General features: G+C 36.1%; 5 protein-coding genes across 5 annotated transcripts in view; 3 read left to right on the top strand and 2 right to left on the bottom strand.

Moving 5' to 3' along the window:
• LOC124937931 (myosin-6) overlaps window positions 1-5451 on the bottom strand; it is a 13571-nt gene extending 8120 nt beyond the window's left edge. The window contains exons 1-15 of the mRNA XM_047478267.1: window positions 5048-5451; window positions 4356-4481; window positions 4081-4224; window positions 3599-3744; window positions 3357-3513; window positions 3201-3259; window positions 2942-3101; window positions 1835-1984; window positions 1608-1744; window positions 1356-1502; window positions 1109-1210; window positions 751-808; window positions 565-666; window positions 330-367; window positions 101-227 (exon numbers count right to left, since the gene is read on the bottom strand). Of these exons, the coding sequence (XP_047334223.1) occupies window positions 101-227; window positions 330-367; window positions 565-666; window positions 751-808; window positions 1109-1210; window positions 1356-1502; window positions 1608-1744; window positions 1835-1984; window positions 2942-3101; window positions 3201-3259; window positions 3357-3513; window positions 3599-3744; window positions 4081-4224; window positions 4356-4481; window positions 5048-5050 (1656 nt within the window). The 5' untranslated portion in view covers window positions 5051-5451. The remainder of the gene's footprint in view (window positions 1-100; window positions 228-329; window positions 368-564; window positions 667-750; window positions 809-1108; window positions 1211-1355; window positions 1503-1607; window positions 1745-1834; window positions 1985-2941; window positions 3102-3200; window positions 3260-3356; window positions 3514-3598; window positions 3745-4080; window positions 4225-4355; window positions 4482-5047) is intronic.
• Window positions 5452-29799: 24348 nt separating this feature from the next.
• LOC124939906 (FT-interacting protein 3) lies at window positions 29800-32803 on the top strand. Its single transcript, XM_047480368.1, has one exon. The coding sequence runs from the start codon at window positions 29806-29808 to the stop codon at window positions 32764-32766; it is 2961 nt and encodes a 986-aa protein (XP_047336324.1). The 5' UTR covers window positions 29800-29805; the 3' UTR covers window positions 32767-32803.
• Window positions 32804-34176: 1373 nt separating this feature from the next.
• LOC124940673 (WD repeat-containing protein WDS homolog) lies at window positions 34177-39626 on the top strand. Its single transcript, XM_047481206.1, has 4 exons — window positions 34177-35155; window positions 35749-35850; window positions 38005-38637; window positions 39166-39626. Exons 1-4 carry the CDS (start codon window positions 34508-34510, stop codon window positions 39340-39342), a joined length of 1560 nt encoding a protein of 519 aa, XP_047337162.1. The 5' UTR covers window positions 34177-34507; the 3' UTR covers window positions 39343-39626.
• A 669-nt stretch (window positions 39627-40295) lies between these two features.
• On the top strand, window positions 40296-43369 carry LOC124940674 (alcohol dehydrogenase class-3). Its single transcript, XM_047481207.1, has 9 exons — window positions 40296-40407; window positions 40516-40652; window positions 40819-40865; window positions 40950-41275; window positions 41557-41639; window positions 41716-41791; window positions 42447-42604; window positions 42708-42869; window positions 42963-43369. The coding sequence occupies exons 1-9, from the start codon at window positions 40374-40376 to the stop codon at window positions 43077-43079; spliced, it is 1140 nt and encodes a 379-aa protein (XP_047337163.1). The 5' UTR covers window positions 40296-40373; the 3' UTR covers window positions 43080-43369.
• Window positions 43370-45215: 1846 nt separating this feature from the next.
• On the bottom strand, window positions 45216-48554 carry LOC124937387 (homeobox protein 5-like). Its single transcript, XM_047477647.1, has 3 exons — window positions 48026-48554; window positions 47849-47935; window positions 45216-47753 (listed from the first exon to the last, which is right to left on the bottom strand). Exons 1-3 carry the CDS (start codon window positions 48317-48319, stop codon window positions 45498-45500), a joined length of 2637 nt encoding a protein of 878 aa, XP_047333603.1. The 5' UTR covers window positions 48320-48554; the 3' UTR covers window positions 45216-45497.
• Window positions 48555-72089: the final 23535 nt, after the last annotated feature.

Below are 72089 nucleotides of genomic sequence, written 5' to 3'. Positions count from 1 at the left end.
CAACACAAATGGAAACAAAATTTACTAATATTTATGGTCCAAATGCAGATTCAGATAAACTACTGATCCAAATAAAACAACACAAGAAGAGGAGACTTACATCACCAGCATAATGGCCAATGGTGAAATCAGTACGGGATAGCTTGGGCTTACTGAACCGCTTGTTGTTTTTAAATGTTTGGTAAAGCTTTTGAGCAAATGTTTCATGTGTTGATCTGGGGAACATACTACAAGATGACAAGAATATCAATCACAGCTTTATTATTTATAGTCATTAGCAACTTAGCACTTGTTAACTATATGGGATGTAAGGATACAGTAGAACTTACCAAGCTTCATCTAAGAGCGCTATTATGCCACCGGGTTTCTGGTATTCAAGAGAAAAACATTATTGAGATAAAATATACAGCCAAGACTCTTGTGTGATGTAAATGGTAATCTTGGTGAAATATCCTAATTTTACATTTTGGTAAGAGGTGTAATTTTCTTCAAAATGCAAACAGTTAATAAGCTAAGGCACACGTGCTATGATCACTATTGCAATTAAATTGGTTGGACACCAACCTTTTCAATGAGATCCAGAACATCTTGATTATCAATGAACTCAATGTAGCTCCAGTTAATTTCTTCCTTTGTATACTCTTCTTGTTCCATCTTGAACACATGCTGTATGAACAATAATTTACATAAGCAAAAAATATTAGAAGACCCGCAATGAATATGTGCAAAGACGCGGTACTCCAAGCCAACCTGATTGAAGTGTTGCTGAAGTTTCTCATTTGTTAAATTAATACAGAATTGCTCAAAACTGCAAACATTTACAACAATTTATCAGAAAATCGTGAAGAAGGGTGAGAAACTAAAAAAAAATGGCATTTATCATCCTAGGCAAGTTCTCAGGCAACCATTATACTCATAAAAGCACCTATTTAAATGATTTCCATACTCTTAATCTAACATTAAACCTGATTGGAGAACAGAAGAGGAAACAAGAGTGAATTTTGCTCACAATATCGAGTCTTAACTAACTTGAATAATATCTTATAGAGCTCATTTTCTGTCATCATTTTTCATCATTAATAATAATCATAGCGTACCAGTTAAGCACCTGTTTGTCTTAAAACTCTCGAACCCATAAATGTCGAGCACCCCAATGAGGTACTTGGAGTTTGGATCTTGACCGATTGAATTATTAATCTTGTTGACAAGCCTGTTAAAAAGAAAAGGAACAAAGCAGAGACAAATCAAGAAATGAAAGAACCATTACATCTACTGTCGTCTGTCTAATACGGCTGGATGATAGCTATATGAATGAACAATTATTGGCAAATGAGGAGGGTGGTTCACACACTTACCAATCAAACAATCTTGAGTATATGACTTTTGCCAATGCATCTCTACTAACTGTTGCTGCTTGAGGATCTAGCCATTTTGTGATAGTTTCATCACGAGTTACAATAACACGCTTGCAAAGTGAATCCTCTAATGCCTTTGGATCACACCTGGAAAAAAGAAAAATGATACATCTCAGAACTGTGGTTCTCTTATAATACTGAAAATGATATTCCTTTGTTTTTCAGTTTACAGATGCCAATTTGTGTATTTACATTAAAAGTTCAGCGGCAGTCTGGAGATGGAACAAAGATTTGTCATCCTTAGGACAAGACGAATCTGATTCTTTTCCCTTGGCAAACTCAATGTTCCCAAGATGGAGGATTGAAGCCACAACCCGAAAAATTCCATCCTGCAAAAAGACACAGAATTAACACTTATATATGTGTAGAGCATCATCAAGAACTAGTGTTTAGCAGCATACGAAAAACCCATAAAATACCTGCTCCTCAGAACTTATTCCAACGACATCCATAGCTCTCCTTGTATCAAGATATTCTTTAGCATCATCCACTCCATCTAGCTCATAACAATTCGTTTGATTTAAATAATGGAACGTCCTTGGGTTCCCTAATTTGAACCTTTTAATATCCTGAAATGGTGAAACGAGATAAAATTTCACCAAGGCATACATAACCAAACATAACAACCCATAGTTATTGTACAAATTCAATCTTAAGAACCAGTTTCACCAACAAGATTTCCTGGACTATGCTTGCTTATATAATTAGTAACAAAGAAGAAAAGAAAATTAAGAATACCCTTGGTAATTAATCTTCTAAATGGGTATTTAAATGAAGATGTCACAACAATAAAAATTTGTGCACCTATGGCTTGTTATATCTAAATGTTTATTTATACCAAATGATGAAGTTAAGAATTATAAAACATCAGTATTGGTTATGAAGCATTCAGCCAGTGCTAGCTATTCTGCAGATAATGAATAAAAAATGAGTTATCACTATGAAATAATATTATGACCGGTTACTCAACGTCGGCACACTTATTATGATCATGAACAATGCATCACATTTCTATTTTATAATTATAAAAATCAATATTCTTAACAAACTATTATCTTTCCAACCAAATATTTTAAAATCAGTCATTAAATAATGTTAATAATTAAATATTATAAACATATGCTAAAGGTTGATAAATTCTTATTGTAAATATTTTTGTATTAGAAAAGGGTACAAGAGAGAATTACAAAATTAAAAGTTGTAGAAAGAAGCCAGCGTGTGCACATATTACAAAAATGGTCAATATTGGAAATCGAGAAGAAAAAGATACTACTAATAGTTTAAAATGGGGCACGATGGTAGACCATGGGAGGAACTAGTAACATATCATCAACATTTACCAATCAACTCCAAAAAATCCTCGAAAATTGGGCGAGGGACATTGAGTTCCAAGTGGGCAGTGAAAATGTCACCTACTTCTATTGTGATAAACATTTCTAATGCATCTTGATGAAAACAACACTAATATAATTAAGGTCTCTTGTACAATTGTCTAAATATTCCAAAAAAAAAGAAAGGTTACTTACCTCAGGTGGTGCGGAGCAAAGCATGTAAAAACAGTGATAGTTTCTCTCTGGATCAGACACTTGGCAAACACGTGATCTTTCAAGCAAGTAAGTTCGAACGGCAGCTCCAGAAATTTTCCCATTCTCGTCAAACTGGATCTCCACAAACTTTCCGAAACGGCTATGGATATCATAACACGTCAACAAACAGCACAAATAAAAAGTCAATAATTCAGAAAATTAAGATACCCAAAAAGATTATCATGAGGCCAATGTTCACCTTGAGTTATTATTTCTAAGGGTCTTTGCATTACCAAAAGCTTCTAAAACTGGATTGGACTGTACAAAGAAAAACACAAGCAAAAGAGTTTTACAATGGAATTAACAAAACACAAAACGATACTCACTTCTCAATCTCAAACCATAGTATTCTTACCTCCAGGACTTGCTGCTCAACCGTCCTCCCTTCAGCTTTTACCCTCCCACCCATATACGCAAGATATCGCATAAGCAATTTTGTGCTTTCTGTTTTGCCAGCACCACTCTCGCCACTAACCAAAATAGCTTGACTTACACCTTCATTGATCATTTGTCTGCATTCACATGCCAAGTGTCTAGTTATTAATATATACACTCAACATATTTACTTATAGTGGGAATAATTAATCATAAATTTACCTATAAGCCTCATCAGCAACAGCAAATGGATGAGGGCTCAATTCACCAAAAGCAGTCCCTTTGTATTGAGCCATCATATGGCTGTCGTATAGATGGGGTAGCCTCCTAAAGGGATTTACGGCAATCAATATGTTACCTGTGTAAGTCTGAAGGCAACATAAAGTTGATTTATGATACATACTAAATTTGTGGTGAAAATGGTAGATGTGATAGAACAAAGTTAATAGCAAAATATACACAGAAACCAAAATGCCTTAGTCCAAATCTCTTTTTTTTCCTTTTCTTCGAATTTTAGGAAGCTAGAACGACCCCATAGTCATGTCCCCGCTTCAACTTAAGGCGTTCTTAGTGTGAATCGAACCTGAGACCTTTGGTCTCTTAGGCAAGAGTACTCTTGCACTTGAGCTAACCTTGTGGGTTCTTAATCCAAATCTCTCTATGAGAGAGAGAGAGAGAGAGAGTTGAAAAAAATGAAGGCTTACATATATTTCATTGATGTCATATCTAGATTTTAAATTTTGTAGAAGCCCTGGTTCATGCAAATATGCCAACTTTGTCATATCATCCACTCCAGACGGTGGGGCTTCAGCATCTTTGGGGTAGGCATTGGAAGCCTTAACCACAACCTGCATTTTCAAAAGGGACTCATTTAAGCATCTGAAAGAATAAATGTGCAAGGAAATGGAATGAATGACAAAAAAAAATCGTTTGAATACATATAGCATGGAGAGATGGTATGCAAAATATAGATTCTTACTGTCTTCCCCGAAGTGCAAAGAACTTTAAGATCATCTCCATGGACCTCCACAACTTCTCCATCTATCCAAGCCACTTCAGGATCTTCTATCCAAACTAGAGATCCAACACCTAAACTTGCAGAAGCCTACAAAATGGTGTAACCATGATTAATCCATCTTTATTTAGGCAAGTAATACCGAGAGAGTATAGGGTGAAAGTGGAAATATAAAACCCAAAAACAAGGAAAAAGAATGAAGCAAAAGAAAAAGACAGGCCCCAATGCCCCTTTCTGATATTTTATTGCATGAATCAAATTTAAGGTCAAGACCATTGAAACAGATGTAGCAGATACACAAGAATAGAAATGAGTTGACTGGGGATAGAGTGAAGCAAATACCCAAATCAACCAACCCTTTTCATGTCTTCATCAATGCATGTAAGAAATTGCACACCAATATGAATTTAAACCCCAAATAAGCAAGGTGATTACAAAATACAAAAAGAAAGCAGGAATCCATTAAAGAAAAACTTCAAATCTTGAGTCAAACAGAGGCTAGATGAAGTCAAACTGAAAAAACCCATATAACAAACAACTGGATCTGCAAACCTATATACATATAAGCAAGTTATTCAATCAAAAAGAAGGATTAATATTCATAAACCAGACGACCAAAGCAACCACCAAAGGAACAACATTTGAAAGAGAGTTACCATTTGAAATAAACCAACCGGATCGGAAGCCCAGGCTTCCGATTCTCTCAAGAATCTACACGCCAAACACAATCAAATCCTTCAGATCAATTCTTAATACAAAACACCGCCAATTTCAAATCTAACAAATGGGTTCAATTCTCCTTGACCCTTTCTTCGTTTTCAACTCTTCTTATGTCCCGTTTGAATACCAATCACAAAAAACAACAAATGAACTTCCTTTCTCCACCAATTTCTCTCTTACTTTCTCAGGAATAAACAGTAGTGTACAACAAATCGGCAGAATGAGCTTAAACCCAGTATCCTTTTCTAGATCAACAAGAGAAAGAGAGAGAACTCTTGAGTATATAAACCGGCGCTATTTTTGTTATTGTTTGTCTGCGTGTGTTATTTTCTTAAGCTTTTCTTCTTCTTCCTCCTCCTTACACCTTTTCTTTTGATATGTGAGTCGTCATTGACTTAAATTAATTAACACAAATTACATTATTATCAAGACTCATTAATCGTTTTATTATTACGAAATTCCCATTACACCCCCTCCCTGGTCTCGAAATTACGAAATAGGAATATTAACTCACGGGTCTTTTGTCAGACCGACAATGACCAAAGTTGTCTTAATTAGACCATTTCAAACCTTTTTTTTATTTAATAAAGAAAAATATAATTTTCTAAAATACATGTCTGAAAATTAAATTATGAATAAAATTATATATTTAAGTTAACTAATCTTATCCAAATAAAAAAAATATTTTTTTTTATTTAGAAAGTTAATATAACAATCTCATATTTTAAAAGTAGGAATATAACTAATCTTTAATTTATTTGAGATAATTTTATTATTTAAAGATTCACATATTAAATTAAAAATTAAATTGTTTATAAAAATATATATTTAATTAAATATCAATCAATTAATAAGATGATAACGACCCTCTTTATTATCCTATATATCAAAATAAGTAACTGAATAAAATAAAATAATTTATTTTATAGGGTATTATCAATAAGTAATTAATTTCAAATAAAAATTATCAAATAAATAATAAATTGTGTTACCATATCAATTTAATTTAAAGTTAATTGGTAAACTAATATTTTTGTTTATTTGAGAAAAAATAAATCATATATAAAATTAATATGTCCATTATTATAAGAACTTACACTTGGCTAATTAATTTGTTTACAGAATTTGTAAAATAAATACTTCTTTGTCTTATTTTCTTACAAGTGTTTAAAACCCAGAGCATTTTAATATTTGATATTTTCTAACATATTATAAAGAATATAATAATATTGTACAAATAAATATCTAATGTATATTTAATTAGAATGATCTATGACCAATCAAACAATAATACCTTTGAGAAGGAGTCAATAATTAATGGAAAATAAATAAATTAAAACTCATAAAGTCTTAAGGAAAACGGCAAGTAGGTGTTTTAATTGTGATAATATATAATTTATATATGAATCAGCCACCAGTTAAGAACATGTTTTAAATAGTTAGTTGTATTATAATAATAAATAATAATAAACTTAATTTTTTTAATTAAATCACTTTATTATTGTATTTCTTCATATTTTGTAAAACTTATAATTTATTGATCAAAAATTTTAAATATTAAAAAATACTTAAAATAACAAATATCTAGTGGGGTTTCTTTATATAGGAATGAGTGACAGATTCTATTGCACGTTTCCATTAGAACAAGATAAGTTGAACGGACAGGATTGTTCTATGGGTTGGTTACAGATAGATCTGAGCCATTGATTGGCATGCTAACTAACAAATTATGACCTGCATCACCGCCTAAATAGGTGGGATTATTAAACATATTTATGATTATGGGTTGACTTAAGATTGGATATATATAATTAAACTTTCTTTTCACTACTTATGTATAAAAAATTATAATGAAACAAAAATAACATATGCAATGGGATGCTATTTTTGGAAAAATAAAAAATAAAATGGTACAATAAATATTTATGACTAAAATAGATTTTTATAACAATGTTTGGTGAAAATTGCTCAAGGACAAATTTATAATCCTATCTCATATTTTCTTTTATTTGAATTGCTTATTTTTGTTGGTTTTTTTTTTTTATCTGGTGTTAGATTAAAAAGATTAAGACAGTGACCGATTTAAGAATTAAAGTTGTGATGGACTTAAATAAAAAAAATAAAAAATTAAGATAGATAAGAATTATATATAATTTATGTGATGTTATACTGTAATAAATGCCTAGTTATTGAATTCTAATCGAATTTTAGTCAAATTAGAAAAGTTTAATATGATTTAAATATTTTGATATAATTAAAAGACCATTATATAAAATATATAAAAAGGGAATAATGAAATAAGGATGGTGAATACATTTTATTTTTCAATTCATTTATTAACACTTTCAGTAAACCTAATCGTTGTTCTTTCAAACGGGTATGAATATTGCTTAATGTCTTCCTCTTTTAATCACAGAAGTAAATAATAAATTAAATTAAAAAAAAATAATTTGAAGTCACCTTCCTATAAAATATATATATATGTGCTCAACTCAAAACGCAATATAGGACAAAACACAATTTCCAAACCAAAATCAAACAATGTCACAGCTTTGAATGTGAAAAACCAATTTTTTAACGAACTAAATTGAGATTTTCTTAAAGAACAGCTTAAATAGTTTTTTTATTTATAAATTTATAATTATATATTATTTTATTTTATTTAAAAACATATATGGCTAATAATTACAAGGAAACAATAGTATTATAAATTAATAATTATATATGGTTTTATTTAAAAATATATATTGATAATAATTTACATATTTGTTTAAAGTGAGACTAAAACTCATAATTAGAAGAACTGATCATTATTATCACTATATTATATTTTAGATAAAAAAAAACAAATTAACTCCTAAAATAGGAAAAACATAACATAACATGTCACTATTTTTCATACAAATAACAACAAAAATTTTTTTTAAATAGAATCACTATAAATATAGAGGAGTATATGATATTTCTTACCACTGTCTTTAAGTTGTACCATTCTTCAAATTGAGAAAAAAAAATCACATAAGATATGAATGGAATGTGAATCCACATAAAATTTTAAAATAAACTCAATTTAAAGAATGATACAGTTTAGGACTCATAATAGAATACATGACATTCTATTACCCAAGTTCCATGACAACTGACAAATTGAATTTTTGGTTTATCAACATTAAATATAATGATCAATTATCTAAATAATAATAAATATCATATTTATAACATTCAATGATAAATATTTTTAATATTTAACTGTATAAATATGACTAAAAACCAAAATATTATTCAAAAGAGCTAATGTTTAATATTGCACTTATTCTAAACAAAATCCCAAATTATAACTTAAGAATTAAGGCCACTAATAGATTTGAGTAAAGAAAACAAAGTTTTATCTGAAAGCTAAATGTAAAGTGTTAGCCCTTGGATCAATAAGGCCCAATGGGATTCATAATTATGCATGGTGTTTTCTTAGATTTTAATTGTATCTTCAACTCTAAATTAGATTTACCCTGTAAACAAACTTTGAATTTGGTTTAATGGAGCTTTCATTAGTCATACTTCTAATAGAGCATTACATAAAATTAACATAAATTTTGTATTATAAGTTATACAACTTTTTATTGATACAATAAGTCATGGCACTTCATCTTAGTTTCTTAAGCAAACTATTATCCGTTAAGTTGCCAAAAATATTATATATATTTATGAAAAATTCTCAAAACTTATTTAAAAATTGTTTTTTTTATAGTTATTAAAGTACTTGGATTAGAGATGACAACGTGTACTTTATTTGTTGAATAGTGAAGTATTCATCCAAAATCCAATTTTCATTTACTACCCGACTTCGAACTCGACAGGTATCTCTATTTGTATTTCATCCCCGATTTATTGGGTACTCGATCCCCGACAAGTACCACATTACCCGATTAAAATATGAATTTATATTTATTATTTTTTAAATATACTAAATATTAAAAAAATGGATAATTATGGTTTAGAAGTTAGAGAAGAGGAAAAAAGTTGAAAGATAATTAGTAAAAATAAATAAAGAGGAAAAATATTTTATTATTAAAAAAAATGAAGATTAAAAGATCTGAGAAAATATATTTAAAAAGACATTAGAGTAAAATGTGAGTATGACTAACGGATATACGAAAATTCATATTCAATTTCATACCAATTTGTTCTTATAAATTAGTATGTATAATTGAGTGTTCATTTATATTTAATTATATATCTTTTTTATATTATAATATGTTAGGTATAAACTATTTTTTATTTTAACTCATTTATTATTGAAGATTTTTTTATTTTAAAATATTTATTCAAATATAGATAAAGAATCATTTAAAAAGTTATATTTTATTACAATCACTTTTAAAAATGTTCAAAATCGAAAGTAATAAAGTGAAAATAAAATATATGAAAATTTTAGGTAAAAAATAAATTTATAAAATAAAAAAGTATTTGAATATATATATATATATATTTAATTTATAGTCTTAATTAGGGATGACAATTTAAAACCGCCCCGTGAAAACCTAACCGAATTGTCTCGTTTGGGACGGTTTTTCTCTGAAACCGAACGGGGATGGGACGGGGATGATATTTGTGTCCCCCGCCCCGAACTCGCCTCGATCTCACCCCATTTCTGCCCCGAACACTATAAATATAATTAAATATAGTAAATCACCAATATATTTATTTATTCACTATATTTTATAAGAGTTGTAAGTTTATTTCTTTATAAAAATATAAAATTTCAATACATTTCAATATATATTATATTAAAAAATCCGTTTATATAATTTTATTTTACAATTTTATTATTTTAAAAAAATATATTTTATTAATGGTGCCTCGCGGAGATTCCCTGAAACCGAATAAAACCGAACGAGGCAGAAATGGTATTAAAAAAATCCTCGAAACAAAAACGCGATGCAAGAATGGTAAATGCATTCCCCGCCCCATTGCCATCCCTAGTCTTAATTGGTATATTACCAATGTGCAAAGTAAAATAATCTTATATATTATATAATTTATGCGTTTTAATATTAATAAAATAAATTGATAAAATTAAAATGTCTATATCATAGTTATAATACTTAATAAATCTAGATAACTATAAATTATAATAAATCATATATAAATCTATAAAAATTGTAGACACTCATTTTTTTCTTATCAATTTTATAGTTTATATTTTTAATAAATTTTAAACCTATACAAAATTCATAAACGATCTTATTCCACAAGTTAATAAATGAACAATTACCTTTGAAGCCATTAATATGTTTATCGGGTTTCAAAAATAATTGATTTTAGATTTTTAATAATAATAATAATAAGGTTCCTCGATGTAGTAGTTTCGCTAGACGAATTAAATATAAAAGGAGATTAAACATTATGATTTTTCGTCTCATAATAGAATTTTACTTTTAGTAGGACGTAAATAAGTGTTACCGTCTGAACAAGATGTTATGTGTTCGCAAGACATAGATAATTTTCATGTGGGCATTGTTACAAGTTGTTCGCTAAAACAAGTTCATATAATTTTTGTTGTGAAAAAATTCATCCAATATCTCATTCTTTGAATAAAGTGTTATTCACAGTGAAATTCTTACGGATGATATGTGCATGAAAAAATGTTATATTATGGTTAATCGTTGTCATATGTGTCACGAGGAGGCTGAATCAACAACTAACTTACTTTTGCATTATCGAATGATGACTAGTATTTGAATCTTTTGTGGAGTATCACTGATGCCCGAGTTTTTGGGTAGTTGTTGGTAAATTTGGATTGATGCGACTAATATGACAGACCTAAATAATTGAATTATCATCCCAATTATTTTCTGGTGGACTATCTGGTTGGAGAAAAATCATCAAACTTTCACTGATCGTAGTCGTTCAATGTGTATCATTCATAATATTATTATTATGCTTTCTGATATTCATTTTGGAAAGTCGATAGAGTCCGTCGGGAAGTTAATCGTTCTTCTCAATAAATTACAAGCTCGATAACCTATTGACTAACGTTTTTTAGTTTTTTATTTTTATTTATTTTCTCTTCACGACATTCTTTTGTCGTTGTGCTTCAACGATTTTCATCATTTTTAATATATATGCACCTTTTTCAAAAAAAGAAATAATAATAATAATAAGGTGATAATAGTTCATATATATATAACAATGCTTAATTTAATTTGTTTGGTTTGTCGGGTCAAGAGTTGTGGTTAATTTGATTATATATGTGAGAGTAAATAAATACATGGGTTGGATCGTAGGTTGACCCGCCCATAAATTTGAAATGGTTAAAAATAAATTTTAAAAAGTTATATGTATGTTCCGAACTTGCAACCTAACAAAAACAAGTCAAATTTTTAATCAACTAAGCTAATGAGACTATGTATTCTAATTTATACACAAAATTTGATGAACGCGCGACATTCATAACAATATAATATATATATATATATAATAATTTAGTTTGTCGGTCGAGAGTCTGGTTAATTTGGATATATATGTGAGAATAAATGGATACTTGAGTCGGATCGTGGGTTAACCCGCTCATAAATTTGAAACATTTAAAAAAATTAAAAATGTTATATGTATGCTTCATATTTGCAACATAACAAAAACAAATAAAATTCTTTAACTAACTAAGCTAATTAGAACCATTAATTTGGGTTAGGCCCGTTGGGTTGGCCCGACCCGCCAAATAATTTAGACGGGTTGGGTTAAAATATTAGCAACCCATTTAGAAGTGGGTCTACACGGTCCAGCCAGCTCAGGTCGCGGGCCTAGGCGGGTCGGGCTTAGGTTGGCCCGCGGGTAGAAAAAAAAAATCTAATCAATTGGATCTCTCTTTGAAGGAGACAAAACATGAATTTGTATATTATCAATATTTGGATGTTTTGGAGTACTAGAAGAATCAAAAGAATCAGTATCCAATCCTTTCACTTAGGAATGTAATGTTTTGATTATTCCTATAACTATTATTGCATCAGAATTAGTTTTTTCCATTGGTGTCAGTGCTTACCGTATATAGAAGTTACACTCTTCCTGAAAATGTGCAAGCTCTTATTCGTACTTGCAATTGGTAACATGAATATGATATCGGTAATTTTTTTTACAAATTTTTAATTATGTTCTTGACTTATTTGTGAATTGTGAATTTTTTATTTTGATTTACATTTGTAACTACCTTCATTTTTGTGTATTTTATATGTAGATAAAAATCAAGAAGACAGCGTAATAGTTACATCAATATTGTCCAAGCAAGAATCAAATATTTTAGAGAATGTTGATGCAGACATTGAAAAGAAAGACAATGAAGGAGAAAGATTTGACATGGATTATATCTCGATTGTGATATTTAAAAAATATTGACTTTAACGAAATTTATATTTTATAAAAATTTCAAATTTTAGTTATTTTTTTGAACTATTTGGTCAATTAATGTGTAACGATAGACAAGACTCTTATTTGGTGTGTATTATGACTGTTTGATCATATTATTGTGATAGAAAAATTAAGTAAGTTAATTTTCTTAAAACCGGCCACACATTACAATTTTTGAATATTTATTCTAAATAATCAAAAAGGGAGAAATTGATAGAAAAATGAAGTAGATTAATTTTGGAACCGACTAAACAGAAATTAAACTTCATGTGCAGGTACTGAACAAACCGGAACCGGAAATCGTGCATCAATAACCAGCTGCTATCACATCAAAGAAACCGGCTTCAAGTGATCAAGACAAATGATCACAGGAACCGGCTTCACTTTCTCAAGCAACCGGTTAGCAAAGAACAGAAGAATACATTTCAACCGGATCATAATGCACAAAGACACAGAAACCGGAAAGTACAGATCAAAAGTCAGAAGATTCAAATCTCAAGAGTGACGTACTGTGACGGAGGAAACGTGTCTCGAAAAGATAAAAGAAGATCGGATTCGATCAGAAGCATGGGAGGAAAGCAATGATGCCTTGGTGATCCGATGCTGACGACCGGAAGCGGATGCTCAACACGTGTATCAATCTGAAAACCGGTTATGTCATCATCTGCTCAGAGTCACCTGCATGAATGCCAGGTGTTAAGGAAGTTGAAGCGTGCAAGAAATCCTCCTGCAGATAGGCGTGCTTATGATCAACCAATCCGCAAGAGAGAGAAGAAAGTAGCCGTTAGCTACTTTCAGCTATAAAAGGAAGATCAAACGTCCTCATTAAAAGCAGCAGTGAATACGAGAAATTGAGTAGTTGAAATTGTGAAAGTCATAAAGCATTCAATTCTAGAGAGATAAAGCTCTACATTCTAAAGTCGGTTTGCCTAAAACCGGAAATCGTTGTGTGTGATTATTGTGTTGTATTGTATTACATCAAAGTGTGAGTTTGGTGTAACTGGCGAGTAGCGAAGTTGGGCTCGACCGGAAGTGTAAATTGTAACTCTAAAGAGTTAGTGGAGATCCTTCTCATAACCTGAGAAGAAGGGGTGACGTAGGAGGGTTTGCTCCGAACATCCATAAACAAATTTCCGTGTCTTGTATTCTTTCATTTTTCTTTCTTTTCCCGCTATCTTACCATAAAACCGCAAACCAATCATACTTCCAAAACCGGTCACTCACTCTCGTTATATATCCTCCTTCTTAAAACATCATCTAAAGTCGCAAACGTTGCTTCAACCTGAAATAGACACTTCCGCCCTTGAACACCGGTTCAAGAGTCTGTGACAGGTTGTGCAGTGCTGAGAACGGTTTTAGTCTCTAACCGGACTATCACCAAGTTGTGTGTGTTGTTGTAAGCGGCCTCCCTTACTTAAAACCGGAAAATTAACCCCGGTCCTCCAAGGGCGTCCCCGATCCTAACAAGTGGTATCAGAGCGAGGTTCTTAGCACTCAAGTAACCAAAATGGTGGGAAGCATGACTCACAGCGACAAGCCGCCAATGCTAAACAGCGAAGCATTTAGCAGTTGGAAGAAGCAGATGTATCTACATCTGATAACACTAGATGATGAGATGAGCCGAGTCCTGAAAGAAGGACCGATCAAGATTAACAAGGAGGAAAGCCAGTGGACAAGTGAAGATCGGAGAAGAAGCAACCTGGACAACCATTGCATGAGGCACATCTATAAAGCCATAGACAACAACACTTTGAACAAAATATCAGAGTGCGAAAATGCAAAGGAAGCCTGGGAAACGATCATCCAGATCCACGAGGGAAACGAAAGAACCAAGGAAAATAAAATCTTGGTGGCTACGCAGAAGTATGAGAACATAAGGATGAAACCGGGAGAAAATATGAAAGAATTTAGCAACCGGTTCACCAGCGTAGTAAGCGAGCTTCAGACACTCGGAAAGAAGTATGACAACCGAGAAGTGATAATTAAAGCTCTAAGATCCTTGCCGAGCACGTGGGACATCAAAACCATGGTGATGAGGGAATCCAGCACCCTTGGGCAGATGAAGTTGCATGATGTATTTGAGGACTTGAAAGCCTACGAATTCGAGATCAACTCTCGGATTGAAGATGAAACATCTACATCAACCGCAACAAGAGCTTTGGTCACATCGGTGGAACCGGCGGCTCCAGTATCAACCGCACCGGCTCCAGTCAAAAATACCGATCAAATAACCGACGATGTGATGGCGATGCTAGCCCAGAAATTCGGAAAATTCATGAAGAAGAGCCAGCCACCATCTAATAATGATTTCAACTATAACTATGTAGATAAATCAAACAAAAGATGCTATAACTGTGATGGTTTTGGACATTTCAGGTCAGAATGTAGAAAACCAAGAAGAGATGATAGAAAACCGGAAGGAAACTATCAAGGAAATAATTATCAAGGCAACCGGTATCAAGGAAACAATTATCAAGGAAACAACTATCGGGGAAACAACAATAATCAACGAAACGACTACCGAAGAAATGATGATCAACGTGCTGATGAAGGAAAAGAGATCCAAAAAGCTCTCATTGCATCAGATGGTGGAAGCGAATGGGCATATTCCGACGATGAAAATAGTGAAGAGAAAGTAACATGCTTCATGGCAAACGACGAAGAGGTATTTGATTTCTCTTCTGATGAATTTACTAAAGAAGATCTAGTTTCTGCACTCAACCAAATGGTTGCTGAGTTCAGAAATATATCTGCGTATATGCCAGCATCTGTAGAAACTAAAACCGAACAAATAAATGATAATAACGATAAAATATATGAAAACAAAACACATGAACCGGATGAACTATTCTCGGATGATGAAGAGACAGTTCAACCGGAAATGGAAACTGATGAGCGAGCAATGTACGTTACTGCTGCGTGGGAGAGATCACGTCAAGCAGTAAAACAAATGTGCAATTATAAACGACATCCGAAATGTAGATATGGTATCGGTTATGATTCAAGTAAACAAAACGAAACGAAACAAGCTAACGGGATGAAACTAACGAAAAATAACCTTCCGTTTATAAAATTTGTCAAGAGCTCACAAACAGAAAATGAATTAAAACCGGAAGAAACGCTTAAGTATGTAGGTCCCAACGAATCTGAAAAATGGCTTCATCCTGAGAGAAAGAAAGCCAAACGGAAACCGAATAAAAATAATAAAAATCGATATCGAAGAAGTCCATCACCACATAAGGCATTCTTGAGCAACGGCCAAGAAGTTAAGCCAAACACTATCAAAACTGCAACTGGGAAAGTAATACGACTAATTCAAGTCTGGATCCCAAAGGGACTAATCAACCATGGACCCAACTAAATGTGGGTACCAAAAAGTTGTAAATAATTGTTTGATACAGGTTAGGAGGAGCAACCGGTTGAAGAATTCTGAATGGTACTTGGACAGTGGATGCTCAAGGCACATGACCGGAAACAAGGAGCTACTAACCGACATCAAATACGAAACAGGAGCATTCATCACTTTTGGGGATAACTCAAAAGGTAAGACCGTGGGCAAGGGTAAGATTGTCCATGGTGAACTTTCCATAAATAATGTGCTATTGGTAGAAAAGCTAAGTTTTAATTTATTAAGCATAAGCCAGATGTGTGATGTGGGCTATAAAGTTGAATTTTATAAAAACTCATGCTTAGTCAAGAATCAAAATGATGAAATCTTGTTAACCGGTAATCGAATAGGAAACATTTACAAAGTAAACTGGAAAACGGATTTCGAAAAACCTGTGTGTATGATAGCCGGAAATGATCCAAACTGGCTTTGGCATAAACGGTTAAACCACTTGAACTTCAAAACGATTAACTTTATCTGTTCCAAGGAACTAGTTCATGGTTTTCCAAATGTTAAATTTTCAAAAGATAAAGTATGTGCTGCATGTCAAATGGGAAAACAAGTGAAATCATCTTTTAAAAGTAAAGGAAACTATCAATCTGAAAGATGTTTGGAACTGCTGCATATGGACTTGTTCGGTTCGGTTAGAGTAACAAGCTTAGGAGGCATGCATTACACTATGGTAGTTATTGACGATTACTCTAAATTTACTTGGGTTACGTTCTTAGCTTCTAAAAATCAAGCTGCTTCAAACTTGATTAAACTGATTTTGAGAATACAAAATGAAAAGTCTATTCGAGTAAACAAAATTAGAAGTGATAGAGGAACTGAATTCATTAATAGCAACTTAACTACTTTTCTTGATGATTCCGGTATTAGGCACGAGTTGTCTAGTGCCAGAACTCCTCAACAAAACGGCCTGGCTGAGAGAAGAAACCGAACTCTCAAGGAAGCCGCAAGGTCAATGATAGCCGATTCGGGTATAGCTCAAAAGTTTTGGGCTGAAGCTATCAACACTGCTTGTTATACACAAAATCGATCTCTTGTGACTAAACGGTTTTCGAAAACCCCTTTTGAAATTTATTTTGATAAAATTCCAAATGTACGGTATTTTCGAATTTTTGGTAGTAAATGCTTTGTTCACAATAATGGCAAGAAATACTTGACCGCTTTTGATGCTAAATCCGATGAGGGAATAATGTTGGGATATTCAGCTGTAAGTAAAGCATACCGAGTATATAATACTAGGACTTTAACAGTTGAAGAAACCGCACACGTTGTTTTCGATGAATCGGTTGAACGAAACACTGCATTACCCTTCGACCTTCACAACAGAATGGAAAATTTCAATATCTATTCTGATGATGAAGACGAGGTTCCGGTTTTTAGACGTTTTGTCAAGGACCAAGCGGTTGATGTTGAAATTCAACCTGATCAAGCTGCTTCACCGCAGAAAGTTGACGCTTCGGTTTCTACTGAAGAAATCGGTCGGTCTGACTCTGTTCAACCTACCGATCTGTCTAATCTTGATCAGCCAGCCGAAAGCTTGGTAGACACGTCTCGGATTAACCTCAGAAGGAACAAAAATCATCCTCTTGAACTAGTAATAGGTAACATATCCTCACCCGTCCGAACTAGGCAACAAAATTTGGATCACTATGGAAACTCTGCTTTCATATCACAAATTGAGCCGAAAAAGGTGGATGAAGCACTGTCAGATCCAGATTGGATCTTGGCAATGCAAGAGGAATTAAACGAGTTTGAGAGAAATAAAGTCTGGTATCTAGTTCCTAGACCGAAAAATAAACCGGTTATAGGCACACGATGGGTATTCAGAAATAAACTCGATGAAAACGGTTTAGTTACGAGGAACAAAGCCCGGTTAGTGGCTCAAGGATATAAACAGGAAGAAGGAATTGATTTTGAAGAATCATTCGCACCTGTAGCTAGACTTGAGGCCATTAGAATATTTTTAGCATATGCAGCTTTCAAAAAGTTTAAAGTTTATCAAATGGATGTAAAAAGCGCCTTTCTAAACGGTAAAGTCAATGAAGAGGTGTATGTTAATCAACCTCCAGGTTTTAAAAATCCAGAACATGAAAATCACGTTTACCGGCTGAATAAAGCCCTTTACGGTTTGAAACAAGCACCAAGAGCTTGGTACGATACTTTGACTCAATTCCTTTTTGACCACAAATTTACAATCGGTTCAGTAGATAAAACCTTATTTAAATTTGAAAGAAAGGAGCAAATATTACTTGTTCAAATTTATGTTGATGACATCATATTCGGGTCAACCGATCCAAAGTTATGCGACAAATTTTCGAAAATGATGACTGATAGATTTCAAATGAGTATGATGGGGGAAATGAGTTTCTTTCTAGGACTTCAGGTTAAGCAGATGGAAGCCGGAATCTTTATCAGCCAACCGAAGTATACATCCGAATTGCTGAAGAGATTTGGGATGGATACTTGTGCCGAAGCGGCTACGCCAATGAGTCCTTCCGTGAAGTTGGACAAAGATGATGATGGTCAAGCGGTTGACATCACAGCATATCGAGGAATGATCGGCTCGCTGTTATATCTCACAGCTAGCCGACCTGACATTCTGTTTGCGGTTGGAGTATGCGGGAGGTTCCAGGCAAATCCAAAGCAATCTCATCATACGGCGGCTAAGAGAATCTTAAAATATCTAAAGGGAACTCAAGAAGTGGGACTCTGGTATCCAAAAGACTCGAGCTTCAATCTAATAAGCTATTCCGATGCCGATTACGCGGGATGCAAAATCGACAGAAAGAGTACAAGTGGAACCTGTCAGTTTCTGGGTGACCGGTTAGTTACCTGGAGCAGCAAGAAGCAAACGTCCGTTGCAACGTCAACCGCAGAGGCGGAGTACTTAGCGGCTGGAAGCTGCTGTGCACAACTCCTCTGGATTCAACAGCAACTCAGGGACTTCGGAATAGAAGCAAAGGAGTCTCCTATCTTCTGTGACAACACCAGCGCCATAGCGATTACATACAATCCGGTGTTGCACTCAAGAACGAAGCATATCGACATTCGACATCATTTCATCCGGGAGCATGTTCAGGAGAAACACATCCGGCTGGAATATGTGTCAACCGAGCAACAAGTAGCGGACATCTTCACGAAACCGCTACAGGAAGCTAAGTTTTCACATTTTCGAAATATTCTGGGTCTTACTAATTTAAGTCAATTGATATAATCATGATGCATGTAAAACCGGGATATGTGTTCAGGGAGAAGCTAAAGCTTCTCAGTTTAATAGGCCATTAATAAAATCAAACATGCTAACCGGGAGGAAAACTCCGGTTATGCCCGACTACTTCATTATTTCAAATCAAATGTATGTTTACTTAACGGTTGAAATAACCAGGTTGAAGTGGATAAGATAAATCCAAAATTGAACAATTGTTGATATCAATCAACTATTTTTCATAAAACGGAATTATCCTACTAAAACCGGTCATGGAAAACCGATTAGTACGCATGCACTCTGATCTGATGAAATGAATTTTTCCGGTTAACCTGAGATGACTAACCGAGTTTTCGTGCATGCTTTGATAAATGAAGCCTGTGATAAATTAAAAACAAGTTTCCCACAATCGAGATGACGACATGTGTCCATCATCAAGAGAGGGAAACTTACATCTTGTCAATAGATATTTTTCATCATTGTTATCTTAGTAATTATTAGATTTACCTTGGAAATAACCATTAGTTACTTCAACAAGTTAAGTCTACTTAATAGCTGATGACATCATCAGGCATGCTTAACTTCATTTAATACTAAGCCGAATCCACGGGCTATATAAATCATGCTTAATCTTTGTCAAAACATCACAAGTTTACTATTCACAAGAATCATTCTTGAGATAAAACCACCCTTTCTCTCTCACAAACAAACATGAACTCCAACCCTTTAGCCAAGAAGATCCTACTGGCAGATTTTGAATCAATCTATCAGTATGAGGACCATGAAGTCAAGGAGATGTTCTTAGCCATTGAAAGGAGCGGGCTAAGAAGTTTCCTTGAGAACAGGTTTATCATCGACTACCTTGTAGTCGAAGAACTGTTCGAAACCGTGAAAGAAGTGCATCGAGAGATACTCGTTGCACAGGTTTACGGCCAAAAATTCCTTTTCAGCGAGACGGATTTCGCTGTCTACTGCGGTTTACCCAATGAAGGGGTAACCGACCTAACCTATTCATCGGTGACAATGGAAGAAATGTGTCTCCGGTTTTCTGGATCTAACATCCCGGTTAAGCCCTGGGGTGCTAAAAGTAAACTTTCTCACAAGTACCAGATTCTTTGCGAGATTCTGGGAAAATCTGTGTTATGTAGAGAGAAAAGTTACTACTACACTCAGAGGGTCTTCGAGATGATGATAGCTGTAACGGTTGGGACACCGGTCAACTGGTCCTGGATCATCTTCAGCAATCTGAAGAAGATGATTCTCTCCAACAAAACCGGATACGCTCCTCAGCTGAGCGGTTTCTGCGCAAGTCTGGAGATTCACACCGGAGCCTTCGTCACTCTGCATCCAAGGCACGTGCTCACCAAAGAACGAGTACAGGAGATGATCGACCGATGGGAAGCGGTTAAGGCGAGAAGAATTGAAGCGGCTGAGGCTTCAACCGCTCAAACAGCTGAATCATCGAACGTTTAAACTTGTCCTCTCTTTTGTCTATCTCTTTTCCTCACAAAACCGGTATTCTGTTGTACCACCGGTTTCTGTACTTTAATTAATGAAATAGATTTCTCTTTCTTCCAAATCAAAATCTACAACATTCAATGCGCCGTATCAAAACGAATCATTCCTTTCTTGGAAACATAAATTCTCAGTATCAAAAGCATGCCTGAATTGATTTGACAATACATGCTTTTATTCTCTTGGAAAACCACAAAATTATTAATACCTAAGCATAAACGGCTACATTTTTAAATCCCTGCATTAAATGCTATCATTCATTCTCGGCTATAAAAAGGGGTTCAATCTTCATCTTTCAAACCACGCATTCAAGCATTTCTCTCTCTAAGAATTCAAAAGCTCAAGAACTCTCCTAAGCTTTCTTCATTGTTCATCACCATGTCTGCTGAATTAAGAAACACTCTCATTATCGATTTTGAGGATATCAAGGAAAGTATTTACTATGAAGGCATTTTTCAGCATGTCATAGTTTCTGGTCTGAAAGGTTTTCTTAAGGGTTCGGACATCATTCTCGAAGAGGAGGTGTACGAATTCTTTAACAACGGTCACGTTCTGGATGATGGTAGCATTCGCACCATCATTGATGGTCAATTCCTCCAGTTCACTGAGGAGGAATTCGCCACCTTCTTTCACCTTCCTACCGAAGGTTTTTCTGACTTTCCTACGCCATTCCTGCCGGCTAAGGAAGACTTCTTCCAGATCTTCTCCTCCTCCAACACTCCGATTAAGGACTGTGGGAAGAAAGAGGATATTGCTCCTCACTACCAAGTCCTGCACGACTTGGTTCAACGGTCTATCATAGGCCGAATGCCAAACCAAAACTACAGCCGGGAGGCATTCGACATCATGATAGCCATCATCCGTAAAACCGACATCTACTGGTCATCATATCTTTTCAATAAGCTGAAGCTGCTTATGACCGGTAAGAGGGGAAAGATCAGCTACGCTCCTCAGATCACCCGGTTTCTTATGTCCAAACGTCGCAATCTCGGAACCGGTGTTCCGGTTGGACCATCCAACACTCTCACCACGATCATGATGCACAGGTGGATATCAAGGATTGAGGAACGATCACCTGAAAACACCTTTGAAAATTGGTATGTGAGGATGGTGGAAGGAGACTGGTTCACCTAGGATTAAATCCCTCTGTCTCCCTACTTCTACTTTCCGGTTTCTGGTCATTTTGTTGTACGACCAGAACCGCTCCTATGTATTTTTCTATCCTTGCATTGATGAAATATTAAAGCTTTCGGTTTTTCATCCTCATTATTTCATTCCGGTTTCTCAAACTCATACTCAAACTTAAAGTTAACTTCACAATTTCCGGTTAACAAGATGTAACAAAAACCGGAATCTCAAGCAAAAATAAAAATCTGAAAATCAAAACCGCCCATGGTTTTACCTTTCAAAACTTACCGCCCATCAAAATCAGCCTTTACCGCCTAAAGTTACGGCAGTAACTTTTGGAGGGAAAATTGGCGCCAAAAACTCCAAAGTGACGGTTCATCTTCAAAACTGCCTGGAACCGCCATCTATATAAACTTAAATCAGTTCATTTAACACATGCGCTTTCTCTCTCTAAAGATTTCCAGAACTTCAAAGATTCTCTCTCTCCGATCATCATCAATCTTCATCTCCTTCTCAAAAATCATCAATGGATCTAGGCAAAGCCCCGTTTCAATGGATGCTGCAAGTTGATTTTGAAGACATCGACCAGCACGCTGAAGACAAGAACAAAGCTGTTCTTCAACTCCTTCGAGATTCTGGGTTGGAGAAGTTTCTCTCTGGTCCGTTCATCCTCTACCCGGCGGCGGTGACGGAGTTCTTGGCGACGGCGACACTGTTAAAAAGAAAAGTATCGGCTACCGTCAACGGGAAGGCGGTTCTTATAACTGAAGAAATTTTCGCGGAGGCTCTCGGTCTGCCCAACACAGGTTCGGACCTAAAGTTCGACTTAACCGACGCAGAATCAAATGCTGCCCGGTTGGTTGTATCCCTTTCAGGTCAGGACCTGGTGCTCCACAACAGCCGGAAAATTAAGTTGAAACCGGAATACAAATGGCTAGTGACCATCATCTCCAAATCGCTCCAAGGAAAAGGAGGTAACTTCGACAATCTTACAAAGTTTAAGCTAAGAATGTTGTTAGCCATCGTCCGCAGCGATAAGGTGGACTGGGGATACGTGCTATTCGAAGAGTTCTGTCAAATGGTAATCAAGAAAGAAGGCCGGGTGCAGGCCTATGCTATGCAAATCGTGAAGATTCTTGAGTTCCTGAATGTGGAACTAGGTGAAGGCGTACCGCTTCCGATATCCAACATCCTTGACTCTGAGTCAGTGGCAGAGAAACCGGAGAAGACGATCAAGCCAAAAATCTCAAAATCAAAGTCATCCAAGGGAGCCAGCTCATCGGTTCCGGATGAAGAAGAAAAACGACAAAAGAAACCGTCCAGAAAAGCGGTTGAGGCAGAAGCTCAACCAGAACCGAAAAGGAGGAAGAAGGTATCAGCAAAGAAGAGCTCGAAGAAACCGGCGGACTCCGAGAGAACGCTCTCCTCAGACAATCCTCCTGAAAGAACCGCAGAGGTATTCCAACCAATTCCCATTAACACCGTTGTTCCAACTCCTATTCCATCTGATTCTCCAAAGCAAACCGAATCTTCGGGGAGCGAGGAGAACAAGTCAAATTCTAAGGAGGAAGCAGAAAGAAATTGTTCAATCTGAAACCTCCAAGTCCCCAAGCAAGCAAGCCGATGAAGTATTAGCCGAAGTGGGCTTGAATACTTCTGAAGCTATTCAGAATGTGGTCCAAGAGATCACTAAAGAAACCGAAGAAGACGACGTTTCTAGTCGTCGGAAGCCAGAAAATCAGGCTGAAGTACCTGATCAAACAGAAATCCAACCGGTCGATGAGACGACCAAGTCAACAGAAACAGCACCTCCGGCTCAGGAGGAAAACATTGAAGAAAGGGAACCGTCCGGTTCCGCAGGAGGCAGAATAATTCCAGAAGGCCCTTCTCAGGCAGATAAAGGCAAGGGCATTTTGATTGAAGAACCAACTGAAACCGGAACGGGCACATTGCAGATCGACCCTCAGACTGAAGCCACAACCGGAGAAGAATACCCATATACTTTAGAGCAAGAAAATGAGTTGTTCGATGAATTCATCCAAGATATGAACAAAGGTGCAAGTGAGGCACTAGCTCCATATATGCGGTGGGTGAAGCTCCGGACAGAGACCAAATTATCTGACATGCTTCCAGGTTTCAGTGGAAACAAGCAATGGGACGCTCTCGTCCAGCTAGAAGAACAGGCACTCGAGTTGTCTAACACCCAATTGATTCAACCGGCGTTTTCTAAAGCTCCGGTACTTCTCGAAAACGTGCGGCTACAGGCAGTTGAGAATGCCTTTCAAGAAATTAAAGGAAAGGAGCTGGAACAGATTGAAATGAAGATGGCGGAGCGATTTATTGGAGTACGAGAACGGCTTGTGCAAAGCTTCGAACGCCTTGATAAGAAATGGTGGGATACCTGCAAACGCCAATTCAACAATCCCGAGCAATATCAAAGTAGGCCTTTCTTTCTAAATGGGGAAACATCTGGCACTCCTGAAAACCGAGAACAAGAAGCCTCTCAACCGGCTAAGGCTCTGGACATCGAACAGATCAAACAAGCAGTGGTTGACACAGCAGATTCATGCCTAGGGAACTTCAAAGCGGTAACCGAAGAAAGAATCTCAGCGGCTGAAGATAAAATGGTAAACTCTCTACAAGCTATGATGGATACAACAATGCAAACAACGGTCCAAGCCATGATCTCCGAGTCTGTCAAAACCGCAACCGTTCCTCTTTTGGACATGTTGCAAGCAATGGCAATCCAGATCGGTGAATTGTCAAAAGTTCAAGTCGGCTCAACCCAAACCCAAATCGAGAAAGATGCTGAAACCGCACGGAAGCTGCAAGAAGAAGAAATTGAAAGAGAACGGGTTCAGAAGGAACTGGAAGACAAGGATCATGAGCTAGCCCAAAAATGCAATGAAGAGGAGCAGGCAAACGCTCAGGAATCGGTACAGGGTCATTCATCTCATTCCATGAGTACCCGGAACAAAAAGAAACGAAGCGCGGTTAAAGAAGTGATAAGAAGGGCAGAATTGAAGACAGCCGAACCGGTTGGACTGAATGCGGAACCGCTGGATGAAGAAGAGGAAGAAGACTCGGAGGAACTCAACAGACGGAAAAGAAGGTCAACCGGAGAATCCACTGCAACTCCAAGCTGCAGACCCTTGACTGTTCCACCTCGCCCACCGCCAAAACCAATTTGCGCCAACTTCAATCTCAGGAAAAAGGTCCCCGGCCATTCAAGTGTATGGGCCGGTTTGGTAATCGATGCTGACAGACGTGCTAGAGAGCACATAGCCAGAATAGAAGAAGCAAGGAAACGTCTGGACAAAGAACTGGAAAAGGGGCAAGACAAGGGGGGATCATCCAAGCCTTAAACTCTATTTCCATAATTACTTTAAACAATTATGTCTTTGATGTGTTTCAGAACTTGGTCACTCTTGCTATCTTTTGTGTTTTTCAAAACATATTGTCTACGTTTTTCAAAACATACAAGTTCATCTATCTAATATTTCTCAAAACATATACTTATCAAAAATCAAACACATGTTTTTCAAACACGTTTCTCTCAAAATTCTTAAAACCGGCCACACATTACAATTTTTGAATATTTATTCTAAATAATCAAAAAGGGAGAAATTGATAGAAAAATTAAGTAAGTTAATTTTCTTAAAACCGGCCACACATTACAATTTTTGAATATTTATTCTAAATAATCAAAAAGGGAGAAATTGATAGAAAAATTAAGTAGATTAATTTTGGAACCGACTAAACAGAAATTAAACTTCATGTGCAGGTACTGAACAAACCGGAACCGGAAATCGTGCATCAATAACCAGCTGCTATCACATCAAAGAAACCGGCTTCAAGTGATCAAGACAAATGATCACAGGAACCGGCTTCACTTTCTCAAGCAACCGGTTAGCAAAGAACAGAAGAATACATTTCAACCGGATCATAATGCACAAAGACACAGAAACCGGAAAGTACAGATCAAAAGTCAGAAGATTCAAATCTCAAGAGTGACGTACTGTGACGGAGGAAACGTGTCTCGAAAAGATAAAAGAAGATCGGATTCGATCAGAAGCATGGGAGGAAAGCAATGATGCCTTGGTGATCCGATGCTGACGACCGGAAGCGGATGCTCAACACGTGTATCAATCTGAAAACCGGTTATGTCATCATCTGCTCAGAGTCACCTGCATGAATGCCAGGTGTTAAGGAAGTTGAAGCGTGCAAGAAATCCTCCTGCAGATAGGCGTGCTTATGATCAACCAATCCGCAAGAGAGAGAAGAAAGTAGCCGTTAGCTACTTTCAGCTATAAAAGGAAGATCAAACGTCCTCATTAAAAGCAACAGTGAATACGAGAAATTGAGTAGTTGAAATTGTGAAAGTCATAAAGCATTCAATTCTAGAGAGATAAAGCTCTACATTCTAAAGTCGGTTTGCCTAAAACCGGAAATCGTTGTGTGTGATTATTGTGTTGTATTGTATTACATCAAAGTGTGAGTTTGGTGTAACTGGCGAGTAGCGAAGTTGGGCTCGACCGGAAGTGTAAATTGTAACTCTAAAGAGTTAGTGGAGATCCTTCTCATAACCTGAGAAGAAGGGGTGACGTAGGAGGGTTTGCTCCGAACATCCATAAACAAATTTCCGTGTCTTGTATTCTTTCATTTTTCTTTCTTTTCCCGCTATCTTACCATAAAACCGCAAACCAATCATACTTCCAAAACCGGTCACTCACTCTCGTTATATATCCTCCTTCTTAAAACATCATCTAAAGTCGCAAACGTTGCTTCAACCTGAAATAGACACTTCCGCCCTTGAACACCGGTTCAAGAGTCTGTGACAGGTTGTGCAGTGCTGAGAACGGTTTTAGTCTCTAACCGGACTATCACCAAGTTGTGTGTGTTGTTGTAAGCGGCCTCCCTTACTTAAAACCGGAAAATTAACCCCGGTCCTCCAAGGGCGTCCCCGATCCTAACATATTGAACTCTCTTTTTTCAAGAACTATTAATGACTTTTATTTGTAGTGGAACAACTCGCGGGCTGTCTCGCTTAACCCGCAACCCACCTTGGGTTGGGTTGAGGATTTTCAGTCCGTCGGGATGGTGAATCGGCCTGCCGTCGACCCGGCAAACGATGGGTTTTGTGAGTAGGCCCGTCCCGCAATTGGTTGACCCGTCTGACCGCTCTAAGTATGAGTAACATAAATAATATATTTATGGTATGTGAAATTTGAAAAGTCATTTTAAACTTCAATGAATAAATATATATATTAATATTTCAGGTATCGGGTTTGAGTTTTGCACACTCTCCATCCCCAAACCTAATCGGGTAGTCATTTTAACTCCTTATTCGACTCTGAACCCGATTTAAAATATCTTAACCCAACCATCGGGTAGCCGCGAGTATCAAATATACGGATACGCATGGTCATTCCTAACTTTGAATATAAAATAAATATAAATAAAATTTAATCACAAATATATGAATACCAATAAGATGTGCTTTGTAGTGGAGAATCAACTATACATATAAAAATCATAAAAAAAATAGTACTAAATAAGATATTCTTATGTCAAAATAAATAAGTAACCTCATAAAATAAATTATTTAAAATATTTTATTATTGATTAATTCAAATGATATGTGGATTGACATTTAGATTCAAATTATAATAAAGAATAGATGAAAGTAACTATGTAATAATAATAATAATAAAATATTTACCAACTAAAGTTAATCCTTATATAATATTTTATTTTGCTTTAAACAATCTTTTATTAAATGACTTTTTAAAAAAGAAAAGAAAAAAAAGAAGTAAAGCATTTGTTAATATTAATTTCAGTTCCAAATTTTGACAAAATCTCAATATTTTTTTTTTCTCAAAACAAAATCTTCAATTTAATAATGGATTTTAATTAACAAAGTAAATGGATTTTACTTTGTAGCTAAACATTTGACTATTTGTTTCTTATCTCAACCCATTTTTAATTTGAATATTTGCATAAATAAAATAGAATCAATTTAAAAATTACACACCGTGGCATTTTGATTTAAATATTTAATCAATGAAATGAATAGGCTATGTCTTCTTTTATTTTTACCTGTTTTGTTCTATCTTATCCTTTCCCTCTCTTTACTTTTTTTTATTATATAATATAAGAAAATCATTATATCTATAAAATCCAAACCAGATTTTGTTTGGTCAACTTTGACTTTGAAAATATTATTATTATTATTATTTTAAACTAAAGTAGATTATTTGAATAAAATATTCAAAAAAAATTTACTAGTATATTCGAAAATGTTTTTTTTTATAATCACAAAAAATATATATATATATATAAATTGGTTTAGAAACAAACAAGACCTAGAGAAATGAAGCAAAGCACATACTTGTCATATCAGTGATGCAGTCCCTTGATCTCGATTATCGGATCCCACGCGCCTAGAAGAACGTGAAATAAACGTTAAACAATAGTATTGGCAATTGGTACGCATTCTGAATGCCCTCCAGTTTCCAAGTATAGTTATCGTCTTCTTACTTGTGGGCCCCGCTATATATATTTAATTTTTTTTAAAAAAGAAAAAAACAAGACAGCTAGGTGTTAACACACTTGCCGTGTTTCACGCGCCTCGTTTCTGCAAAACCACCAGACATTTCTTCCCAACACGATACGCGAAAATAATTTAACCATTTATTAATATTATTCAATTAGTGAACCAAAATTTTAAAATTATATTTTTAATTTTACTTAAATTAAAAACTTTTTAAATAAAATTAAACTACAACATTTTAAAATACTTGATTCAACTTAAAAACGTGTTTTTGGGTGAATGATTGTTTTAGATTACAATTTCAATATATATACTTGTTGAACATGCCAAAATTCGATATGACTGAACGGGTTCATTGAACAATTCTTTAGAAATTCTCATTCGAAAATTTTCAATTCAAATTATTATTCATTTTGAGTGCCTCATAACTTATGTAATTTTCGCGGCCAAAATACGCGCGGTTAATCTCCAGCTCTATTTAATAGAGTCAACTTCCTACCTCCTCAACGTATTTCTTTTGATCCGATATAAGTATTCCTCGCCGAAATCCACGTTCTAGTCTTCAAATTATTGTGTGAAACAATTTTAAAGATACCTACAAAGTTTGGTTATCATTGTCGCTTATGAATGTTTTTTCTCTTCTATTCTTGCTTTATTTGTCGGATACGACAAGAGATTGAACAAGTAAATAAGGTGAATCTCTATTTACAGTCAGAAAATAAAAGAAACAATAACACTCATAATTTGAATTATTTTCGAAAGTATTCTTAACAGATTCTTATATTTAAAAAAAATTCAATAAACATTAATTTTGAATCCATTTTACATCCCGCCACTTATTTAATGTCGCATTAATTTACTTCTGTTGTATATTACCGATATTTTAAAATCTCATACCAGAATTTGTCCAAAAAAAAAAACAATTTTCAAAATCTTGTTACAATGTGACATTGTTCTCTTAATCCTCTACTATTACCCTTCAAATATCCTCTCTTATTGTTTTTGACATAAAATTAAAATTAATTTTAAATAATATACAAATTAATTAAATATCCGTGAGAACAACGCGCCAAACATAAGCAAAGGATGCGAGTTGATATTTGAGGACACAAACTCTCTTTTTATACTCTCTTTCCTCCTCATGCCTGCAAACAAGACAGCCACCTCTTACATTCATCTATAAAGTTTTATGCTTAGTTTGATTTCACCTTAAAATTCTTTATAAAATTTAATTTAAAAAAAATTGCATTTTCTAATTAAAATAGTCAAATATTGTTCAAATTCTCTCTGCAGTAAATTTAATTTCATCTTCTCCCATCCTTTTCCCTATATCTCTGTCAACTACTTCCTCCTGTCTCCATTCTTGTCTGATTCTTCCTTTTCTTTTTCCAACTTTATTTTTTCTTTCTCATCATCAACCTTAAACCCTCCGACATCTCCAAAATCCATTCATCTTTTTAGCTCACATTGTGTGTGTTTCTGAGTGTGTCCAGAAATGACTATCAAGGAGAAACTAGTTGTGGAGATTGTCGGAGCCCACAACCTGATGCCGAAAGACGGCGAAGGATCATCGTCGCCGTTTGTCGAAGTGGAGTTCGAGAATCAGAGACAAAGAACCTCAGTTAAGTACAAGGATTTAAACCCAGTTTGGAATGAGAAATTTGTTTTCTTTGTAACAGATTCAGCCGATCTCCCTTATCGGACCCTCGAAGTTAACGTCTTTAACGAGAAACGTTCTAGTAACACCAGAAACTTTCTGGGTAGAGTTAGAATTTCAGGTTCAAGCATTGCTAGAGAAGGTGAAGAAATGGCTCAGCTTCATACACTCGAAAAAAGGAGTCTTTTTTCTCATGTTCGTGGCGAGTTGAGTTTTAAGATGTATTTATCGACTAAAGAAGAAGCTAATAATAATCAAGTTCTCATCAATGGCGGCATCAAGAAGAACAAAAAAATGCAGCAGCAGCAGAATGGGTCTGTCATGGCGGTTCCAAGGCAGCAGTTTGGGCAAACCCAAAAACAGGGTAATCAAAATCAACAGCAACAGCATATCATGAAGCCGATTCAACCAGGTCCATCTGAAATGAAGCCGATCATTATCCCCGCCGTCGGTCCCGGCGGCGGAGGAGGAGGGATGCCTGGTTCTGGTTTGAACGAGTTCTCTTTGAAGGAAACAACACCCCACCTCGGCGGCGGCGGACTTAACAAAGACAAGACAAGTGCCACCTACGACCTAGTCGAACAAATGCAGTATCTGTACGTTCGTGTTGTAAAAACACGTGAAATCTCTTCCCCCGGCGGTGGCGAGCTAGTGGCGGAGGTGAAGCTCGGGAACTATAGAGGAATCACAAAAAGGATCGGAACCAGTTCCGGAGGAATTGCAGAATGGGACCAAGTCTTTGCCTTTTCAAAGGACTGTATCCAGTCAACAACAGTGGAGGTTTTTGTGAAACAGAGCAACAAGGATGATGTCATTGGCCGGATTTGGTTTGATCTGAACGAGGTTCCTAAACGAGCGCCGCCGGATTCTCAGCTGGCGCCTCAATGGTATAGAATGGAGGACAAAAAAGGTGACAAATCGAGAACCGGTGAAGTCATGGCGTCCATTTGGTTCGGAACTCAGGCAGACGAGGCTTTTTCCGAGGCCTGGCATTCGAGGGCGGCTAACGTTAACTTCGATGGACTATGTTCATTGAAATCTAAGGTTTATCTTTCTCCTAAACTCTGGTATCTTCGAGTAAACATAATCGAAGCACAAGATATCGTATTGGGGGAGAAAGGGTCGTCTATTATGCGATACCCGGAACTATCTGCTAAGGTTCATGTCGGAAATCAGGTCCTTCGTACCCGGATAGCTCCGGTTACGACGGGTCGTGTCTTATCTAACCCGTATTGGAATGAGGACTTGATGTTTGTTGTTTCCGAACCTTTTGAGGATTATTTGGTGGTGTCTGTTGAGGACCGGGTTGAGGTAGCGGGTCGGGTTCTGATTCCAGTGGGGAATATTGAACGTAGACTTGATGATAAACAGGGAAATTCGAGATGGTTCAATCTAGACCATCAATTTAATGGGTTATCTGAACAGAAAGCGGGTTCTCGGTTCGGGGCAAGAATCCATGTTCGAGCCACTCTGGACGGCGGTTATCATGTGCTGGACGAGGCAACTATGTATGTCAGTGATGTCCGGCCAACTGCCAAGCAGTTATGGAAGCCTCATATCGGAGTCCTCGAAATGGGTATTTTGGGTGCGACGAATTTGATGCCGATGAAGATTAAGGAGGGGAAAGGAGGGACTACTGATGCTTATTGTGTGGCGAAATACGGGCCGAAATGGGTCCGAACTCGAACGGTTGTTGATAGTTTGGGTCCGAAGTGGAATGAGCAGTATACTTGGGAGGTTTTCGACCCATGTACGGTTATCACGATCGGGGTTTTTGACAATTCTCGGGTTTCAAACACTGGTTTGGGTTTGGGGCGGGATTCGCGAATTGGTAAGGTTAGGATTCGTCTGTCGACACTTGAATCGGATCGGGTTTATACCCATTCTTACCCACTTCTAATGCTTCATCCATCCGGGGTCAAGAAAATGGGAGAGCTTCATCTAGCTATTCGATTCTCGTGTGCCAATATGGGAAATGTGCTTAACATGTATTCGTCGCCACTGTTGCCGAAAATGCATTACTTGCAACCGTTATCGGTTAACCAATTGGACAGCTTGAGGTATCAAGCCATGAATGTGGTGACGACTCGATTGGGTCGTGCCGAGCCTCCCATGGGTCGGGAGGTGGTCGAGTACATGCTGGACCACGACTCACACATGTGGAGTATGAGGAAAAGCAAGGCGAACTTCTTCCGGCTGATGAGCGTGCTATCCGGAATCGTCGCCATGGGACGTGTCATCGAAGCCATGCGGAATTGGAACCGTCCTATCTACTCGTCGATCTTCACGATCTGCTTCATGATGATGGTTTTAGTCCCGGAGATTGTAATCCCGTCGATGCTGGTGGTTTTATCGTTGGTGGGAGCTTGGAGGTACAAATCCCGACCGAGGAACCCTCCCCACATGGACACTAAGCTGTCGTATGCGGAGACGGTCCACCCCGACGAGCTGGACGAGGAGTTTGACTCGTTTCCGACGAGCCGGAGTGCGGAGATAGTTCGGATGAGGTACGACAGGCTTAAGAGCGTGGCTGGACGAGTTCAGACTGTGATTGGCGACCTGGCTACTCAGGGGGAGAGGTTTCACGCGATGCTGAGTTGGAGAGATCCCAGGGCTTCGTTTCTATTCGTGATGATAACGTTGGCAGCAGCATTCGTGTTCTTTATGGTGCCTATAAGGTGGATAGTTGCGATGTGGGGGTTGTATTATCTGAGGCCACCTCGGTTTAGGAGTCGCATGCCTTCGGTTGTGGTTTGTTTCTTCAAGAGGCTGCCCACAAAGGCTGATAGTATGCTGTGAGTAGTACTAGTAGTATTGAATTGAATTTGGATTTGCATTTGGTGGGGGATAAATAGGAAGTCGTAGAAGGAACTTAGTACTACATAAAACATATTTGGTATGTCATTATTATTGTTGTTTCAGTCTGCATGTTTGTTTTGACTGTTAAGATGCAAACGGATCATTTTGTTCTAAAATCTCAACGTACTAGTCTACTAGTATTTTACTTTTACTACTCTTTATTCTTGTTAGATGTTTTTGTTTTGGTTTTGGCTGTTGGCTGTATTCTATACATTTGAATATATACTTATAGGATTGTTTGATTGCAACATCTTGAGCTAATCAACTTATCATTTGATTAACGCAATCAATTTTGGTTATTGTAATATCATTTGATTGTATTTTCAAATGATTTTAGCGTTTATCATACATGAATTATTTTAAAAAAATAAGTTTAAATTTTGAATAGGTATGATTTGGAAAATTGGAGCAAATGACACTAAAGATTAGTGTATTTGCAAAGAGTGTCTGCGCTTAAAAAAGAAAAGCGCTGGTGATACTTTTATTTTTTTGGACGAAAATGTCCCGTTGCGAGATGTAACCGATATTCGCGAGACGAATTATTTTCTTTAAAAAAAAAATTCATCTCGTGAGACGAATTTTGCGTCTCGCGATTGTGGACGTTTCGCGACATTGGCAAAATCGTCCGGAAAAAATTATAAGTGTCACCAGCACTTTTTTTTATGGACTGATAGTTTTTTTAAATAACTCAATCTTTAGTGTCATCTCATCTCATCAAATTTCTCTAGGATTTTACCTATTCATAATTTTAAGTATTTAATTTTTTTACATAAACAAATGAACCTTGGTCCTTACTTTACCTATTGTTTTCTAACTAATTTTTATCTTATTTATAAAATAAAAATATCAATTTTAAGCCGTTTAAGTCTAAAAAAATATTCAATTTAAAGAATAAATATGTTTAGAACGGTCAAACATACACAAAGTTAGGTCATTTTTAATGTGAAATAAAAATTAAATATCAAATTTGTCCATTCAATTTTTCTCAATTCTTTCTTAAATCACACGTTTATAAAAAATTATACATTATAATAAGAATTATTAAGATTCACACTTCTACCCCTTTGAGATAAAGTTCAAATACTCAAATTCTATAGTTCAATTCAATTACGACATAATTTAAACTTCTTAGTATTATACTACCCAATTTAAAGTTTTAGACATCCAAACGAATGAAAAATAAATGAGTATGGAACAATTATATATTTAAAATAAGAAAAAATATCTTTATATTTGGAAAATAACAAATTCAAGAGAGGTTTATTAGAAGGACAATACGACGTCGTTAGTTAACGACCCATTGTTACGTCAGCTTCTTCTTGTGTGCCCAGTCCAACATCCTCTTCTTCTTCTTCTCCAGTCCCCCGATATGGAAATGCTGCGCTTATCTCAGCCTGATCAACAATACTCTGCTCTGTAATTTCTTCTTCTTCTTCTCTAGATTCCCGTAATGTTCCCACTCTGTTCCAGATTTAAGCTCAAAAGGTAACTGCTTTCTACCATAACTTTCCCATATCCCTTTCCACTTTACTGCAATTTAGGTCTCCTTCTTTTCTTTCCTCTGCCCGTCCATTCATTCATTCACTTTCTCTTCTCTTTCTTTCTCTCGTTACTTGCAATTCTGGGTTTAAGATGTAATACCGGTAACTGTTTTCTCTGATCGATCGTTGCTTAATTAATAATGGAGAATTCCACGGCACCCATTGGCTCAAAAGGCCTAATCAAGAAGCATGAATTTGTCAGACTCATTCTTCAATCTCTCTACACGTTGGGCTACAGAAAATCTGCAGATAAGTTGGAATTGGAATCAGGCATTTCATCCAAATCTAAGGAGTTTGGATTGCTTGAATCCTACATTCTTACTGCTAATTGGGATGCTTGTATAGATATTATTTGTGGACTTCAACGAATAACTGATGAAACACGTGCTTCAGCTTGCTTTCTTATATTGAAACAATGGCTGCTAGAATTTTCTATTAAAAGAGATTATTCTTCTGCTATATCGGTTCTACGCAAAAATATCTCAACTTTGCATGTGGGTAAAGAGAATGTTCGTAGTCTTGCATTTGAGGTGTTATCTGGGAAGGATACTCAGTTGGGAGAGATTAATCACGATTTTATTCTTCAACTGAGGAAAACTCTTTTGAATGATATGGAAAAGTTGCTTCCTCCACCCATTACAGTTCCGGAAAGAAGATTGGAATATCTTGTTGAGATGGCTGTTACCGCTCAAATTGATTCGTGTATTTATCACAACTCGCCTGATCCTTTATCAATTTACCGGGATCATAAATGTGGACGAGACCAGATTCCTACCGAGACAAATCAGGTTGGTCCATTTAATGTTGAATTTGTTCTTGACGTATGTGTTTTTTGATGCATGAATTGCTCAACTGTACTTCATTTGACATACTGAGTAAGCGGTTAGGATGTAAACCCAGTAATACTTGTTGATTCCTTTGTAATGAATTGCTACCTTGACCTTAATGGAATGAGAGAGCTTACATCTCGAGGCAGTTATATGCAAGGCTTGATTGAGTAGCTGATACGGTAGAACTTGTGATTTCTGTTTGATTCCTATGACTAATCCATACTGATTTTAATCTGTCATACTTCCTTTTAAATTTGCAAATAACAATTGCCTAGTTACCACTATCCAAGTGGTCTGATCACTGATGATGCAAGAACTGCTGGACTCTTAATGGTAGGGCATGGTTTTGGGCCTTGCACCTTATTACAAAATTAAGATGTTTCAGTAGTTGTCGGTCATACAAATTTAATTGATTGTTCGATGCAAATCTTGTCACTTAGTTACAAGATACCTAATTGTTATACCATTGACCATGTACGGTTTCCCGAATTTTCCTGTTTGCCATTGTAATATTAATACGAGGAAATGACAGTTGTTTTACTTTCTTCCAGATTTTGGTGGGCCACAAGAATGAAGTTTGGTTTGTGCAATTCTCCAACAATGGGGAGTACTTGGCATCATCTTCAAGTGATTGCACAGCTATCATTTGGAAGGTAATATTTTTGGTAAATGTATTTACTATGCAGAAAGTGATATAGTTAGCGATACTTTGGAAGTATCTCACTTTCATAAAAGTTATTTTCTGTGATTTTTTCTTCTTTTATTTGATTAGAATATCATTAGTGCACATCTTTGAAAGTATATTATGTTATCGTTGTGTTAAAATATATACAGTTTGGAAATTCTTGTTGATGAAGTTTAAATCCCATAAACCAGTGTTTTAAGAAACTGAAGAACAAGGAAGATTGGAAAACAAGTTCTCCATCATAGAACTGATAATTTGGATTTAATTTTTGTAAATACTTTTGAATTTACACGAGTATGGTTCTTAAAAGTCTGCTTGAAGAAGTTGTATAATTTTGAAATATACACTAGAAAACTGATGATCTGTTGATTTTGTTATCTTGAAATGGCTAGCCTGCTCTTCCATTATGTCCATAATTGAGAGTCAAGTGACCCCCTATTTCATCTAAAATCAATGTTTCAACTTGTTTCTGGGCATCTTATCTTTATGTTCCACATCAGCTGGCGTTGTTTTTTTTAGAGAAAATGATGAATCCTTTTATTAAAATTGTTGGCAAATCCAAAGTCACACCATTACATCAATTGTTTAGCACCAGAAAGCAAAGGAACAAACTACAATCAATCAAACAATGAAAGAAAGAACATAAAACTCAACTCATCAATACCCTCAATTCCTCGTTTGAAAGTTCATCTCTAAGTATCTAGGAAGATGTGGAAACCTTTGAGCAAATGCATACTTGTTTCTAAGTAACTTCCTTACTCTTGTTTATCTTCTTTTGCTTGACAAAGGCACCGAAACATTCTCATTTGAACCTTCTAATGGAAGTTCATTAACACCTTCTTCACTTTGCCATTTCTTGTCGCTCTGAAGAATCTTGTTAGAAACTCCTGTGGTGGAACAATAATAAAAAGGTTGGTGGAGATGGAACTGTAACATGTTTGTCTTTGTTTGATGGAGTACTTTGTTAGAATGAACTGTTATAACTTGATCACATAAAATGGAATCAAATTCTATTTTATCCATGAATAAGCTGTTCTTTACATACAAAAGAACTACTTTTCTGCTTTCTTTCTTCTTTTGTTGTAAGCCTGGTTCTGTATAGAATTACAAACCACTTCTAGAATGATTAAAGAACGTATATTCTGGAAACTCTTATTGATATTTTAAAACCCATAAACAAGTTTTGTAAGAAACTGAAGCACAAGGAAGATTGGAAGACATTCTCCATCATTAAACTGTTTCCTTAGAAGCAATTCTGATTGTAAGTACCTACTCAAGTTCACACCAGTATGTATGGTGGTTCTTGCATGTAAAGTTGAAGAATTAAAGAACATTTGAAATTTCTACTTGAAAACTGATGATCCATGGAATTTATTATCTTGGCTAGCCCGGTCTTCCAATTTACCAGGAACGGGAGTCAATTTGATCTAAAATGGATGTTTCAACTCGTTTCTGATTTCCCCCCCTTCAAATCAATATGTTTTTTTGGTATGAAGAATAGTTTCTCTAAATCAAATTCCATTTTATACATAAGTTGGCTGCTTTTACATACAAAAAGAACTACTTTTCTTCCTTGCTTGAAAAATATGGAAAGCCTGTTTATGTATAGAGATACTCCACTTGTAGACATATTTTTGGGGAACTATTATTTAAATCTTACAACATGTAAACAAGAATTGTAGGAAGCTGAAGAACTTTGACTATTGGAGAACACAAACTCCATCATAGAACTGTTTCGTTCTAAAATAATTGGAGTTACTATTATGTCTAGATTGAAACTTAATGTAACGATTTTATATCAAATCGAAATAAGATCTAGGCATTGACAGATGAAGTATCAAGTATTTTTTATTTTATTTTGGTATTAAGCATAACTATGGTTCCAGTAACCCACATATAGTAGCTCATGTGGTAAGAGTTTTGAACTTAAGAGGTTGAGGCCTACGTTCGATTCCTACTAAAAGCACCTTGATTATTGAACTTTGGGATCATTCGATGGGATGTTGAGCTAGCCTCCAAGTTTGATTTTGACTAAAATAAAAACTATGGTTCTAATATATGATCAGTTTTATGTTCTCCTAAACTGGAACTTTAATTTCATTCATATTGATGTATCTTGAAGGTACTAGAAGATGGTAATCTCATCTTGAAGCACACTCTAAGAAGCCATCAAAAGCCTGTATCTTTTGTGGCATGGAGCCCAAATGACTCGATGTTATTGACGTGTGGGAATATGGAAGTCCTTAAACTATGGGATGTGGAAACTGGCACGTGCAAGCATACATTTGGAAACCACGAGTTTACGGTTAGCTCATGTGCTTGGTTCCCTGATTCAAAAAGGCTAGTTTGTGGAAGTTCTGATGAGGAAAAAGGCATCTACATGTGGGACTGTGAAGGGAATGAGATAAGGTCTTGGAAAGGGACTAGAATGCCTAAGGTTCTAGATCTTGCAGTCACACCTAATGGGGAATATCTTATAAGTGTCTTTTCGGGTATCGAAATTCGGATACTTAACACGAAGACCAATTCTGAGCGGGTCATTTCCGAGGAGCGCATAACGTCCCTTTCTATATCTGCCGACAGCCGTTTCTTCCTTGTTAACCTTAACAGTCAGGAGATCCATATGTGGGATGTTGCTGGGAAATGGGAAAAACCGGTCAAGTATAGAGGCCACAAGCAACAAAATTATGTTATTCGCTCGTGCTTTGGTGGGTTGAACAGCTCGTTTATTGCAAGTGGCAGTGAGGATTCACAGGTTTGTTACTTTTTATTTCTTTTCAAACTGCTTGTCCTTGCTCAATAGTGAACATCTTCTATTACTAGGCATGTTTGGGTGTTGTTGTTTGACCCCTTATCCCATTATGATTCAAATCATTTGCTATAAAATACCCTCTTACCTTTAACCCAAATAATCCACTTTTCATCGAACAAGTTTTACCAAAATCTTATTATTGAACCAGCTTTCTACACTATAGGTTCAATTTGGTTAAAATATGAGAAAAAATATTTTGAAACTTTTTGGAAAAGAAAGCAGAATCGTGTTGGGAGTGAATTCTCTCGTGGCTTAAAAAATCCCTTCTTCTAGTTGATATTTTTTTCTAAACCAAACAAGAAAATATTAACATATATTATTTTTACCAGTTTCCATCATTTCTCTCCCTTTATTATCCTTGCCATTTTCGATCATCTCTCTGATAAGATCAGGATCTAAACAGGCTAGTTTGTGGAAGAAAAAATAAATAGAACTCAAGGCCTCTTTCAATTCTTCTGTTGTTGTTTACAGGTCTACATTTGGAACTGTAAATTTCCAGAGCCAATAGAGATTTTGTCTGGGCATTTGGCAACAGTGAATTCTGTCAGCTGGAATCCGAAAAGGCCAAGGATGTTAGCTTCGGGAAGCGATGATCAAACAATTCGCATATGGGGGGGACCTAGCAGCAGTTCCAGAAGCTCGGCCTGAGGAAATCCGAGGAAACTCTTTGTGTACATATAAAACATTCTTTTATAGTCTTTGTTCAGTGCGGTCGCACATTATGTGGCTCTAACTTTGCTCCTTGCCACCAAATTTTGGGTGTTTTTGATCTGTTCTGGATCGCCATTTGTTTTTCCACAAGTTCTGAATACATTTTTGTTATGCATTTTCGTGAACATACTAGCTTAGATGATGTAAAAATCATTTCCCATACTTCAGGAGAAGTTGAATATTTGTTCATCTTCACATCAATTTGAACTGAAGATTAAATTTGCTCAAGCTTGTTTTATAGGTGGTATTGATTTTAAAGTGTATTCAGGGCACAGTGTCTTGTTTTTTTAAAGTCCTCTTAACAAAATAGGTCACTGCATTATTTATTTATTTATTTGTTAAAATAACATTTTCAACCGATTTTCTGCAATTTATGTTGATGATCTTGTATACATCCTATTTTATTGATGATCGTCTTTTGTTCTTGTATTGCATACATGATCTAGACACATCCTTGACAATTTACCTAATATCTCGATCTTGTATTGTATACGTGATCATATTGTATAGATAAATGTCGAATCCTTATAGATCAATCTCTCGATCTTCTTAAACTTTAATGAATTCATTCTTTTATTTTTAGTATTTTACAAGATTAATCTCATTAGTTAATATTTTTATTTGGTTTAATTTTATAAATAGAATTTAACTAAAAACTGTTATTTTTTCTATATTAGTTTTACTCTAAATTGAAGTAAGAACAATAATTAAATTTATTAAGTTTCACAAATTAAATATTTAATATTATTTAATATTTCAATATTTTAATTAATAAAATAAATAAACTATATAAAAAACAATTAAAAAAAAGAAACAGATAAAACTAGTTCAATATAACAAATATATAATATAATTTGGATCACATAAAATATATAAAAAAAAACTATAAAAAAAACAAAAACGAGTTTCTCCATCCTGTCTAAATTTTCATCGTTATCACTTTCTCTCTCCTCTTTCTATCCATTTCCATGGCGACTCAAGGTCAGATCATCACTTGCAAAGGTATACTATCACTACATATCTGTTTCTATCACTGCTCCTTCCTATAATCCCATGTCTTTCGTTTCTAACCCTAGATTGTATTGTCTATTCTGTGTCTGTTTACATCAGCCGCCGTTGCTTGGGAGCCGAATAAGCCATTGTCGATTGAGGACGTCCAGGTTGCTCCTCCTCAAGCAGGCGAAGTGAGAATTCAGATCCTCTACACTGCTCTCTGTCATACTGATGCTTACACTTGGAGTGGCAAGGTATACATACTACCATTCACTCTTCCTTGATCATTTCAATGTCCGATCTTAAGTAGACATTGGAATTTTTCATTCTAACTGCTTGTTTTAATGGGTTTTACCTGATGTGGAATTGTGGATGAAGAATCTCTAGATTTGTTTCTGACCTGAAAACTGTAAATTGCAGGACCCTGAGGGCCTTTTCCCATGTATTCTTGGTCATGAAGCTGCAGGGTATGTCTTATATATATAGATGTACCACACTTTATGTTAGTATTTATGTTTGTTATGGTTGGGTTGATTCGGAAATCTTTACAGGATTGTTGAAAGTGTTGGTGAAGGAGTAACTGAACTTCAGGCGGGAGACCATGTGATTCCTTGTTACCAAGCTGAATGCAAGGAGTGCAAGTTCTGTAAATCAGGGAAGACTAATCTATGTGGAAAAATTAGGGCTTATACGGGTGTTGGAGTAATGATGAATGATGGAAAAAGTCGGTTTTCAATCAAGGGAGTTCCGATTTACCACTTCATGGGAACTTCAACTTTTAGTCAGTACACTGTTGTTCATGATGTCAGTGTTGCGAAGATTAATCCAGTAGCCCCTCTAGACAAAGTTTGCCTTCTTGGTTGTGGTGTTCCAACTGGTAAGTGCTGGTTTTGTAGTTTTTATTTCAGTATGGTGTTTATTCTTTTAGGCCTTAATTTGGAAAGTGGGAATTTCTAACAGTTGATGATCGAACTTATCATTCTGTAAGTTTTTTTTAAAGTGAAACAAAATTGATTTCTGCAATATCATATGGCTCTAAAATCGTACCATTTATCTTGATGATTTTCCTGTCAAATGAGTTTCTTATTCCTAATTCTTATGTTATTTTTGTTTTCTTAATTGAGTTTTCATTGATGGTCAATAATTCTATTGCTCTAGGTCTTGGAGCAGTCTGGAATACGGCAAAAGTGGAAGCAGGTTCCATAGTCGCTATTTTTGGGCTTGGGACTGTTGGTCTTGCAGTGAGTACTTAATATGAACAGCTAATATATTTATTTTTCTTGCTATGTTAATTTCACAAACAGATATATTTGGCAGGTTGCTGAAGGTGCACGGACAGCTGGTGCATCACGAATAATTGGTATTGACCTTGACAGCAAAAAGTTTGAAACAGGTAAAACTTCTCCTTCATCTCCGCAAATTCTCATTATACATGCCACTGTAAGTTAGGGCTGCTGTTTTAAAGTATTCAATGTCATAAAAATTCATTCTTTTGACATGAGCAATTTTATTAAGTAGGATAAACCATATTATTCAATGCATAGTTTTGTTTCCTGATACTTAATATTTTTATGTCTATACTCTTCCTTGGAAACATTTTCTATATCATAATTATTAAGTAAAAAAAATCATTTTTTGTCTAATTTGGTTTTTCAGTTTGAGGATGCTTTAATGGTTCTTTGGGTTAATGAATATTTGACCATAACCTCCAACTTGGAAATTATCTCACTTGTGTCTTGTTTGATGTTTTTATTTCTTCTAAAAAATAATCCAACTTTTTTGGAGAGAAAAAACCTTGTTTGATGATAAAGTGGATTATTTGAGGTTATTTGTATTAAATGACTATAAGTCTATAAATATTCTTTTGTATTTAATATAAAAATGTTGTAAAACATAAAGGTTATTTTAGTTGTGATTTGAATGCTGAAGTGATTGGTGTTGGTATTAGGGGTTATATAACCCTTCATCAGGTTATTGTTGATCTTAGCATGCTTGAATTGTTGAACAAATTTATTTATTCATAAACGAAAAAACCATAAATCTGGCAGCCAAGAACTTTGGAGTTACAGAGTTTTTGAATCCGAAGGAGCATGAGAAACCGATACAGCAGGTTATTGTGGATCTAACTGACGGTGGGGTTGACTACAGTTTTGAGTGTATCGGAAATGTTTCAGTGATGAGGGCTGCATTGGAGTGCTGTCACAAGGTTATTATTATTGATCATCTTCTTGTTGGGGCCCTTAAACATCTTTATTTTTTGCACACAAACAATAATCTTTACATATTTTCTGTTGTTATCTAATATATAGGGATGGGGTACATCTGTTATTGTTGGTGTTGCTGCTTCGGGTCAAGAGATATCGACTCGTCCTTTCCAGCTAGTGACAGGCCGTGTTTGGAAAGGAACTGCTTTTGGTGGCTTCAAAAGTCGTTCCCAAGTACCATGGCTTGTGGAAAAATACGTGAATAAGGTAAAAAGATTTGCTAGAATAATTTCAAATTTAAATGAAAATTGTCCGTCAGTCAGTCAGTCACATTTTTGTATCAAATAATTATTATATCAGGAAATCAAGGTTGATGAGTACATAACCCACAATTTGTCTCTCGGTGAGATCAACAATGCTTTTGACTTGATGCATGAAGGGGCCTGCCTTCGTTGTGTCCTCAAAATGGATGACTGAGATGTCACCTTCATTAAGTTTGCCAGCGTTTTATATTATAATGATAGAATCAAACTTTATCATCATCATCATTATTTTTGTTAAGTTTGGGTATCATTTTGAACATTAAAGGTCTAGTACTGCTTTCTCTCTTTTAAAGCAAATTTCATTATATTAACCTGTAGAGAACTCAGGGATTGCGCCGTTATGGTATGTTACATGAGATTCCATATAAAAGGGAGAAGACATGAATCATATTGTTTTTGTTCACCTTGTTATTATGGTGGAAAGGAACACTTTGTTTTGTTTTGTTTTGACTAAGGTAATACTTTACCACAATTGATTTGGTTCAAAGCAATACCAATACCTTTGTTGACTCATTTCTCAATGTTAATGCAAGGAAGCTCTTGTTTTGTGTCTATATTCTTTTATGTTTATTATGAGTGGTTATACGTTTCAAGTCATGGTCTATATTTTTACAAGAGTTGTGTCAATCTTATCTGATGACGAGCTTCTTGCACCTGAACAGATGATCTTTTTAAGAACCAAAAATATTTGGGCCAAAACAACAGATGCTAAGAAGAATAAAAGCCCTTGAACACGTAATGGATCTCCATGACTAAATCCACTCACATTAGGATTATTAGGATTACTTGTCAATTGGTTGATCTAATTTGATCCACTCACATTAGGATTACTTGTCAATTGGTTGATCTAATTTGATAGACTTGTCTATGGTGATCTAATTTGATAGACTTGTCAATTGGTTGATCTAATTTGATAGACTCGCCCTCTGAAACAAGAAGTTCTGGTCCTGGAGGGATAATATCAACCACTTGACGCCCATCTGCTGCATCTATTAAATCAACAAAGCCCAAAGGATCTCTCTTTCCCTTTCCAGTATCTATTAAATCAACAAAGTCCAAAGTACTACAGTACCAGAGTGAATGTGATCTCCCACAGACATATGTAACGCTTTATCAAGTACACGAAAGTGTATACCATGATTCTTCTGTCTATCAATAACTGCATGCATTGTACGGTGGATGTGAAGAAGTAAGACATTATCTCGGTAGTAATGAGCCAATATCTCTCAGCCATTTTTTTCTCCGCTAATCACCCCTTCTCAACCAGCCCGTCCGATCGATCTTGTAAGATCGGCTAATTCAAAGGGGTTAATCTGGTCTTCAGTTGTCTCCACAAATCGTTTGTTTTGTCGAACAAAGTTTTATTAGGGGTCTTGGTTGGCCCCATATTTTGAAATTGTTGAAGAAACAACAAGATCTTTCTTTTGTTCCTTCCAGACGATCGAAAAAGAAAGAAATGGTTAATATATTCAAGATAATTACGTATTTACAAAATACCGTCTCAATAAAATGGGTCCGGATCTCCTGCGGGAATGATTTGAAAGATCCAAAACCAAAAAGAGTGGTATTTGCTAGGAACAACATAATGGAGGCAGTACCCAGACAAGACCCCTGGCCTGATGGAAAAAACGGGTTTTTCTTCCATTTTTGCTTGCACTTTATTGGAGCCGACATAACTGCTGTATCCTCCCCTGTTCCGGTCATGGAATAGATGAAATAAATCAAAAAATTGATTTTTGTTCAAGAATGAAATCTTATTGAAACTGTCCATATCCGGTTCATCCTTCGGAACCATATCACATCCTGGATCTGATGAAATACGATGAATTGAGACGGTATTTTGTAAATACGTAATTATCTTGAATATATTAACCATTTCTTTCTTTTCCGATCGTCTGGAAGGGACAAAAGAAAGATCTTGTTGTTTCTTCAACATTGTGGTTGATCTGGATAATCTGTATTATCATGACTTGACTGAAACAAAAACTAAAAAATAGAAAAAAGTTTATTGATTATTATCTGAATTATACCCTTCGTTTAGAAAGACAATAGTGTATATAGAAAAAAAAAATAAAAGTGAAGCAAGCGCATATGAATGAAATTTATTTCACGTCTATTTAACAAGGTTGTAAATGAAAGTGAAGCAATCTTCACTCAAGTACGCACTGTGATTGGTTTGACACAGGAGAACTAAGAGATGAGATCGCAAAATAGTAGTTTCTCAATGACAAACTAATAAAACAGTGAAATGTAATCTGTGAAGACAATGGAGATGAGGGGATGGTGGTTCTATATAACTCATTTTAAAACTTCAAACAAACCATTATTTGAATGTAAGAACAACTTTTAATCCAAACAACAAGAAGAAACACATACCAAGTTTCTGACATTTTAAAACTGCCACTTTTGCTAACCAGTTTCAGTTTAAAAGGGCAATGTAAATCCAAAACATAATATAAAAGAGAGAAACCCTAACATTTTGAATAAATCTCAAAATACAATAGGTGGTGGATAATGAAGAAGTCTTCACAACAGACAACTTAAAAGGTGACATTTCGAAGAGACTATGAGGTTAGAAATATAGGCCAGGATATACATCCAACCCAGGAGACATAGGACACAGAGATTCATCAAGCATCCAAGGTTCGTGATCAAACCCCAAAGAGCCCAAATTGGTTTCGCTTGGAAAACGGGGATCATATATAACTTGACGAGAGGTACCCGAACCACCTTGCTGATTTCTTTGATGACTGTTGTTAGATCTCCAATTAGAATCAAAATTGGGAACATTCAAACCATTAATCTGTACATTGGCATCTCGAAAACGAGAAGTTGGATGCACATACGAGTTTGCAGCTGGTTGTGAATACAACAGTGAATTTGAAAGGGGATTGTCCCCTTGAAGCTGAGAGGATGTCAGGGATTGAGAAGGCAATGGGTTCTGCAAGAAAGCACTGGAGTTCGGCTGAGGAAAATCTGAACCGGTTTGTTGATTTCTTTGATTACTGTTGTTAGGTCTCCAATTATAATCAAAATGGGGAACTTTCAAACCATTAATATGTAGGTTGGCATTACGGGCACGAAAAGTTGAATCCACATTTGAGTTTGATTCACAGCCTGCTGCTGATTGTGAATACCAAATGGAATTGGAAACAGAACTGTCCCCTATATGCTGAAAGGATGCCTGGGGATGAGACGGCCATGGGTTCTGCAAGAAAGAACTGGAGTTCAGCTGAGGCAAATCTGAAGTGGTTTGCTGATTTCTTTGATTAATGTTGCTAGATCTCCAATTAGAATCAAAATTGGGGATTTTTGAACCATTCATCTGTAGGTTAGCATCTCGGATAAAAGGTGAACCCCTATATGGTTCACATTCTGCTGCTGGTTGTGAATGCGACAAAGAATTTGAAACGGAATTGTCCCCTTTATGCTGAGAGGATGTCTGGGAAGACGGCAATGGGTTTTGCAAAAAAGCACTCGAGTTTGGCTGAGGCAAATCCGAACCGGTTTGCTGATTTCTTTGATTATTGTTGCTAGATCTCCAATTAGAATCAAAATGAGGAACTTTCAAACCATTAGTCTGCAGGTTGGCATCTTGGATACGCAAAGTTGAATCCACATTCGAGTTCGATTCACAAGTTGCTGCTGACTGTGAGTTAGGCAGAGAATGTGAAACGGAATTGTCCCCTTTATGCTGAGAGGATGTCTGAGGTTGAGACGGCAATGGGTTCTGCAAGAAAGCACTGGAGTTCGTTTGAGGCAAATCAAAACCGGTTTGCTGATCTGTTTGATCACTGCAGTTAGATCTCCAATTAGAATCAAAATTGGGAACTTTTGAACCACTAATCTCTGGGTTGGCATCTCGAATTTGAAGAGTTGAATCCTCATACAAGTTTGGTGCTGGTTGTGAATACGGCAGAGAATTTGAAATGGAATTGTCCCCTTTATGCTGAGAGAATGTCTGGGATTGAGACGGCAATGGGTTCTGCAAGATAGTACTTGAGTTCAGCTGAGGCAAATCTGAACCAGTTTGCTGATTTCTTTGTAGGTTGGCATCTCTGATACGCAAAGTTGAATCCACATTCGAGTTCGATTCACAAGAGTTCGGCAGAGAATGTGAAACGGAATTGTCCCCTTTATGCTGAGAGGATATCTGGGACTGAGACTGCAATGGGTTCTGCAAGGAAGCACTCGAGTTCTGCTGAGGCAGATTCGTAGCCTCACCCACGTTAGGATGGGAGTGAGAATGATCAAAACTCTGGCTGGATTCTGGCAAACATATCGAATTAGATTGAAAGGGTAAGGGATTAACTGAGCCAACATCCACAGAGTCTAGCAGGGTCGTCAGTCTCACATATTCATATGGAGTCGAAGATAAATTACCACTTTTTCGCAAAGCTTGAAAATTTGTCTTCCTATGGAAAATTTGGGAAATTAATTGCCTGGGAGTTCCATTAGTTGTCAAGATAGCCTCACCTGTCCGCTTGAATGCTGTCCTCGCACCATTAACTTGATGAATACTGATATTTTGGTGGGTATTCTTATTTTGAGAACTGGGTAGGTGTTGGGAGTTACTAGACTGATTTGGATTTATCTCAGCAACATAATTGCCCGTTGTAGTAGAGCATGGACGAATAGAATAGACGGCTGTCAACCTAGGTAGAGCTTGAGGTGGTGGAACTGCTACTTCTGTTTTTTCTCCCTTCAATAGTTGCCTCTCTAGCTTCCAATACTCAATTTTGTCAGTGGCATGACAATGGTCAAGAATGCAGGTTCCATCGCCCCAATTGACACATGGAGAAAGTTCATCACATACATAACAATGGCACTGGAATTTTATGATATAAGATAATAAGCTTAATTTATATCCAACAGTAAATTACCAGTTAGCTTAAGATGGCTAAAATAAAATTGGTCATTTACCTGACTACAGTACTTCTCATGTGGGGTGGTGGCAAATTCGTAGTTAGCACAGAGATGGCGAGGATGGGGGAAATCTCTGCAAGCAACCTAAAAGAAAGAAAGAAGAATATGCAAATCATAACCAAATCATATGAATCAACTATGGATGAAACTGAAACTTAATCCAAATCAACTAACCTGACCCTTTGATCCAACAACAACCAAATCATCTGAATCGCCAATGGCGTCATCATCGGCGGAAACTGGCTTATCAGGATCACCATCCAATATCACACAATCATCATCATCATCATCTTTATCATCATCTTTATCATCAACAACAACCATTTTATTTACCGATCGTTTTGAATTAGGTTCTATCATGGTAACATCACTGTCAAAGTTTGCCCTTGTATTGCAGCCGCCACCCGTGTCGCTCCAATTCTCCTCATCCGAGCTGATCTCGAGTATAACTTGCTCCGAACCCTCCATCGATAAAGTACACCGTCTCCGATTACTGTTGATGATTGATGTTCCTGCCAATTTCTTCGTCTCTCGAGGTTTCCGTCTGTGTAATAAATCTTTCCGGGAAACAAACGGAGAAAGTCGCAAGTTGAAAAACTAACCAGTATCCGATCGCAATTGGAAATTTCAATGGGCTCCTATCAGCATTGGAGAAGATATCAGAATTAGGAGTGCAAGTCAGTCAATGTTTCAGGAATGAAACTGCAAGAGAGAAAAGAAAACCTAATATCAAGCCAAACCCTTCTTTATCTTAGGGTTTTAATTTACGCGTGTGGCTGGTCGGACCGCGAAACGTGTGAATGTCTTTTCGAATTCTAAGTATTTTTCGAACCGGTCAAAATACGGTCCGACCGGACGGTTCGTCAGAAAATCTAACCTAAAAATTTCCGGTTCAAAATGTTAGCTTACTGCATAATTTTTTTTCTTTTTATCTCTTCCGACACAGAACGGCGAAATTGACAACCCAATTGGCAGCTCCCAACAGCAACGGCCTTGCACAGGTCTCCTCATTTTCGCGGATATAGATCTGCTGTCTCATAATATGAGCTATTAGATGTACCTGTTCAACTCGCCTTATTTTACCATAAAATGTTGGAGTTAACCATCACATTTTATGTATAAAATAAGGTAAATTGAACAGAGGTATATCTAAGGACTCGGATTATAGATTCATATTATGAGACAACATATCCTTATGAATTTTGCCCTACCCAGGTCTGAGGGCTCTCGACACAGCTCTGATGTGGTGTGGCCTGCGACTTTCGCGCAACTGATAACTCTGATGCAGTTCCAACGAAAGTTTCCCGACAATAATTCGATTGGTGAGATTGTTGAGAGTGATTTGTGAGATTGTTGAGGGTTGACACTAATTTGTGAAGGGATGATCATAATTCTGTTAATTAATGAGTTTTGAATTTTATGTTAGTTTGTGTCTTTGAAATGTTAGTGGATTCTATTGAATTTTGTTAATTAATGAGTTTGTGAGTGAATTTTGGATTTATGACTTTCCAATAGAAATTGTCAAAATTGGTTTGTTAACTATTTAAATTAATGCAACCACATTGTTATATGGATTCTCAACTTGAATGTGTAGATTTGCTAATGGTTTGTTTAACCTTTTTGATTGTTGATAATTAGTTTGTTTGTTAATTGTTGATATGTATGTGATAGTTATTAGTTATGTAAATTGGAATTTGGACTAGGATGGTTTTCATTATATAATGTAAATGAGAATTCAATAATAAAATTGAATGAATGAGTCCAATAATAAAATCGAGTTAATGAGTTTATCCAACATTAGAAAAATAGTAAAATATAACATTTTTATGATACATGAATAAATCATGATAGTGTAATAGTCTTGTTGATTAAACTAAATGATTTAATTAGAGTTATAAAGATTAAAGTTTGAACAAATTATTTTACTAGATAAAAAAAAACAAATCTTATTTGCTATTAGTTTTTTATTAACCTAAGTGGATTTAACTTATTTGTAAAATATATTTAACTAGCATACAAATAAATTGATATATTTGAATTAAGTTTTTGATTGAATTAGTCAATTAAATGTGGTATTAATATTAATATAGAAATAAAAAGTTTCCAATGAAATGATACATTAAACTTTTCAAATGCAATTGATGAAAATGTAATTGATTGCATTAAATAACTGTATTCATAAGTTAGAGAAATTAGTTTATTGACTAATTTATTTTTGATATAATTCTCATTTTCTCATCTATTGTTTAACACAATAGCAATAAAGACAATTATATCATCTTATCCTTCATTGAGTCTAAATAAACTTTAATGTTTTTCACTTTCAATATCACATTATAAATCTTTGATTGATTAAAAATTGATTATTTTAATAGTGCATTCACACAATTTTATGATCCTGTTAATAATTTATGTAAGTTGGTCAAGTTCATTGTGTATTGATTCTACTACTAGATTCGTTATACCTTAAAACAAAATCGTCTCAAAAGTTTTAACACATAATAGGAAGAAAATATAACTATTTTAAGGGATTGGAATCAACATTTGATTTTGGTGATTTCGTTTTTGTATATTATAGTTTATTTTATTTTCTTTGTAAAATTATACTTTTATATTTTCTGTAATTTCAAGTCAAAATACCTAACAATGTTTAACTCGGGAGCTACTCGAATCGAAAGTTGAAATTCCAACACAATCAAGCGTTATTTCAAATTGTACACAATAAAACCGTTCAGGATCTTATACCGTTTAAACTACTCTTTTATTTATTTATTTTACGTGGGGAATTTATTTCTTTAATGATATCGAAAAATAAAGCGAAAATATATACTTTATAATGAACTTCATAACTAACATTCTCGTCGAATCTCGTCTGAGATTGAGATTTTAATGGGAGGTTGACATAGGTCTTTTTAACTTTTTTCGATTAAGAATACTCTTACGAATAAAGAATCGCCACCTAATTTTTTTAAAAATTAAGAAAATAATTGAAACGTATACACGCTAAAATTAGAAATTCTTTTATGAGTTCAATGTTTTGTTACATGTGAAAAATACTTTAAAAAATATTATTACATTTTACATATTAAACATTTGGAATTTCATATCCTACCGTACTAAACATTAATATTAAGAACGTATCTTATTAATATTTGAAAAAATAGCATAAATCATTGTATATACACAATGAATTTTCAAAAAAATATAATTGAAACATATTTAGACATACTATGATACTAATAATGCTAATCATTCATAATTCATAGACATTAGTCACTAAATGAAATATTGAGATCATATAAATATAAACATTAATATATTAAAATAAGATTATAAGAAAATATTTAAATTATAAGTCTAATAATCATGAGACATTTTCCTACTCATGTTAAACATAATTAAAATATTAATAGGCATGTATTAAAATATTAATTTACAATAAGTAAATATAAAAATATACATATACATAAAGTTAATTTTAGGATTTTTAGAGCTTTAAAACAAAATAAAAATAATTAAATATGAAAAATTAAATAATGATCAAACTTTTCCTTAATTGAAGATTACATTTTTTTTTTTAAATATTACTTCCTTTGTTTAATTTTGATTTTTCATTATTTAGTTATTATTTAATTAATTCATAATGAATATCAAATAATTAAACAATAATATAAAAATAAATAAGGAATAGACCTACATAATTAGTTATGGACGATAAATTAGTGGGGTCTGCTAATGGTTTGGCACTGTTGTTGTCTTTTCTTTTTTATTCTCTGCACATTTTTTAAAAAATTAGGCCAAGAATAAACTAATTAACTGAAGAAATGGAAATGTACCTGATCCCTTGCTTTAAATACTATTTAGAGGTTCATTTTACCAGTTCAGATCTTCTGCTACCGATTGCCGTGTTCCCCTGTGGCGGACCAATCAGATTGCAGCATTATTAATTTAATAATAAATCAATTTGGGCAGGAGACGGAGGGAGGGAGAATCCGGAATCCGGGTTTAGGCCCGGGTTCACACAAGACGCCGTTAACGGAAGCGCCCGTTAACGCCAGGAAATAATATAATATTCAGATAATACCCAGATAAGATATCTTCGCTCTGATCTACACGCCCGTTGCCATGACCCTCATGTAAACCCCGCATACCCACCCATGAGAAGAACGCCTGCCGTTCATGAAAATACACTTACACGTCCATGTAAAGACCGAATTGACAGTCATATTTTCTTTACGTTTATTAAATATTAATTTAATTTATTAAATAACACAGGCAGCGATATAATATTCGCTTCAAGTAATTCAATCTTTTATTTTCTAGGAATTTTTATTTACTTTTTTTATTTCATTTTTTTTGCCTCGAGTCTCTCTGGAGCGAAGATATATTTGCTTCCATTCATTTTAATAAAAACCTCATGTAAAACCCCCCTACCCACCCATGTAAAGACCGCTTGCCTACCATGTAAAGACATGTACCCGTCTATGTAAAGACCAAACTGGCCTGGATTTTATATTTCCGATTATTAAATATTAATTCAATTAATTGAAGATGACATGCAGCAACCGAACAAATCTTCGCCTCAATTACCGGCTAGTTTTTTGTTCCTATTTTTTTTTTATTTCATTTTTTTTGCCTCGAGACTCTCTGGAGCGAAGATATATTTGCTTCAATTCATTCTAATAAAAACCTCATGTAAAACCCCCCTACCCACCCATGTAAAGACCGCTTGCCTACCATGTAAAGACACTTACCCGTTTATGTGAAGACCAAACTGGCATGAATTTTATATTTCCGATTATTAAATATTAATTCAATTAATTGAAGATGACATGCAGCAACCGAACAAATCTTCGCTTCCATTCCTTGGGTTTTTTTTTTTTTTTTTTTTATTAATAAATGTTAATGTAATTAATTTAAATTGACATTCAGTAAACGACCAAATATTCGCTTGAATTTTTTTTTTCGAGTAGACGATTGAAAGCGAAGATTTCTTATTTTCAAATAATTTTAGCCTGACGTTCATGTAAAACCACCTCCCCTCCCATGAGAAGCCAACTTGCCTGTCATGTAAATTCACTTACCCGCGCATTTACATTCCGCGAATAAATCTTCGCTTCTATGAATAGTTTTCATTTTACATTTTTTTTTAATTTTTTTTTATGAATTAACGATATCGAACGAATATTTATTCGCTTCCATGACTAGTTGATATAATTTCAATTTCCCGCTACAAGCCGGGATAGTCCCTCAATTTCATTTTCATAAGCAACTATTCATATTCTTCTCTCTCTATCTCCCGACGATAATCCAAACACTGAACGTCGAAACCCTAGATATTTCGTTTATACTACAAGGATTTCTTCTGAACATGTCGGGTAACCAAGGCAACAACATGGAAGTGGATCATCCCATCGACTCCCGAGAGGTCGTCTTGCAAGTTTGTAGGAGCATAAACGAAAACGAAACTGCACCCACTCCGGCATCCACCGTCAATCCCAGCACTAAACCAGAGAGGTATGTTCATCTTATTGTGTTTATACTCATTTTACACATGTTTATTCCATTTATTTCGTATAATACTGATTTATGCTATCCCACCAAAATTAATGACTTCTAGGACCTATGAAAGGAAGAGGAAGAGAAATCCGAAGACGAATACTAAGTCGTCATCGACTGCTGAATCAGTTTCCACCGTTGCTGTCGAAGCTACTGATGTTGCTGCAGTTACTGATGAGATTTTACCACCACCTTTTCCCCCTAAAAAAAAACCAAATGTTATTCCTACCTCCACTCCAACAGTCGATGAAGAGTTACCAGAACCACCCCCAGAAACCACTAATATTTCTCCGTCTACTACCCCATTCGATGAAGAGTTTCCCCCATCTCCCCAAACAACCAAAACCCGCAAGAAACGTAAACTGACATTTCTAACCAGATCATCACCTCATGGCCTCGCTCAACTCATTCCTCAATTGAGCGTAGAACAGAGGGAAGCCGTGAAGGAAATCGGGTTTGGTTCTCTTCTTACAATGGGCGTCTCCAAGTGCCTGACTCATTTTTCCAGACACGTAATCCAATGTTTTGACCCGGATAAGAGTTCTCTGGTATTGGCCAACGGTGATGAGATCCTTATCGATGAAGATCTCGTACAGCTCGTGATGAACCTCCCTAGAGGGGCAATGAACGTAGTCGAGTCCGTTGGGTTGGACAAGACTAAGGACCCTGATTATTTTAATTTCTTGAGGGATTGGAAGACCAGATGGACCGGGGAAGACTCAAAAGCTCCCGAAACACTTTCTATGATCCCCAAGATATTAAGTAACACAAGTGCAGACAACGATTTCAAAATAGACTTCGTTGTCTTTGTTGTCTCTAGTTTTTTATGTCCTGTTCAAAATTCACGAGCCAGGTAAACATGTATTAAAACCTATTATATATCTAATTGTATTTTTGAATACTGACAAATGTATTTTTTTCATTTCAGGTTCAAAATTCTGAAATCCTTAATGGAGGTTGATAACATAAAGGAACTGAACTGGTGCCACTTTACACTACAACGATTGGTTGACAGTGTAAGAAGTTGGAAAGAAAAAGCCAGTAAAGATAAAAATCCATATTTCGATGGACCTATAACCCTTTTATCGGTAAGTATTGTTGCCTCTCTTATATATGATTTATAGATATGTAATATTTTCTAACATGTTTCCCACTCCTTTACTCCAGATTTGCTACCTAGATGGTGTTTTTGTGGAAGGTGAACGTATCCCCTACGAAAGAAAATTTCCAATTATCTCCTGTTGGGATGACGTCAGCGTGTTAGAGTTTACCAACTTAGAAGTTCGTGCCGGTGGTTTTGGGCTGGGCAGGGCAAGGGCGCGCCTAGCAGTTAGACAACCCGAGAATCCAGTTGACTCGGTTGAAGTAAAAGAAGACGATAATGAGGTATGTGGAAACAATAAATTGACTACCATTGTTCTTTATTATCCTGTTTTCAAGATTAATGAAGTCTGTTTTTCATAATGTACAGTTGTTGACATCCAAAATCCTGCAAACTTTTAAAGATACAGCCCAACAGCTGAATTACCTATCAGGGGAGTTGGAGAAACGCAACATCGATCTGAAGCCCTTTTTTGAGGCCGGTTTCCAGAACCTCAGAGAGTCTGAAGGGTTCATGAAACACTTGAAGGTGGTGATCGATGGTCCGGTTCATGTAGGTGTGGAAGATCCTACAAGGGATGCACTTGGGGACACTTTACAGTGTGCGGGCTTGAAATTCAATAGTCCCCGGGTTGATTACACATGTCAGACTGCAGTGGAGGACCATGCAGACAATCCACCAGCACAGGCTGAAGTGAATGATTTTGAGGATGCAGTGATGTCAAATGAAGAAAATCCATCAGATCACGTTGAACAGAATGATCTCGATGTTGCCGTTCTGGCCAATGAAGCTCCGTCACCCCCTGTTCAACCGAAATCTGTTGAGGATGTACGTGAGGACACTGAAAATGAATCACTCCTTGTTGAACAGGAAGTTGTACAGGCTGCATTTCAGCCCATTCAAGCCAAGTCACCCCCTTTTCAACCGGACGAACCTGAGGATGCAGTTATGCCCCATCAAGAAAATTGTTCGGATCACGTGGAACCGAATGATCTCGATGATGCAGTTCTGCACAATGAAGATCAGTCACTCCCTGTTCAACCGAAAGATGTTGAGGATGTAGGTCATGACATTGACGATGACTCACTCCTTGTTGAACAGGAAGATGTACAGGCTGCATTTCAGCCCATTCAAGCCAAGTCACCCCCTTTTCAACCGGATGAACCTGAGGATGCAGTTATGCCCCCTGAAGAAAATCGTTCGGATCACGTGGAACCGAATGATCTCGATGATGCAGTTCTGCACACTGAAGATCAGTCACTCCCTGTTCAACCGAAAGATGTTGAGGATGTAGGTGTGGACATTGACGATGAATCACTCCTTGTTGAACTGGAAGATTTACAGGCTGCAGTTCAGCCCATTCAAGCCAAGTCACCCCCTTTTCAACCGGACGAACCTGAGGATGCAGTTCTTCCCAACAAAGATGCCTCACCCCGTGTTGAACCAACTGATCCTGATGGCGAAGTCAAGGAACCGGATGAGGTACCCCTAGTGCAGACACCCACTCTTGAAGACGATGATTAGAGTGAAGGGAAGGAACCGGTTGAGGAACCCAAAGCGCAACATGTTGAACCAAATGATCAGGGTGAAGGGAAGGAACATGGTGCGGAACCCAAAGCTCAGTCTGTTGCACCAAATGATCAGGTTAAAGGCAAGGAAAAGGTTGAGGCTTCTAATGCCGTTGAATCTTCTGAAGATGAAGATGAAGGTGATGGGGGGGGGATGCATCAACATTAGAGAATATCCTAAGAGGAAGCTCACGAAAATTCCTGTGCACCTTCGATCCCCCTACATGCAACAGGTTGCAGATATGTTGGACCACAACATAACCATCAAGGAACAGAGATTAGCCGATTTTGTGTTCGATGAAGACCTGCCTCCAATGTAAGTTACCTCTCATGCCTCTCTGAATTTCAAATATGAAATTAGTTAGTTATGGTCTTGTAAATGAATGTATTTTGCAGGGACGTTCTGTACGTAGGTGCACCGGGTAATATCACCCGTAAGCTATTTCAAACAGTGAAAATGGGGCGTGAAATTGCGAGCGAAGTTGTGGACGCTTGGTCCATAATTGTGCACTTCAAATGCCGTAGGTTGCCAAGGCATGAACCACGAATAATATGTTTTTCAACAATTTCACATGTAAGTGCTTCTCTTGTTTTGTTCTATGTATCCTTCAATGTTCATGACTTTGAGTCTCCACCCTTATTTTGCAGGTTAATCTGCAGTATGATAGGACCTTATTTTGTCAATCCCTTGAAGAAGACATGAGAAACTACCATGTCACAAAAGAAGACATCATCTTCGCTGACCTGGTATGTACATATCCCTCAATTCCAAGTAACGAGACTGCCATAAAATAACAAATGTTTATGTTCTTTTGTCAGATATTCCTACCTGTCGTCACTTCTGGACATTTCTTTCTTGTATGTGTGAATATTAAAGACTCCCAAATAAATGTCCTAGACAACTCCGGTCGTCCGCCTAGAATGAAAATTTTGGACAAGTATGTCCAGTTGAGGAATCAAATCGATAGTTTTTCGACTTTCTTGGAAAGGCAAGGCATACAAAGATTTGCCGAAAAGGTTAAGATGTACAGGATAACGGCCCCAAAGCTGCCTTGGCAAGACCAAACAAACAAGACCGACTGCGGTGTATATTTAATGAGACATATGGAAACATATAGAGGAAAGATGAAGGGTTGGTCATGTGACATCAACGAAAATAATGTGAGTGTTTTTTATATGTTATTCTATGACATTTAACAATTTTAAATGTTCTTATACTTTCTCTTGTTCTTTTGAAGGCCGACGAAGCTTTGAGTACATTGAGGATAAAATATTTATACTGAATTCTTATGTCTGAGCACAATGTCAATAGGTTCAAGTTAAAGACTGCCATTAGATCAAGATATTAGGGTTTTGTATGTGTTATACTGAATTATACTTGTACAGTAATTCTTATGTTCACACAGGTCAATTGACCTATTTTTAATGTATGGATGTTTGATATTGATTTATAACTTATAATGCAATTCAGATCTTAATGTATGGAAGGCAGTTCAGATCTTAATGTATGGAGTTATAATGTATTGATGTTTGATGTGTCTTCTTGTACCGATTTTTTTAAAATCATAAACGAGGATGTTTTCTTAACTGTGTGTTTTAATATTCTTAAACGAAGATATATTGTCAACATCATGAAACTGAAAAACTTGCAACCGTAATATCTTCTTCACTGAAAATTTTGAAATTCATAAACGAAGATATCTTCTTATGTTCATTTTTGGTGCAATCGATATTTTGGAAATCCGAGACGAAGATATCTTCTTCACTATATGTTTTTAAAATCATAAACGAAGATATCCTCGCAACTATACATTTTCAAAATCCTAAACGAAGATATCTTCTTATGTTATTTTTTGGTGCAATCCATATTTTTAATATACGAGACGAAGATATCTTCTTCACTGAAAATTTTGAAATTGATAAACGAAGATATCTTCTTATGTTCATTTTTGGTGCAATCCATATTTTGGAAATCCGAGACGAAGATATCTTCTTCACTATATGTTTTTAAAATCATAAACGAAGATATCCTCGCAACTATACATTTTCGAAATCCTAAACGAAGATATCTTCTTATGTTATTTTTTGGTGCAATCCATATTTTTAATATACGAGACGAAGATATCTTCTTCACTATATGTTTGTTTATTCATAAACGAAGATATCCTCGCAACATGTAATGCCCCTACCTGTGGTATGTATTGATGTCAATTCAAGAATGAAAACTCATTTATTAATTCAACTACTGCTGTATCAAGATCATCACTCTCATACCCTCACTCTCACTCTCACTCTCACATTACACTCTCACTCCTTCCCAAATCTCTATCTACCGGTGTCTTTCCTTCATTCCTTTAGCGTAAAACTCATAAGATGGATGTAGAGATTGACCAAGACATGCTTGTTTTATCGCAGCAACAGCTGGAGCGATACTTAAGTCTGATCAACGATGACCCTGTCCCTTTTAGTGTCTATCATGTAGATGAGATTCTTCCTCTAATACGAATAAACGTTAACGAAGGACTGATGGCCCACATGCAAAGCAGATGGAATACGGACTCTCGTTCTTTTGTTATTGGGGAAATGCATATATGCCCGACGCTAGAGGACTTTGCGTCAATCCTTAGGTGTGGTACAAATGCACTCATGATCTTGCCTGTCCATCAAGATCCTCATATGGCCGTCCACATTTGCGACAGCTTCTATGGATGTACAATGTTTGATGCTCTCTTGTTTACCCTCCAACATGGATTTCTGAATATGACAAACATAGACGAGTACATTTGGCGTGTCTAGGGAGCTGAGAGGACCATCAACCACACACAAAGCAAACTGATCATGCTTGTGGTTCTGGCTCATTTTTTTTTATGTCCGGCTGCAAGACGCCGGCCTTCGGAAAGGATCCTGCGGGTTGTTCCTGCACTGATGGGAAACGCCCCAAACCTGGCTAGCCTGGTACTTGCTGAGACGTTACTTGGTCTTAACGAATTTGTTCCCGAGGAAAACAACTATTCTCGCCGTGGATCACCTTTGGTTCTATACCTCTGGTTGTTAGACAAGTTGCATTGGTTGCCCCGTCCTTCAATTCCCTACACTTCCTTTGCCAATCTACAAGTGCAAAGGGTCAATGGACTCGTGCCTCCAAATTTTATTTCGGATATTCACCCAATTAGGTTCATTGTTCCGTGGTATCTGTGTACTGAAATGATGTACGAGATGAGGGGTTCTCCATTCATCATTTTGTTGGGCCTTCAGGGAACTACCTCCTACTGCACAAGTGTCATATACAGACAATTTGGCCTACGGAATCCCCTACCTTCAAATGGAGACAATCCTCCGGAGGACTTCATGTTTACTCCTCAAAATCTTTACTTAGAGTACGCATCAATAATTGAAAATTCTTTGACGGTTTTCATCCCCAACCGATGGATCAATGCTGTGAACGAAGCCATTCAGCTATACATTCCACCCGTCATCGAACATGAGGTCGTGTCGCTGACAGGACCGATAGACGAGTCATCCTCTCATGAATCAGACTAGAGCTTCATTTGTATTGTTGAACAGCTATATTTTTGGTTAATCTGTGCAGTACTTATGTAAACGGATTATGGAATGTTTTTGTGTATTCAACAATATTATGAAGTTATGTTTGATTATAGTCTGAAGTTATATTTTACATTATGTATTGAGTTTATTCTGGAGTGATATAAATCGACTCATTGTCGTTAGCTTTGATTCTTTGATTGCAATTTGGATGTCATGATCAATTCAAAGTATAATGTAAAACAACTGATCTGTTCATGTAAACCCCTTCGATTGATCCATCGACAAGTTGCTCGCTTCCTTACACAATATCTAATCAGTAAATCGAACGGACATTTCTTCGCTTGTAAAACCCTTAAAAACGAAGATGATGTCGCATCCAATCTTTGAAGTTACATATTATTGTTGACACTTTCATGTCATACTGTAATGAATTTGAAAACGCAGAATCATTCGCCTGTAAGTTTCTATATTAAACAAAACATTGTTACGAAACGACATACTATTCGCTTGATCTTCATATTTCAGGTCGAGCACATTCAACGGAAATATATTGAAAATATCTTTCATCATTCAAAAAAGAAAAGAAGTGTGTTTTCGTATAAAACCCTATAAAGAAATCATTTCATATCTATGGATTACTGTATGTAGCCTGTAATGACATATCAAATCTGAACAGTGTGCAGTATTGTTGTCACATCCAAAAAATTAATAAATATTGTACTTTAAGGAAGTTGCAAATTATTTTTTTTTTTTCAATTTTTAAACACATGAATTCATCTAATTATATACGAAAAGAAGCGAACATATATTCGTGTTCAGTGAAAATTGCAAATTATTCGGAACTAATTTGAAGCGAATAAATATTCGCTTGAATGAATTCTAGGTTGACTTACATGTGAAACACACAACCCCTACATGAGAATACCCTTTACAACTGATGTAAGTACACCAACGCTTGTATGTGAAGACCAAAATGATGAATGAATGTGGGAGGAAAATACACGCCGCGAATAAATCTTCGCTACAAACAATTTTTCAATTTCTATCCGTTACTCACATTTAATTTTTATTTATAATCATTACACATCGAATCGGACCAAAACTTACATTTAAAATTATGGCAATGATATGACTTATGGGCAACGTATACTTAGCCAGAAGAGTAGATATGATAATACTCTATTATTTTTAACAAATTCGTTATTTTATTAATGTTTAATGACATTTGCATGAAAATATAAATAACAAATAATTATTATAATTCGACGTACAAATTTTCATTACAAGTTTCATAAACATTTCCCCGTTTCATAAACATTTGTACATTTTAACAATATTAAGCTGCATCTCCAGCTTCAAGGCATCTCCATTGAAGCAACCACAGCGGATCTCTCACGCATAACTGGGGTCATACACCTGTTGAGTTATCTCTTGAGATGTTTTCCATCCCAGGGAATCTCCCAAATGATACATCCCAGGGAAGCAACCACAGCAGTGTACACGAATGATCTTCATTTGATCGGTAGTTTCTACTTGAGTTACCAAGCATTCGTGTACACTGAAGATGTTTTCCACCAGTTCATCTTGATTGTACAAGTTTTCCATCACAGAGAATCTCCCAAATGATACATCCCAACAAACTATATGAAAAAAACACACACTATCAACAAAAACGCTCAATAGATATTTCATGCTGCCGACGAAGATTGTTCATGTAATCCCTACATTTATAGCAAAAAGAAAATCTGTTTTCTTCATAAATTATTCAGATCTATTGATTCAGAAAAAGTAAATTTCCCGTGATGAAATATCAAATCCGAACAGTGTGTAGTCACTTTGTCACATCATGAAAAAGTAATTTCATTCACGAAAAAGTAATAACACTTAATAATATTAAATAAAATAAATAATTCAATATTGTCATTCACATTATATTAGATAATAAATTATTTCAACATGAATAAAAACATTTTCATGAATAATTATAAAATTATATTCAATATAATACGTAGGCTGTGTTTGGTAGACAGTAGTACACTGTTAGGATAGTATATTTATCCCAATAGTAAAATTATAAGGGTGTTTGGTTGAACTGGTTTTATATGTATAGTAAAATTAAGGTATAACTTATACCTTGAAAAGGGTATAAAATAGTAACATTCTACACCTATTACAAGAAGATATTAAAATTTTAATTTATTTTTAATATTTTTTAATCTTATTCTTTTAATATTAACATTAATTCTTTTTATTAATTTTTAATTAAAGTTTAATTATTAAGCTTTTATTATTTTTAATTAAAGTTTAATTATTTTTAATATTTTTTAATCTTATTCTTTTAATATTAACAATAATCCTTTGTTTTGTCACATCATGCAGAAATTATATGTCATCATTGAAAAAGAAGTGTGTTTTTGTATAAAACCCTATAAAGAAATCATTTCATATCTATGGATTCAGTAAAAGTATTAAGCATGTCATGACATGTCAAATCGGAACAGTGTGCAGTATTGTTGTCACATTACAAAAAGTAAAAAATAGTATATTTTAATACAGTTTCCAATTAATTTTATTTTTCTATTTCTAAACACATGCATTCATCTAATTATAGAAGAAAAGAAGCGAACATATATCCGTGTTCAGTGAAAATTGCAAATTATGAGAAACTAATATGAAGCGAATAAATCTTCGCTTTAATGAATTATAGGTTGACTTACATGTGAAACACACAACCCCTACATGAGAATACCCTTTACACCTGATGTAAGTACATCAACGCTTGTATGTGAATACCAAAATTATGAATGAATGTGGGTGGAAAACACACGCCGCGAATAAATCTTCGCTACAAACCATTTTTCAATTTCTATCCCCTGGATCACATTTCATTTTTATTTATAATTCATTACAGACATATTTTTGTACGTTACATCATATCTTAAAGTAATCATTATACATCGAATCGGACCAGTCTTCATTATTTTAGATAGGGAACATCAATCATAATTTATATATTGTTAATTAAAAAGTTTAGGTGATGTTTGATCTTATCTTGTTACACTCATTATAGAAATCAAAAATTCATATTAAAAAATGCTGAATACTACGGTCATAAATTAAAAAATTACATTTACTATAATTAACATTATATGAAATATTAAATTATTCATACATAACAAACCTTATATTTATTACATGAGTGTCAAAGTAAAATATATACATTGTCATTTATATTCAAAAAAAAATTCATTAAAATTAATTGACAGCTCAATTAAAAAGGAAATTAGTACAATGAAGCGCCAAAAAATTTTCCACATGTCAAGTCAACTGTCACAAAGTCTCAGACTTTGTTACGACGGCCAGTGAATCGCTACCATCGAATCAAATGTCATTCCTTTAGATTGGATACGATCTGTTAGATTGGCAGATCGAAGATTTGTTCGCTTATTCAGCATTGAGAATCAAATAGTTGTTCATTTTGTGTGAATTTTTTTTCAAATAATGTGAAACATGAAAGACATGTACTAAGCGAAGATAGATTCGTACATTGCGGAGTTCTGCACGAATACATCCTCGTCTATTGTCGTATGTTACTTTTCATAATGCATAATTACCTTTCACACTACAAAAGCGAATATCGCTTCGACTCGTACGAAGTTCATGAGAAACTCCTTATTCATGTTTGTGAAAACCGATACGGCCTCATGAAACTACATTCACACTAACAGAGCACTTTACAAAGTAAAACATCTCAAGCCCGAATCCGGCCGTAATACACCCAGGTTATTCTACCATCTGACCTAGCGCTGTCGTCTCCGGCATTTCGACTACGAACCCATTTCTCTTCCGGTTAGTATCTTCGGCTCCAGCGAAAATGGTAAGAAGTGTTTACGGTTGCATGCTTGTGTCTATTTCGTTTTCTTAGTTTAGGTCGTTCGAATCTAAATGTGACTTTAACATCTCATAATCAGGATTCCGATATGCAAATAGTTCCATATACTGAATCCACGACTGAAGTGAACACACTAAGGTAATTACGCGAATGTTACAATTGTTAAAATTTGACTATATTTGGATTAGGTAAGTAATCCAATTTGCTAATGATAATGTAGTGTTCAACAAAGGAAACGAAAACCCGATGCATCAGGCACGCCCACGACACCACTGGATATTCTGGCCAACGCGGCGAATGAAGCACTTAGTGAGAACCAGGTTCAGAAGAAAAGAAGAAGGACTCGTGACCCTGATGTCGATTTCAAGAGCAGAACCTCTCCATCGGGCCTTCATCACCTGATTAACAGGTTATCTGAAGAACAGAAGCAGGCTGTGAGGGACATCGGATTTGGTTCCCTTCTGTCACTTGGCATATCAAAATGCCCACTTCAATTCTCACGGTGCATTGTGAGTCTATTCAATCCCAGAAGGAGGAGCATCGTCCTACACAGTGGAGAGGAGATGCAGATTGATGAAGAGGATGTTCAATGTGTATTGAACATACCGAGAGGTGAATTAGTGGTGGCAGAGTGTTTAGGAAATCACACGGACGACAAGGTGTACAAGGACCATCTCACGGCGTGGAGAAGGAGATGGGGATTCGAGAACAGTGGAGGTCCTTCAACCTACCAAATGCCTGACAAAATTCTACAGAACACAGAAGGAGACAGTAACTTCAAGATGGACTTCGTGGTGTTTGTTGTATCCAGTTTTTTGTGGACATCCCAAAATCCACAGTGCAGGTAAACCCCTACATTTGGAACCTAGCATTAATTCTGTGATCTCATTTAGAACTTCAATATCATTTTACATGGCTTGAGTCACTACTTTTTTATTTTCAGATTCAAAGTACTGAAATCCCTCCAGGATGTATCTAAAATCAAAGACTACAACTGGTGCAAGTTCACGTTAGACGGGCTAGTCGACAGTGTTTATAAGTGGAAAGCAAAGAAGACATCCTATTTCCATGGACCATTAACCTTTCTTTTGGTGAGTGTAGAAATCTATTGGCTGGAGGTTGTCCATTCATAATTTTTTGATGACTTTGAACGTAACATATATTTGTTCTTGCTAATGTATCAGTTGTGCTACTTGGACCGTGTGGTTGAGTTCAAGGTAAACAGTAAGATCTCACGGAGTTTTCCTATTCTAGGATGCTGGGACGAGAAGAAGATGTACGAAAGGGTTGAGTATGAGGCGGCACAGGGGGGGTTTGGACATGGTAGGGTGGTTGCTCGCATAGCCATTCCGAATGAGCAACCACCGATGCAACAAAATGTGCAGCCAACACCACCACAAACTGGAGATGACCATCCAACTGAGCATGCTCCAATTACACAAAACCTGGCGTCATGTTTGAGGAAGGTTGCTGCCGCTGCCGAAGAATTGGCACAAGGGGCTAAATATCTGAATGAGATGCACCAGATAAACGCCATGGAACTTGTACAGTCTGCGTTTGAGCCATTGGCCACGGTGCTAAACTCCAATGCAATCCTGAGGGAAGGCTTACAGCGGAGTCTGGACCAAAACAAAAAGCAGCAGCCCAGAGGAAGTGGCATTACCCCCAACACGGAAGCCACCACCCAATGGAAAGGGAACACCCTTCCTACCAACAACCCTGCCAACAACAATCAAACGGCCCCATCGAACAAGAACACATTCACCCCCACCACCGAAACGAAGACAAAAGCCAACCACCCACCAACGGCCCCATCCAACAAGAGCACACTTTCTCCCAACATCCAAAAAAATATCAACGCAGCCAACCAAGCCAAATCCAACACCCATCCTCTAAACACCCTAGACCACACACAACCCACCCTCACACCAACACCCCAATCCCACCAGAACCCCCTTCCACTCAAAACAGATACCAAATCCCCAGCCCCACCCCCTCCAATGGCACAAGCCCAAGCCAACCCCCTTCCTCCAATCAAAACCACACCCCCTCCAGTGGCACAAGCCCAAGCCAACCCCATTCCTCCACTCAAAACCACACCCCCTCCAATGGCACAAGCCAAAGCCAACCCCCTTCCTCCAATCAAAACCACACCCCCTCCAGTGGCACTAGCCCAAGCAAACCATATTACTCCAATCAAAACCACACCCCCTCCAATGGCACAAGCCAAAGCCAACCCCCTTCCTCCAATCAAAACAACACCCCCTCCAGTGGCACAAGCCCAAGCAAACCATATTACTCCACTCAAAACCACACCCCCTCCAATGGCACAAGCCCAAGCCAACCCCATTCCTCCACTTAAAACCACACCCCCTACATTGGCACAAGCAAAAGCCAACCCCATTCCTCCACTCAAAACACCAGCCCCTCCAATGGCACAAGCCAAAGCCAACCCCATTCCTCCACTCAAAACACCAGCCCCTCCAATGGCACAAGCCAAAGCCAACCCCATTCCTCCACTCGAAACACCAGCCCCTCCAATGGCACAAGCCAAAGCCAACCCCATTCCTCCACTAAAAACACCAGCCCCTCCACTGGCACAAGCCAAACCCAAAGCCAACACAATTACTCCCAAAACAGAAACCAACACGAACACCAGCGCTCCAACCACCCCAGCCTTGCCTTCTACCCAAATTATCCCAAATAAAGAGGAAGCAGGACCTTCAAAGGCCTTCAATGTCCAAAGAAAAGCACCCCGAAATTTGAAAACTGATTGGTTAACCGATGTCATCAAAACCGAAACCAACAAAAACTCCCCTTCTTTGGCGATAGTTAAAAAGGAACCTGAAGAATGCATCTCCAGTCTACCACCGCCACTTCAAATGGCCTCTTCTTTGGAGATAGTAAAGAATGAACTGGAAGAAGGCATCTCCAGTCTACTACCGCCACTTCAAACTGGCTCTTCTCGTCCAACCATGCAAACCAAAGAATGGGTTAAAGCATTGGAATTGCCTCAAGCTTTGAAAACCCCATTTTTCAATAAAATGTTTAGGGATGTAAAAAAACTAACAAACTTTCAGAAGATTTTTGTGGGTTTCGTATTTGCTGGAGGACTTGATCCAAGGTAATGTTTCCTGCAAATGCTTAATTATTCCTAAAAAATAGGATTTGTACACCATTTTGAAACATGTTTTGCTGTTTTCATGCAGTGAAATGTTATTTATTGCGGATAACCTATGTCTACACGTGACGCGCGGGGACATGCTTACAATGGCTGATCAAACCTGGGTAGACAGTATGATTATTGACGTTTGGTCATACATTTTGCACGACCATTCTAGGAAAAATGTCAAACGTCAGTACAAGAAGATTTTCTACACAACCGTGCTCACCGTAAGTTGTACTAGCACTGTTATTTATCAATTATGTTATTCTTGTGAGACTAAAGACTGCTATAAACAGATTTTTCGTGAAGGTGGGATAACTACGCGAGAAAAATTCAATGACAGGTTCTGTCTAGAAGGTCGGGCTTTCCAAATTTCAAAAATGGACCTCTGGGAAGTGGACCTCGTAAGTACATCTCTGGCTGTCATACCTTATAATATCATTTACCACTCAGTTCAAATCTAATCTTTTTTAATTCTATCCACAGTTGTTTTTCCCAATCATTGATGACAGCCATTTCTACCTTGTTTGCTATAACTTCATACAAAGGCAATTTCAAGTAATTGATAACCGGCAGTCACCTATGCAATCGCCCTTCGAAAGAAGATATAAGAATGCACAAATCTTGGTATGACACTACAATTAAAATTTAAAATAGTTCAATTTTGGAATTCTAGTAGCACTAAAATACATTACATAATGTTGTTTGTAATGATGTATCAGGATGACTACATTCAACAATATATGAACGACGTAGACCCCGTTCTTGCTAAAAAGTATGGCGGTTTGGAAAAGATATGTCTGAAATTGCCATGGCAGGATTCAAAGAATTACAATGACTGCGGCATTTTTTGCATGAGACACATGGAGACGTATGAAGGTGAGGTGAAGGGGTGGAAAACTGGCTTTGGAGTTAAAAGAAATGTGAGGAACCAAATAAAGACATTGAGGATGGAATACTGTTGGCGTGTCATTGGCTCGGAGCTCAACAAGGCCAGGAGCGAGGTCTACAATTCCTGTCGTAAATGGATAAGTCAGTGAATTAGGAACTGTATACATATTGTGTAATTAAATTTTACAAAGAATTTTAGTTCACATGAGTACAATAATGTACTCATAGACAGATGGGGTAATTAAACTATTCCTATAATTGTAATGATTTATTGTTACAATAAAGAATATGTTGTGTAATTTCAATTCTAAAAAATTGTTACTTCACATCCTCACACTTATGAACGTGTATACATGAAGTGTGTTTTTTATGAAATTTGATTTTCAAATACTTGTTCAATTATGTGTTAAATGAATAAATTAAGTGAAATAAACATGAGCCGCATAAATATTCGCTTCAAAGACCTTCTCTTCATAAAATATGTATGTGAAGCCTCGAATTTCATGAAAGAAATATGAAGAGAATAAATATTCGCCTCTAATACATATTTTCGATGAAGCGAATACATTTTCGCCTCAAATTATTGATAATGTAAAGCCACCATCTCATCCATGAGAAGCGGGATGACTTGTCATGTCACTGCACTTACCAAGACTTGTACATACCAGTTTGAACATAAAGATCAATTTCATCAGACAAATATGAGGAGAATAAATATTCGCCCGAGATACATGGTGAGGTTCGCAGCGAACACATATTCGCCTCAGTTTTATGTTTCATTTTCTCAATTTGTAACTAAAAGGATACTTAATATTAGTTGACTGGGGGCGAAGTAATATTCGATTGATTTAGGTGTTTGTAATTTTTTAGAAATGAATTAGTGTGGTCATTCATTTGGTATTTCATAAAACTTCGAATGCATAAATTCGACCTTATTCTTTGTTTCAAATCCAACGTACATACAATACTATATACATATCGGATTTCACATGAAACTGGAATTCGATAGTTGAGATGACAAAAGAACAGTGAACGGAGTATTGGCGTCCATGCTGAAACTATCGTCCCATTGTTGAGGAGTTGAGAACTGAGGAGTTGTCGTTGGCATTGCACTTGATGGCTGGAAAGGAATATCAAATTTATTTAAAAGTATGTTATTATATGAATATTAATAACACAATTATTAGTAAAGAAGGTAAGTCAGCAATTTCATACCGGAATATGTGATTCACTAGTTATTCTTGTTGATTTTCGTTTTCTTGAGTTCTTCTCCAGTCCACCTTTCCTTCTCTTACCCGACTTTGTTGGCTTCTTAGTTTTCATTCCTTTTGCTTGAACAGGGGCACCCTCGGCAGAACGTGATAAACCGGTTGGTGGAGTTTGCATATTTATACTCTCCTGCAATTTTTTATCCACAAACGTGCACTGGCTCAGCATGATTTCTTTGACATGATTGTAAGTGTCATCTCTTTCGGCTGCCTTGTTAAATAAATGCATGGACAACCCACACAAATCTCTGTATCTTATGTTATGAAGCTCACTCGGATCAACATTAGTACTGTCCACGATTGGATCAGTTCCAAATATTCCATCTTTGGCTGTTCTTGTCCACCTCTTCAGTATCAACGCCGGAGGAATCTTCAACACGTCAATCGTTGTGAAAATCTTTAGGATGTGAGCACACAAAATCCCTCCAAATTCAAATTTACAGCAGCTACACTCGATATTCTTATCGTCATTCTTATGAACTGTAACTGTATGAGAGCATCTCCTAGTGTGGGGTGTTACCTTGTATTTTCTGTGTGTGTCGACATCCTCTAACATTTCAACACCACAATCATGCGACATAAACCATTGTTGTTCAAAGCACTTAAAGACCTCTGGGGTGTAAACTTTGCAGGCATCCTTTAAGATCAAAACTGGATAGTTAAGACTTGGTTGGCTGGTAATTGATTTGAAATCAGCCTTCAACACATCATATCTTCTTTCATCGAGTAGTCTTTCAAAGTGTTTGAAAAATTCTAAAAACTTGTGTTTGTAGGAGCAGTACCTTTTCAACATACTGTTCATACTCTCACTTCTCTGTGTTGTCGTCATATCAGCACAAAACATTTGTCGTCCATACACTAATGCCCACTTTCGCCTGATGCTAAACATGCAGTTTCAACCAATCGTTGTTTTCAAGCCCGTAGTTTGTCAACATTTGATTCCAAGCTTCAACAAACTCTATCTCTTCTTCAAAATCATATATACACGAAGAAAAATCCTTAGAAAAATCTCTGAAATTATGGAACACCGAGCTAAGATGTATGGCTGCATTTTGAAATATGTGCCAAATACAGAGACGATGATTTGTTTCGGGCCATTGAGACGCCAAGGCCTTAGCCATGGCCGCGTCTTGATCTGTAAGAATGGTTTTTGGTTTTTTCCCATGCATAGCTTTGGTGAAAGTCTCAAACAACCAATCAAAAGTCATCGCAGTTTCATCGTATAATAGAGCTGCTCCAAAAAGAATTGATTGTTTGTGATGATTGACACCTACAAAAAGCGCAACTGGACGACCTTCATTATTCTTCTTGTATGTGGTGTCAAAACTGACCACGTCTCCGAAGTATGAATAATCGGACCGCATGTTGGAATCACACCAAAAAATATTCGTTATCAAATCGTCCGCATCAAGTTGAAAAGCATTATAAAAACCTAGGATCATTGGATTGTTTGTTCTGCAAATACTCTAATACACCCCCTGTTTCCCCAAAATTACACTCTCTGGTTCTTTTCGTGCGCAGGTAATTTTTGTAATCCTCAGGAAGAAAACCTAGATTCTCCCTTCCACCGATTTGTTTAGACATTAGAGCATGTGATGACTTAGGAGGAATTCCCACGTTAGTGGCCATCTCGATATGTAAGCCTGCAACTGCAGAAATATTCCTATGGCATCTATACAGGTGAGTTTTTCTTTGGACTTGCAAGAGGATGACTATGATCACTAATAAAATTTACCACTTGGAACTTTCCATTGTCTGCACGCTTTATCCTCAATTTCGCTTCACAACAGAACCGAGTCACAGAACGTCTACGTTTCACATAGACATCACGTTTGTCCTTTCCCCGTTCACCCTGTGCACTACAACAAAAAACTCTATCCAGTATTTTACCCTCCTTGTCTACATGTTTTGAACTGCGCCTTATACCAAATCCTATTAGTTTAGCGTATGCTAAGTAGAATACGTAGCCTTCTTCTTCACTCTCAAATTCTCTACCTAAAAGTGGAATTAAGTTGGATTCGATGTCCTCCAAAGGTTGGCCGTTTCCATCGAAATTCAATTGACGACGACAAGTAGCAGATTCGCTGTTCAGTTTGAACAAGTGGAAAATAAAGGTTTGTAGATTATTGGAAAATGAAAACAATATAAGCGAAGAAAGCTTCACTTCAACAGTATGAAGATTGTAATATTAGGCGAATATAGTTTCGCTTCATAAGATATTATCTCATAATATAGTAGTGAAGAGATCTTCGCTTACATGTGCACTACAAAATTTGGAGAAGTTAAACAATGTTACCTTAAATCAATAATATCATTCTCGTCCATATCATTCTCGCTGATACGTATTCCTTCCTGATAATCAAAAAGAACAGAACATTTCATGTCGAGTATTCAAAAAACATAGAAAAGGTTGGGAAGAAAAGTAAAGGAGGTATAGATGACATTCAAAAACATACCATTTTATAATTTAGGAAGATGGATTGATATTATAATGAAGTCTCCGGCGAAGGAGAGGTCGATGGTAGACAATGTAGTATAACTCCGGCGAAGAAATGGTCGTACAGTAGAGAGAGAGAAGAGTACTTGTCTAAGCTAGCAGCATGGCTTGCTGCATGCAGCATTTAATGAAACGCAGGTGTTAGGTGGCGGTGAGGTGACTTGTTAAAAAAATTATTTCATTTAAATAATTAAATGACAAAAATTATTATGAAATTAAATTAATAAATCAATCAATCAATCAGTAAGCGAAGATTTCTTCACATTATTATTTTGACAATTGTTTTACAAATATTATTTTGACAGTAGTTTTAAAAAATATTAATTATTTATCAAATTTATACTTCAAGTTATACAGTATTTCTTAATGTTTCAAGATTTAGTTAAATATAAGGCTGATGTTTAAAAAACACAATTCTAAGAACAAAAAAGAGAAATCTGAAATCAAATATAACATTAACAAATTCAAGAATGAAAACTATTCAAATATTCAGTAACAAATTCAACCAACACATGTCTATTACAAAAACAAAGGCTGCAAATCACAAGCAGCAATGGATTCTAGCAAGCTTGTGTGAGGAACACCAAACACATCCAAATATGTCTTCAGAGGATTCTCTGCCTCAAATACCCAAACAAGTTCATTAACATCGTGCCGAGACTTGTCGTATACAACTATAGTTTTGTCGTCCTCGGGCTCGACAAATGGATTCTCCATTTCTTTAGTTGTACCTCCTCCAGCAATTACAA

This window comes from Impatiens glandulifera, chromosome 5 (genome assembly GCF_907164915.1).
Source record: "Impatiens glandulifera chromosome 5, dImpGla2.1, whole genome shotgun sequence".
NCBI lineage: Eukaryota > Viridiplantae > Streptophyta > Magnoliopsida > Ericales > Balsaminaceae > Impatiens > Impatiens glandulifera.
Note: the sequence above shows the minus strand (reverse complement) of the source record. Positions and strands in the feature narration are given on the sequence as shown.

Excerpts from the sequence above, each read along its gene's own strand:
- LOC124937387 (XM_047477647.1), bottom strand. The coding sequence starts at position 48,319 with ATGGAGGGTTCGGAGCAAGTTATACTCGAGATCAGCTCGGATGAGGAG. Across the intron at positions 47,936-48,025 it reads TTGTTGGATCAAAGGGTCAG|GTTGCTTGCAGAGATTTCCC; the intron begins GTTAGTTGATTT and ends TCTTTCTTTTAG. Across the intron at positions 47,754-47,848 it reads ATGAGAAGTACTGTAGTCAG|TGCCATTGTTATGTATGTGA; the intron begins GTAAATGACCAA and ends ATAAAATTCCAG.
- LOC124940673 (XM_047481206.1), top strand. The coding sequence starts at position 34,508 with ATGGAGAATTCCACGGCACCCATTGGCTCAAAAGGCCTAATCAAGAAG. Across the intron at positions 35,156-35,748 it reads TTCCTACCGAGACAAATCAG|ATTTTGGTGGGCCACAAGAA; the intron begins GTTGGTCCATTT and ends ACTTTCTTCCAG. Across the intron at positions 38,638-39,165 it reads GTGGCAGTGAGGATTCACAG|GTCTACATTTGGAACTGTAA; the intron begins GTTTGTTACTTT and ends TGTTGTTTACAG.
- LOC124939906 (XM_047480368.1), top strand. The coding sequence starts at position 29,806 with ATGACTATCAAGGAGAAACTAGTTGTGGAGATTGTCGGAGCCCACAAC.
- LOC124940674 (XM_047481207.1), top strand. The coding sequence starts at position 40,374 with ATGGCGACTCAAGGTCAGATCATCACTTGCAAAG. Across the intron at positions 40,653-40,818 it reads CTTACACTTGGAGTGGCAAG|GACCCTGAGGGCCTTTTCCC; the intron begins GTATACATACTA and ends TGTAAATTGCAG. Across the intron at positions 42,605-42,707 it reads CATTGGAGTGCTGTCACAAG|GGATGGGGTACATCTGTTAT; the intron begins GTTATTATTATT and ends TCTAATATATAG.